The 72,089-nt window shown below is 38.8% G+C and overlaps 2 protein-coding genes across 2 annotated transcripts; both read right to left on the bottom strand.

The window, feature by feature from the left end:
* Positions 1–6,275: 6,275 nt before the first annotated feature.
* On the bottom strand, positions 6,276–6,670 carry LOC150004641 (large ribosomal subunit protein eL34). The gene has a single exon (XM_090282918.1). It carries the CDS (start codon positions 6,641–6,643, stop codon positions 6,290–6,292), a length of 354 nt encoding a protein of 117 aa, XP_090139044.1. The 5' UTR covers positions 6,644–6,670; the 3' UTR covers positions 6,276–6,289.
* Positions 6,671–14,633: 7,963 nt separating this feature from the next.
* Positions 14,634–66,836, bottom strand: RIPK2 (receptor interacting serine/threonine kinase 2). Its single transcript, XM_090283813.1, is given in 11 exon segments — positions 14,634–15,526; positions 16,080–16,247; positions 17,766–17,856; positions 18,891–18,980; positions 19,814–19,899; positions 25,056–25,217; positions 34,414–34,463; positions 45,347–45,504; positions 56,085–56,240; positions 62,042–62,195; positions 66,404–66,836. Coding segments are annotated over 11 exon segments (1,626 nt in total). The 5' UTR covers positions 66,577–66,836; the 3' UTR covers positions 14,634–15,188.
* Between the last annotated feature and the right edge of the window lie 5,253 nt (positions 66,837–72,089).

Raw genomic sequence — 72,089 nt, 5'->3', positions numbered from 1 at the left:
TCACATTGTTTTTGATGGCAGGAAGTTGGAAAATTTAAAATGTCCTTCAGTAGGAAGTAAAATGACTATTGGTATGTCTATGTAATGAAATATCATGTAATGTTTAGAGTTCTGAGGTGAGTGTATGAGGATTGATGTGTATGTTTAAGAAGCAAGTTCTCCAGCAGGATAGGTAAAAAAAAATTGGAAACCAAACACCAGACTATGAATGGTGGTGATTTAGAGGAGGTTAGGGATCATGGGGCACTTCCACTTTGATTATTGCATACAACTGTGATTTTTAATTTTTATCTTATTACTTTAGAAAACAGGGGTGGGGAAGAAGTCTGCTGTAATGGAAGAGGAAGGAGAAAGAGAAGTGGGTGGAGAGAGAAGAGACTTGAAATACGAGCCCCTTGAGCAGGTTTAGTGTTGCTGGACAGAGCAAAGGCTCTGGGGGAGTCACTAGGCCAGCTGCCGAGGTGGGTGGTTGGGAGGGGATGCAGAAACACAGGGCTGTTCCTACAGGGAGGGGCACATATGCCAGCACAGGGAAAGAGCAAGAAGACAACAGCATGGTGTAGGTTCAGTTACAGGAATTAGGAGTTCTCACCCAATAGGATAGAGGATCATTGAATGATATCCTTTGTTGTTTGATATTACATTATTTTTATCAAATAGTATCACAGTTTCACACTTTTTATTGTTTTAAGCTAGTGTACCTCAAAGTCTGACCCAGAGACTCCCTGTGGCCTTGTCAGGGGGTCCATGAGGTCAAACCTATTTTCACTACAGTTCTAAAATATGGTTGCATTTCTGACTCTCACTCTCTCCCAGGTGAACAGCAGAGTTTTCCAGAGGCTTCGTGACTTGTGGTTCTACAACAGGTTGAATGAATATATGAGAACTCAGCTCACTCTATTTATCTCCCTTAAAAATTTAAACATTTGCAAAAATGTAAACAATACCAACATTACAGATTTTATTTCACTTCAGAAAATAGTTATTCTTCTTAAAGATGTATTAACATGTAAAGGGTATAGTTATTTTTACATGAATTAATAAATATTTTAAACATTTTCTCAGTTTAATTTATACTGTAGCAGATATGGATAGATACAGCCCACATAAAAGCTCTGTGGTTCCTCTATAATTTTTAGGTATTAAGAGTAAACATCACATACCCATGACTGTTACCTTAGAGAAGATTCTTAGATGTTGAGTTGCTGGGTCAAAAGTATGTAGAAGCCTAAGGAGATAAGACAATGATGTATGATGTGGTATTCTGGGGTATAAAAAGGACATTAGGTAAAAACTTAGGGAATTGGAATCAACTCTGCACTTTAATGATACTGTATCAAAATTGGTTCAACAGTTTTTAACAAAGACACAAATTATACTAACACAAGACTAATGTTAGTAATTCTAATGTTAGTAATAGGAGTAACTAAGTACAAGGTATATGGGAATTCTATGTGCTGGCTTCTCAGTTTTTCTAGAAATCTTAGAATGTTCTAAAAAAATTATCTGTTTTTTAAAAATGGAGTGTATGATTGTCCTAAGGGCTACCAATAACAAATTATCATAAAATTGGTGGAAATTTATTCTGTCACAGACTGGAGGCTAGAAGTCCAAACTTACGTTGTCCCCAGACCATGCTGCTTCCAGAGGCCCAGAGACTCCAGGGAAGAGTCCTCTCTGCCTCTGCAGCTTCTGCAAGCTCCTGGTATCCCTGGATTTGTCAAGGCTGCATCACTCCAGTCTCCACCTCCATCTTCTATTGGCTTCTTTCTGTATGCATCCTCTCCTCTGTCTCTAATAAGGACCCTTGTCATTGGATGTAGGACCACCCAGTTAATCCAGGGGGGCTTTATCTTGACTTCATGACATCTGCAAAGATATTTTTTCCAAGTAAGATCATATTCACGGTTTCCAGAGGTTAGGATGTCAACATATCTTGTTTTAAGGCCACTATTTGACATATTTCATGGAGTACTACTACTACTACTACTACTACTACTACTACTACTACTACTAAGCACACCAGTCAAAAACTGGGGAGTTGTGCAAAAATAATGATTTTGGTTTTAGAAGATATAGTCTAGGCCCTTCTTTCTGACTGTACTTGACCAGCTGTGCTCTGCCAGAGGGGACCACTCGGAGACTGAGATGGCATAGCAGTGTGATCTGTGTGTGAAGGACCTGAGAAGGCAGGTCAGAGGCTGAGGAAGACTGAAGAGACTCACGTGTTGTCCTATTTCCTTGTGTGCCCGTATGCCAAGTCCTTGAACAGTGCTTGGCACACAGGGCTTCAGTAACTTTTGTTTAGTGAGTCATTGATCTGTTTATGCCTGTCCAGCATACACATCTCTACACCCATCTATCATTTTTAACCGCCAGTGTGTATGTATCTTCCTCTACAACTGGAATAGAAGTGACTGGAGGGCATAGGTCCACATCATGATTTTCTCTATGCTGCATAGTCCCAACACAGAGACGTCTATGCAAGGGGCCCAGTAGAGATGGATTAACTCTCTTGTCAAACCATGGCTGATTTATCTGGGAGATATGCTCGCAGTCATTTTTGCCCCTTTGGGTTGCGACCATGTTTCTTTTAGCGTAAAAGAATACAACGTTGGGTTTCATTATAGTAGCTATTATGTGTTGTCAGGGACTTCCAAATGAAAGAGGAAAAATCTGTTCAGTAATAGAAAGGGTTCAAGAGCTGATTGAGGAGGTCAGGATAGTTATGGCGTCACTATTGGACTCAGCAGAGTGCTCCCTAGACTGCAAATGGTAGCTGGGTCACCTAGGGAAAACCATTTACCCCCAGTGACTTTCTGACCCTCAGTTTCCTTGTCTGTATTATGGGGATAATAATAATACTACTCTCAGAATTAATTTGCAGAAGCACTTGACAGGATAACAGGTAAGCATTCAAAGATGTTAGCTAATGCATTGTTGTTGACCAGTTACAGAAATCATCTCATTGCTCACGACTCTCATTTAGGTCTCTGGTTTGGTGCCCTTACATGATATCCAGATGACTCCTACTTGATATCTCCAACTGAGCGTCCAAAGGGCTTCTGAAATGTACTACACCCAGAATAGGTTTCTGTTCCACTTCCCCAAACCAAGCATTAACCCAACCCAACCCACCCAAACCAAATCAAAACAAAACTTACTCTCTTCCCCATCCACTAAATTACTCAGGTACAAACCTAGAAGTAATTCTTAGTCCTTCCCTTCCCTTAGATCTCATCCATTACCACATTATGTTGGTTCTAAGCCTGAAAGCATGTTGAATCTGTTTGACCATCTAAACCACACCACTCTGTCCAGGCCTCCAAGTGAAGTCCCCTTCTTGCCACCTGCCTCCACCACAATCCACCACCAGTGTCATTAATTACTCCATAGTTCTCTTTGGCCATTTTATTCCATGTTTAGAATAAGATTAAACTCCTTCTTAGAGCTAAATGCACTTCTGGTTCTGGGCTTCACTTATCTTTCCCACCTTCTTCCACTACTCTCCCCATGGCTTCCAGCAATAATGCCCCAGCCCTTATTTGAGCCTGGGAAAGTCTTTCCTGACTGCTCATTCTCAATAATATTGAATTAAGTGTCACAAGCTGAGAGGTGTTTCCTACCATTCCAAGCATATTAATTCTCTCCACTTCACACACAAATTTTCTCATGAGATCTTATTCATTTCATTTTTAGTTCTTTCTTTAATCTGCAATTATCTTCTGTTTTGTTGTTAGTTTGCTAGATCATTTACTCATCCATGAAAAGGTAATTTCCTTGAGGACAAGGTCCTCCTTGGAATGATATTATTGAAGGAAAAGTGTGTACATCATGAAATGAGTAGCTCAGTTTCCAGGCTTTCAGAAATGTCCAATTTTGTGTAAGGACAAAAGCAAAATGCAAATTAAAACTAGGAGGCTTCTTTCTCCCTGTTGAAGATGTTTTAGTCCCCTCCATTTTTACTTAGAACATTTACTGTAGAAAAGTTTTAATGGAAAGTACCTCTTGTTTATTTGGAATGTATATAAATTCTTCTGGAGACTAGGTAGGCCCTTGGTGAGCCTTACAGCCCAGTTGTATCTTTCTCAAGGACCTGGGGGCCGTCTCTTTCAAATGCAATCACCAAGGAAGAAAATCCCCATCTTCCAGTGTCTGTGGAGGGTCCCAGTCTAACTTGGTGGGGGGCTGCCTGGCTCTTAAAGATATGAGTTTATTTTTCCTTTGAATAAAGCCAATTTGTCAACACAGATGGTCACTCCAATTACCAAGTGTATCTAAGATGAACTGTGTGTGACCAAGGGTGCTGTCCAGCCCTCTGACTTGGGGGACTGGCTACTTGTTTATCTTGAGAACATCAGTGGAGTGAGTTGTGTCTGATTGGCTACACACAAAAGGATGACATTTCTATCTTTGCAGTCTGTGAATTGCCTGTGATGCACATCATATTGTGGTTTAATGCTTAGTCAGTAACTAAACTTTCTTTACTACATTTGTGGAGAGAATTTCTGGGTTAGAAAGATATTTTGTTTTTTGACTATATTTCTAACAGCAGTAGTAAGTTGTCTAAAATTTTTAATTCTTAAGTTCTTAATAAAATAATGTTAATATTGGCAAATGAAACATCTAGTTAACTGATTTTTTAGAAGTTCTAATTGTCTTTAGTTGTCACATAACATCTTGAAAGCAACTCTATGTGCTAATCAATTTCCTTTTCTTTTTGCATTCTTTGATGGGAAATAGTGTACAGGTCTAAAATAACCAACAAAACAACCCATAATGTCATTAGCAAAAGTTGTTTGTAAATTAGTGACAAAATAAGTCTTCTAGAATGACTCTCTTTAAAGAGTGTGTTTACTTGTAAAGAAACTGGTAAAGCTGTGTATTACATGTCCACACCTGCTTTTATCACAGAGACTGTTGACAGTTGGGTTTCTTCAATTAACCCTGCCATTTTCCTTCTCCAATGACAGTGGCAGGAATGATAATATGACCACTAATGGAGAAAAAGGGAAGTAATCTTAAAAGTTTTATGTTGATCAGAGCTTAAGAAATGGTATACTTCAGATAGACATCAATTAGGGATGAAATAACTGGGTAATATACTAGAACTTGGAACACAGTGCCTTGTAGGAAAAGATGGGGTTTTCGTCAATCCCCTTAGGTCCCTGGCTGGGTCTGAACATTAGACTGACAAAGACAGATGAACAGGAGTAAAGCATACCTATTTTATTGAAATTTTACACGTGCACAGGAGCCTTCATAAGAGAATGAGGACTTGAAGAAGTGACCAAGAGCAGGAAAAGCTAACAAGATAGAGGAGGTTTGGGTGAGAAATAATACATTGTGGAGAAGTAACTGGGAAGATGAAAGTGAGTTTAACATGTTTGTTGGTACAAATTTCTTGGCCCCCAGGTCTCCATCAAGTGAGAAGTGTCTGCCATTCTCCTGGTGCAGGGAGAGCACCTTTCACAGAGTTTTGTGACCTGTTTTGGGGAAGAAGAGCCAGGCTGCCAGGATGTCAGAGCGACCTTCCTCTTCTCCATTTTCTGAAACTGCTTCAGGTTAAGATATTCAGCGAGCCACCATGCCTTGTGCTGCTGGAGGGAAAACTGCTTCCTGAGACAGACCAACAAGGACCTGCAACAGAGCATGTTTCCTCCCCAAGAATTCTATTTACTTATAAAACTATTAGCTATTTAAGGTGAAATATCGCCACCATCCCCCAATGCTGTTCTCCAATGAGCTTGTGCATCAGGAGTGATTTTGCTTATAACACCTAGGAATGAGATACATCTTTGTTTCTAAATTAAATCTGGCTCAGGCTCTTACCTGAAGGGATTGGTGGGAAATCTGAATCGACTGTTGTTTCTGGGTCCTGAAGGTTGTGCACAGCCTGGCAGATGGGATGGGAGAGCTCTCATGGTCCAAGGACCACCCCAGAACTTAGAGTGCTCACTGCCTGTCTGGCTGCTCTTTCTGCCCGGGGCAGAGCTGCTGGGCACTGGTTCTTCCTGAAGGCTATCCACATCTGTCCTGCTCCACCATGGCACCTCTGTAGTGCCCTGCTTGCTGGATCCAGTCTTTACAACCCAGGAGAACTTTCCAAACCACCAACCACCTTCCACACCAGTGGAGCCACTTCTCAATCAAGGCTGCATTGGGACTTTTGTGGGCTCCTGCCAACACAACATAAAATAGAAAATATGATGTTTTACAACTACATTCTTTTTTTTTTTTTTTTTGCCTTTTAATTATTTTTATTACTCAAAAAAAAAGAGCTTCGTTTTTATTTAGCTTTCTGACTCTGTGCTTGTGCCTTTAATACTTTCACAACAATTTTCTGCTCCTCAATAAGGAAAGCACGCTTGATCCTGTCACGGACACATTTAGCACACATGGATCCACCATAGGCCCTGCTGACATGTTTTTTCGTTTTAGACAACCTCATTAGAACTTTAGGCCTCACGGCACGAACTCCGCGAAGTCGGCCTGGGCACACGCCACATGCAGATTTTGGTGCTTTCCCAACCTTTTTGGTATAAAGGTAAACAATTCTATTGCCAGGAGTTCGGGACAGTCTGGTTTTGTTAGAGGCTGTATTGTAGGACAGCCTCCGGCGGTATGTCAAACGCTGGACCATTGTGAATGCCTAAAGACGCCGTTCCCGGAAGAGTACAACTACATTCTTAAGACTACTATTGTCCTACCCATATTTGTTGCTGTTATAGTCATTTTTTCCTTCTGATTTTAAAAGAAATTAGAGTTAAAACATCTTCTGTGGCCTTGGGCCTGTGCTCTGTGCTTGTGGTGCTTAGATAAATGGGCCAGGCCTCCAACTGTGTCCACCTCCGTCCCTCAGGGGAGGTTCAGCTCCTTGCCCAGAGGAGCCTAAAACTCTAAATCTATGAGCTCTCCTGGGAGTAAAAGAAATTGAGAATTTTGTGTCCTTTTAACCTTCTTGGGAGGAGTGGGTGAAATATGTCTCATTTGTGATAAGGCTATGCCGCTCCCACCCCCAAAACTAGAGATAGTTAATTTTCAAACTTTTTTTTCTTGTCCCTTTAAACTGTGCACCATCTATTGAGGGCAGAAGTGGAAATGAGGGTGGTGGCTGCCCTGTCAGCTGAACCTTTTTTAATGAGCTTGTCCTCCCTCAGCTGCTGGGAGAGCCTCAAAGCAGATGTGGGTGAGCTCAGCACTGTCACTCAAAATGGGGCAGGACTTCTGACAGGAAATGACAAATACCTGCAGCCTTGTTGGCTTCCTGTTTGCTCAGGGTCTCTAAATATCCTCAAAAGGAATCAGCCAAAGTTTAGGAAGGTGAAGCTTTCAAGTGGTTGTCCCCTGTAGGTATTGCCCTAAGTAAGGAGTCAAATGAGAAGTGTTACCAAAAAAAAAAAAAAAAAAATGGAGAATTGGCTGCCTGCCACCACAAAAGCCAAACTTGTGAGGCAGGTGTTGGTACAAGGAAAGAGATTTATTTAGGTGCTGCACAACCTTGGAGAATGGTGGAATCCTGTCTCAAAGACCATCTTGATCTTCCTGCTCAAGCCCAAGATTCTTATAAGGATAGGGAGGAGAGGCTTTTAAAAATCCAATTATCTTTCTAGCTTCTGGCATACTTAGGGTCCTATCCATTCATATTTCTAGCTTTCCACTGGCTCAGTGTAAGAACCTTTCCATGATGCCATCTTGGTCAATAAGGATGACTTCCTTGGCACTCTGGATAGACTGTATACCAGTAACAAAGGGGGAAAGCTTTTAAGAATGGACAGTTTCTGGCTTGTTACTTTGATAATCATAGTTCCAAATTTTTCCAGATTTATAGTTGCATCTATTGCATAGTAACTTCTAATTTTAAAGATACACGCACTCAAATCTCTCCAAGAGTATTATTCAAACAAATTTTAAGGTTGTCTTCTGATTAACCTTTAATTTTCTAAGTTTTTTTTTTCCAGATGTTGAATGTGGGGATTCTTTATACAACTGGTATCTTTAAATTATGAAATTTTGGTGGGCACAGTGTCTTGCACCCAGATTACATAGGCAGATCCTAAGCAATACCATATTATTTCTATGTAAGAAGAGGGGATGTCCTTTTAATATTTTAATATCATCATTGCAAAAAAAAGGTGTGCTTACATTGAAATAAGCATTTTACATGAAAAAAAAGCCAACAACAAAGAAATGCTTTAAAAACTGACCTGGAAATATATGTAATATATTCTTTTATGATGAATATGTCCATACTTTAAAATTTTTAATCATATTCATTAGTGAGGAGGGGAATGGTTGTATCCAAACAGTAATGATTGATTGAACTTAGTCAAGTTGAATGGAGGAAGCCTGTGGCATTTTCCACTTTATCCTTGTCCCAGCACCATTCAACATTTTAATTAGCGATCTGAATAAAATTACAAATGGCAATTGTCAAATTTGTGGATGATGATCTGGGAGAGTCCAGATTCAGAAATCAAACTGTATTGAATGACTGGAACTAGAGATGAAGTTAGAAAATTTAATTTAAGAGGGATAAAGGCAAAGTGTTATATGTGGGTCTAAAAAATTCAACTCAATTCTGAGTAAAAATAATAAGAAAAAGAGGAGAGTCTTAAATACAAGGCCATGTAGTTCAGATTCCATTAAATAGGCAATAAGATCTCTGCTGCTTCTCAAGCAGGGGCACAATGTGATAAATATGCTGCTGAAGAGAGATATCACTAGGGTAGGGTGTAATGTGAAAAAAGGAAACATGATCCTGGAAGCTTTTTCAATGACTCATGTAGGAATTGATGGGATCAGGCCTGGGACAGTGGCAGTGGGAGTGAAGAGGAAAACCATAAATGTTGAGACATGGATGGAAGACTATCAATGATTAGTATCCTCACAACTTCCTAAGGATAAGCTTGCATCCTAGGAACCAGCATCATGCCAGTGCTCAGGGCAAGTGGCAGCCAGGATGATTTCTAGAACACGTCTGCACTTTCTCATAATTATTCTTTCCCTTTTTCTTGTGCTGTACTTTTTATATGGTGCTTAGCTTTGAGCACAGAGGCCAGAAAATAATTAGGGGTATGCAGTCTCTGGAACTTGTTTGTCTGATGCTCTTTAAAAAGAACACATTTTAGTAAATCCTATAGGCTCACCAAAAAACTACTCAACCTAATAAGTAAATTTGGCAAAATAATGGGATACAAAGTCAATATTCAGAAACCAAAGGCATTTTTCTACACCAACAATGAAATAACAGAAACAGAAACTAGGAAAACATCCCATTTACTACAGCAACAAGAAAAATAAAGTACCTAGGAATAAACTTAACCAGGGAGTAAAAGACCTGTACTCAGAAAACTACAGAACACTGAAGAAAGAAATTAAGGAAGATACAAATAAATGGAAGCATATGCCATGTTCATGGATGGGAAGGATCAACATCATTAAAATGTCCATACTACCCAAAGCAATCTATAGATCCAATACAATCCTTATTAAAATACCAATGACATATTTCACAGATATAAAACAAATACTTCAAAAATGTATATGGAACCATAAATGACCCCAAATAGCTTCAGCAATTTTGAAAAAGAAGAACCAAGTAGGAGGGATTACAATACCTGATACCAAACTATATTATTATAAGGTCAATGTAATCAAAGCATAAAAACAGACACATAGATCAATGGAACAGAATAGAGGAAAACATAGGTAGTAAAATTTCAGATGTCCCACGTAGCAATATTTTTGCTGCTATATCTCCTAGGGCAGGGGAAATTAAGGAAAGAATAAATAAATGTAACTACATCAAGTTAAAAGCTTCTGCATGACTGAAGAGAACATCAGCAAAATGAAAAGGGAACCAACAGTATGGAAAAACATATTTGCCAATGATACCTCAGACAAGGGCTTGATCTCCAAAACATATAAAGAACTCATACAAATCAACAGCAGGAAGACAAATAATCCAATTAAAAAATAGGCAAAGGACCTGAATAGACACTTCTCCAAGGAGAACATACAGATGGCCCATAGACATATGAAAAAATGCTCAACATCACTAGCCATTCAAGAGATGCATATTAAAACCACAGTGAGCCCTGGGTGATGTGGCTCAGTGGATTGAGTGCTGGCCTGTGAACCAAAGGGTCACTGAATCGATTCCCAGTCAGGGCACATGCCTGGATTGTGGGCCAGGCCCCCAGTTGAGGGTGTGCAAGAGGCAACCACACACTGATGTTTCTCTTCCTTTCTCCCTCCCTTCCCCTCTCTCTAAAAATAAATAAATAAAATCTTTAAAAAAATGTTTATTCTTGTGTATTGTGTGATGAGTGGATCCTGGATCAAAAGAAAAGAAATGGAAAAACTGTTAAAAAAAGTACAATGAGATACCACCTCACACTGGTCAGAATGGCCATCATTAACAGATCAACAAACAAGTGCTGGCGAGGATGCGGAGAAAAGGGAACGCTAGTGCACTATTCGTGGGAATGCAGACTGGTGGAACTGCCTTTTGATCCAGCAATCCCAATGCTAGAATCATACCCTAAGAATCCTGAAACACCAATTCAGAAGAACTATGCACCCCAATGTTCATAACAGCACCATTTACAATAGCCAAGCACTGGAAACAGCCAAAGTGCCCATCTTTAGATGAGTGGATCAAAAAACTGTGGCACATTTACACAATGGTATACTACACAGCAGAAAGAAAGAACTCCTGCGCTTTGTGACGGCATGGATGGAACTGGAGAGTATTAAGCTAAGTGAAATAAGCCAGGTGGCAAAAGAAAAACACCATATGATCTCACCTATAAGTGGAACCTAATGAACAAAACAAACAAAGGAGCAAGATAGAACCAGTGACATGGAAATAAGGAACAAACTGACAGTGATCAGAGAGGAGGAGGTAGCGGGCTAAGGAAGGAAAGAAGGGCAAGGGTCTAATCAAGGAACAGTGAGTACAAAAGACCCATGGGCATGGAAACAGCGTTGTGATTGACTGTGGGAGTGGGAGTTGGGTGGGGCAGGGGACAGCATGGGGGAATAATTGGGACAACTGTAATTGAAAAACAAGTAAAAAAAAAAAAAAGAACAGAACACATTTTAGAGGTTCCCACCTCCTTTGTTTCTGGCATGCTTTTAGCTTCTCTTTAGTGTTTCTACCTTAGATTTGTCATTTGTGCACTTGGTTCTGCTTTCTTGTAGAAATTTTCAAAGCAAGATAGTTCTATCAACACCTCTGTTTCCTGTTAAATGATATCTAAGATGTTATTTTTTGGCAGCTTATCTGATGATGCTGAGATTAGAGGCCTTGTGATTTTTAGCAAAAGAAGGTTTGATTCCAATATGACATACAGTAGGGCTCCTGCTTCAGCAGATTCTGCCCAGTGGCACAGTGCCAGCGAAGTCATCCTCATCTGACTCCCTCAGTATTGGTTACCATCAGGAACAGGCCACACACACATACACATACACACACATGGAAGAGCAGGTTAGGAGAGTTAAACTGATCACTTGGAATTCATGGACAGAGAACATATCAAAAAAAGGAGGAAGAAGGCAAAAACAGCATAGTAAGAGTATTTTAGCTGACAGTTAAATATCAATTCAACAATGACATGTGATGCTTTTAATGGGCTTTTAATATATTAGTTATGTGAAAGGAGATATCCTACTGTGCTGGTAAGACCTAATTAGACTGGAGCATCATGTCAGTGACAGGTACCATTCTGTACAGGAATAGAAATCAATCCTCTTTAAACAGCCATTGAAGGAAGAAGGGATTATTCTGAAGTGTAAAACAAAAGTCACCAGGAACAGGAGAGTTGTCTGGAAATACATAAAAGGCTGTCATATGGGGAGGCATGAGATATACTGTATACTCTGTCATAAGGGTGGATCCAGGACCAGTGGATACAAACTATAGGAAGTCGGTTTTCAAACCAGACTAGGAAAGATTACCTGACAGAAATATCTGGGGATGAGAGCACTCTCTGACTGGGCAGTAGATCCCTGACAGCGGTTTTTGCTTAACGTCTTTCGTATAGAGGAATTTGAGGCATATTCAGTGCATAACTGTTCCTTTCAACCTAGAGAGCCATTAATTCCATGACATCAAATTTTAAATGATTAAGAACAAAATTGGTAATAGGAGTAGAGCAGTTAGTATAATTTTCCAGGAAGTTGACTAGAAGAGATAGGAGAGGTAAAGAAGTTTTGTTTTTGAAGGAAATGTGGTTTGTTTGAGGGGAAATCATCCAGTGGAGAAGGAGAGGAAACACAGGAGTTAGTTGGGGAACAAGGCTCTTAGGAGGATGGGAGGTGCAATTTTAGAGGAAAAACAAATTTCTGAAACTAATGAGATGCTTGTGAAGATGGCTAAATGTGAATGTTTACTGATTCTCCTGTTCTCCCAACTCTTTATAATTTTTCTGTGTAGATTAGGAAACCAAGTATTTCACTGAGGGGGTGAGGGTGGGCAGGGGATGACTGACAAAAGGAAGAAAAAGAAAAGCAGCCCCACCACTTGGCACTGTCGCTGGACCCCAGTCTCATTTGTAGAAACTTCAGGAGTCAGTCTTCTTGTCTTGTCATCATTCAAGTGTCTGTCCCTCTGAACTTCCTCCCTGAAAAGCTGAGTTGTAGATTCAAGCCTACTGATCTCATTATCATGGTTAAGTTATCTTTCTAAAAAACAAACCATACCCAACATTGTGAATTCAAGTTGGATGCAAAAAAAAAAATGTGAATTTTAAAAATCAAACCTTGGTTCTGAGACTACATTCTGAAGACTAGAGCAACCAGACATAAGGAAAACAGATTTGTGAACCTAAAGAGAAGTTATTTTATACACAAGTATTTTTTAAAAACAAGAGGTCTAGAACTTTTGCATGCATAATGTCCTGGAGGATTTGTTACAACAGCTTCCTGGAGCTTACACCAGAGCCAGATTCAGAAGGTCTGAGGTGGGGCCATGGGTTTGCATTTCTAACATGCTCCAGTGATGCCACGTGACAGTGGCTCTGTGGACTGCACTTTTGGAAGCACCATCCTAAAATACAGTGTGAAGAATGCAATCCTCATTGTTATCTAGCACTACTTAATTAAAACAGATTGTTACAGATTATTAGGTCCCTTCCCAGAGTGAATGAATCTTAATCTGTCACACTATGACTATGATTATTGTCACATTCAGATACTACCTATATAATTTAGTACTTCAAATGGTCTTTGTTTGAATACTATAAAATGAAACTTTATTATAAATAGAAAACTAGTACTAGTTATCACATGTAGAAGGTCATTTTCAAACAAAATACAATTTAAACAATGAAAAAATTCTTGCAAAGTATTGTTTTTGATGTTCTGAGCCTGAAGCCTATTCTTTTTGTTAACAAGAGGGGGTTAAAAGATGACAGCAGTTGCGACATTCTCCTTTACTTAGTTCGAAGGCTCAGGCAAGAACCAAAAACTTCCTTACCACAGGACCCAAATGTCATTTAGCACTGTATCCACTGTGTGCCACCCAAGGCGGCCCACTGAACCACCACCTCTGCACCAGGCTCACTTGTCTTCTGACCAGTTTTACTCAGTACACTCTGCCACTCTTTCCCTATACATCACTGTTACTGAACATGAGCTGCAATGAAAACTGGCCACTGGGATGACAGCAGTTCTACTAGGGATGAGGGCTGTTTGCAGATCCACCCAGACCCTTGATATAATTTCATTATAAGTTGCTATTTGTGGATGACTATTCTGTCTCCCTCATGTTAAATTATGGTAGAAAGTGGCTAGTATGCGTGTATCATACACATACAGACCAATTGGAAGGTTGAGTTTTTAGATCTAGGCAGAATGGAAAACAAAGGGCAATGGTCATTTTACCAATCAGATTACCACATCATCAAACCAATATCAAGGCCAATTTGAAACTATCAAGATTTAAAATTTTAGAATATGTAAAGAGAAATGGGAAACTTCTCAAATTAAATCTTTATCCTAACACTTTAAAAATAATAGTTATAATAACAGATTATGCAATACCTAATTAGTTTCTATTTTCCATATAAATTTCCATATTTCTTAGAGTCATAGTAATGTGGCACCACAGGTTAATGTCAACCTCCATTTTGGAGATTAAAATACATATTTGATAATCTTAATAAAATATTTAATTGCCTCAATGCCATCCAGTCATTTCTACTCTTACTCATTTTTTCATACTGTGGGTGTGGTGCTTCTTGAAAGTTTGTACTTTCAAATTTGTCCTGTATCATTTTTGCTGACATTGTTAATATTATAAATATTTTCAGAAAAGGGCTATTATTCCTTGTACATTTTTACTTTGACATAACTTAATTAACCAAGAAAGAACTCACACTACATCTTAATGAAAATAAAAAAGTCGCTTTGATATTATGCAGTTATAAAGAATACACCAGAAATATTTGTGGTCCAGATATGATGTTAGTGCAGAAAACAGGCTGCAGGATAAGGCTATAATGATGGTAGTATGAAGAAAGGTCTTTTCCCAAACGAGGAAGAAGAAGGAGACAGAAGGACACACACATCACGCTGTTCACCCTGTGGTGGTTGGTTGAGGTGAGAAACAGAGGTAGAAACACATGTTGAAAGATGAACACTTTTCTTTATATACTTGGTATTGTTTTACCTCCAAAACAAGTTTAAAAAGAAGAATTCAATAAATAACATTTAAAATGTAATCTGGGGAGTTTAATGCATACCCTACACGCTTTGGGAGAGGATGTGAACCTGGACAGCAGAGCTGTGCTCTCTCTGATGGAAACATAAAGGGCACAATGCAAAAGCCAGATTGCATCTTGGATGAGTAATAAATAATCCACAAAGTGAATGTGAAGACAGGTTCCATGAGAAACACCTGATTCCTATAGACATTATGTATAAGAAGCATATAATTATTACATTTTAAAAATAGCTTCAATTAACCAAAAAGATAAAAATTGAACTGTAGCGAAATGCAAACATTTTTCTATATTAATTTTAAAACTACTGTAATGTCCTGGAGGAAACTAATATTTACCTGAAAGAGAAACTGCATTAAAGCTACTAATACTCACATGGATTTCATAAAGACAGTCTGATCAGGGCAATAGTACTATAAAATACCATTTAATAATCTGACTTTTCTTCTTGAAAGTCACCTATAAACTTTTATTTTGAAATAAATTTAAAGATGGTGATTGAGAAGCTGACAGTATTTCCGGGTATGGCTGGAGACCCATCTGCTTGTTGTCCTTCAGCTTTTGAACTATAACTTTGGCAAATTCCTCTCCTTGGATGTCAGTGGTGTCCAGTAACTGCCTGACTTTTGCAGTCCTTGTGGGTTTGGTGCTGATGAGTTCATAGTCCTCCTTCATGATCAGGTCCCGGGACAGAAGGGCATCCAGAGACTGGTTAAGGCAGGCTTCGGTCATCTGGCTCACAACATCCTCCCTTTTACTCTGGATCCACTGCTGGGCCATTCCAGGCTCTGATCGCTCTGTACAAAGCATGGGTGACAATTAAAAGGTGCAAAGAGATATGCAGTGAGGAGTAAAACCGGATGAAAACAGAAATGATAAGGTATAAAACCTAATTTTACTGTGATTGTGCTAATATGGAAAACCAGTATTTTAGGGGGATGCTGTTAATTTTTAGGAAACAATCAGATATTTGAGTTATCTCTTCCAATCCCCTCCAGGAAAAAACACTGCCTTTTTATATGCTATAAATCATGGGGGCAAAACCATGTTTCAGGTTTTTAAAAATATATAAAACATACCTGTATATTCATTAAATAAACAAAAATAACTTTGCCTTTAATAAAGGATTAGGTCACACCTTCTTTTAGCATCCCTTCCTAGAGTGATACTCATGGCATACCACTGAGCCTGTAGTTACAGGTTAGCCCTCCTGTGTTCTGTGATTGGAAGTGCTTTCCAACTTAAGAATATATATATATTTATCATATTAAGGAAATAAAGACGAATAAAACTGACTGTATGACAGATATACGGAGCATATAGTTGTGAGGTGAATAGTATCAGAAGCACCTTACGGTAGATATTTATCTGAATTTCCCTTGGCTGAGAGTGAATTTATTGCTAAAGAGCACAGGGCAGTCTTGTGGTCACAGAGTGTGGCCCTCTGAGCTGCACACATGTTGTCCCAGCTGTGATTTACTGGGAGGTGAAGCAGGGTAGAGAAGTCCTGGGTTTTTCCTGAAAAACAACATCTTCATTGGGGTAGGATATTCCTTAGCTATTTCTGTTAGCTCAAGTATCAACACTGGGTCATACAGAGGAGAGCAGTCAAATGTCTATAATTCTTCACTGCTGTTAAATCTGACTCATAAACCTAATTCTACAAGTAAATATTTTTTTAGAACAAAAAAAGGTTTATACTGATTTTTTATTTTTAACCATACTTCTGTCTGTGCTTGTCTCTCCTATGTAAATTAAAAATCATGGAAATTTACTTCTTTACATCATCCCCTTTTTCTTCTTTCACGTATTCTTCCTCCTCCTGCAGTTTAAATGTGTCCTTTAATTCTGTACATGAAGTGTGTCTCTACAATCTCCTTTGGTAATCCTATAGAGCCTCAGGACCTCAGCTGTCACCTCTCTTCCCAAGTTCATGTAATTAAGTTTTCTGACTTTAGAGAACTTTGGTCTTACATTTTAAGCAGCCTCATATACATTGCTGAGCACCTCAAATTTAAAAAAAAACATGAAAAACTTAATTATTCCATTTAACTCTAAAACCTATTTCAGTTAGTAACACCAGTGTTCTCCCAGTCACAGCTATATTTCTCTCCGTTCCCTTCTGCAAGTGAGAAGTTATCAAGTCCTAAGAGTGGCATCTTCCCTTCCTGTACTTTGATCAGGCTACCTAGTCTCTCAGCTGTGCAGCAGCAATAGACCAGGAGTCTCCAAACTGGTCACCCCACCTTGTTTCCTTTTCCTTCCAAAATATCCTACAGCGTCTGGCCAGGATGAATCTTCCTGAAGCAAAAGATTTCATCATTTGCAATAGCTGCTCCCTACACAAGTGAAAGCCAGACAGTGCAGCCTGGTGTTGGATGCCACCCTGCTGACCTTTCCCCCTCTCCTTCCATTCCCCCTTCAGCTAATCCAGACTACTCACTGTTCTGTGTTTTCCTACTGCTGAGCCCCTATGCTGTTCCTGTGCCTGGAATACCCAACCTTTAAAACTAGTTTCACTCTTCAGTCAAAAATAGTTCTTTATGATGACTACATGGTATAGCAGAATGACATGAAAATATTTATCAAAGATCTGGCTTCGAGTCTTGGATTTGCCAGCTACTAACCATGTGATCCAGAAGTCTTGATCTTAAAAATATGTAAAATGAGGAAAGTCTTCCTCACACAGTTGTTATGAAAGTACTTGTAAAAAATGCTAGTCTCCCACTGAAATACCACAGTTTCATGTCCACCCCCATTACATCACTTTCTGTCTCACACTGTGGATACTTAAGACACATTGTTCCTTTTTCTTACGTTTTTAAATATTTTTCTATAATGTATAACATCATGCCTTAGATACTTAAGTGTGTTTGTTGAACATCCCTAGAACACCTTTACTCTCTGTTCCTTTGTAAAAATGAGTTATAAATGAAAATGAAAGACATGTTCCATACAAACCATGATTATTTTCCAAGAATATCATCTTGAAAGAAAATGGAAAACTTGCAAATCATACTAAAAAAATTTACGTACTAAATAAAAAATCATTGTCTTGAGGAGCTGACAGGGACCTTGAGGTTCCAGGAGAAGCACTACTTTTATGCTGAGAGGATCCACATGATTCCTAAAGTAAACAGGGGATAAACAATTTAGGTTAATAAAAAATTATTTTAAAAGTTATACAGCTTTAATTTCTAACTAGTTCTTGAATTTCGCTTAATATAAACAAAGATACCACAGATTATAAACAAAACTACTACAGATTATACCTTACAAAAGTAAAGATACACATATATCAAATAAACAGAAAAACTTGATTTTTTAATCAACTCAAATGGGGGGGTACAATAATTAAATATATTATAAATCATTATTTTTTCAGTATTTGATCTATGATCTCAGAGGCTCTGTACAGTTGATGAGAAATATGAAATCTGTAACTCTGGTTACCTACTGATTCAAAGCAAATGCCCACTCTCAATGTGTTAGTTTCCTTTCAAATGGAGAGGTCCATGGAGAAATGGGGGAGGGCTTGGCCCGTTTCTAGTTCTGTCACGGAGTTACAAACTCATCTTCTACAAGACATTTTAACCCTCTGGCTCTCTGGTTCTTTTTCTGTGATCTCTGTAATATCTATCTAAAAATGTGCATGTATGGGTTCAGAAATCCAATGAGACAGTGTATGTATAGGTGATTAAAAGACCACGTAGAGTGTTTTACAGTTCATTTTGAAGCTATTTTCTGAATCTGTAAAGTGAACATACATATTCTTAAAAGAAATGAGCAATATGAAATAAGCCTGTATGGATATGCCTGAAGAAATATTTGTGGAGAGCCACACAACTGGTGCTTTTCTTTCATTAACTATCATAAGAGGAAAGGACAGGCAGGCATAAGTGTAGTGGTAGAACTGTAGTCAGTGGAGTCCTACAGAAGCCAGAGTCAAACAAGGAGGCAGAACTGTGCTCTGCGGAGACAACTTGAAGAAGTGGGCTATGGATCTAGTGGGGACTTCCCATAGCTTCCTAACAGATGCTATAACCTCCCAGGCTAGCTTCTCGAATGCAAAAGAAGGAGTCAGACTAAATGACTTTGCATGTTCTTCTCACGGTTTGAGTTTATCAATGATTTCTTTTTTCTTTTTTCTTTTTTTTTTACCTCTTGTGGACCATGATTTAGAGATATGTTCAGAGATGACTCCGTTTTCTTCTTGTCACACAAGTGAGTGGTACGTGAAGCACTCTGTAACTGAAATGAATATATATGTACATATGTATGTACTTTAATTGGAGGTGATTAAGAAATTATATGAGTAAAACATTCAAACAGAACAACTCACCCTAAATGGTGATCTTTGTTTTCAGAAATTTCTTTATGAAAAATCTTATTAAATTTGTATTCTACTTTTGGCCCCGCTGTTTGCTAGCTATTTGTGGTGGTATGTCACTCACTTCCATATACCCTGTTATCTCACTTATATAATGGAGATAATATTCTTGCCTGATCAGTTTTACAAAACTGATATAAGGATTTAAAAAAAAAATTAAAGAATATCCCTATCAACTGCTATTTTGGTCTATGCAACATCAAGTGAGGAAAACTAAAAAAAGCAATTTAAAAATACACATTTGGCCTCAACTTTTAATAAAAATCCTACAGCTTAACTTATATCTTAGAAAAGCCTGAGAACACTGGACAGAGAAGTGCATGAACTCAGACATCTATTACTCTGAATATATTAAAACTTTAGGGAAATAAATGTTGATTTAAAAAACCTCTAGTTGATTTAGGGAATTCATTGTACACACTGGCATTCATTACACATTACATTTAAATTTAATATATGGGATTTCTGTAAATGTCTTTGAAATCTGGAGGTGGCCATGTGAATGAAATGGAAAAGCTCTTAGGCAACAGAAGAATGATAGTATTTACAGTCTCTGGTAAACTCTCCCACCCCAATATTGTAGCCCATACCTGTAAAAAGTATATAGGTAAGAACTATAAACTAAAAATTTTCACAACTAATATGTAATTGTTTAAAGTCTGATTTCTAACACTTCATTTAGCAATAGATTTACCTTTGTTTTCTTTAGTTGCATAACAGCTTCAAGAAAACTTATCTCTTCAAATGTTCTCAGAACTCGTTCAAGTTCTATTAAACATTCTAAATAAGAGAAAAAAAAAAGAGTTCAGATTGCATCTAAGCATTAAGTTGAAGAGTATAAATGCCAATATTTAACTGATAAAGCCCTAAGCCAGTTTTTCCCCAAACTGATGACAATCAGCTGTCTCAACAGCCTTTATGACAAGCATGAAGACATCAGATATATGTACACCACAGAGAAAGATTAACTCAAAGTAAATTAAAGACTTAAATGTGAGACCTGAAATCATAAAACTCCTAGAAGAAAACAGGCAATAAACTTTTTGACATCAGTGTTAGTAATGTTTTCTTAATATGTCTCTTCAGATAAGGGCAATGAAAGCAAAAATAAATGGGTGGGACTACATCAAATTAAAAAGCTGTACAGCAAAGAAAACCATCAACAAAATGAAGACAATCTACTGGATGGGGGAAGGTATTTGTAAATGATACATCCAATAAGAGGTTAATATAAAAAATATATAAGGAACTCATACAACTTAATACCACCAACAAACAAAAAGACAATCCAATTGAAAAAATGGGCAGAAGAGTTGAACAGACATTTCTCTAAAGAGGATATACAGATGGCAAATAGACATATGAAAAGATGCTCAATGTCTCTAATGATCAGAGAGGTGCAAATTAAAACCACAATGAGTTAAATCAATGAACAACAAGTTCTGGAAAAGATGTGGAGAAAAGGGAACCCCTGTGCACTGTTGGTGAGAATGCAGACTGGTGCAGCTACTGTGGAAAAAAGTAGGTAGTTTCCATAAAAAAAATAAATAAATAAAATAAAATAAAAGTGGAACGGCCTTATGACCCAGCAATTCCACTTCTGGGACTATATATAAAGGAAGCAAAAACAATTTGAAAAGATATATGCACCCCTATATTCACAGGAGCATTATTTACAATGGCCAACATATGGAAGCCACCTAAATGTCTATCAATAGATGAATGAATAAAGATGTGGTACATACATAATGGAATACTACTCAGCCATATAAAGAATGAAATCCTGCCATTTGAGACAACGTAGATGGACCTAGAGTGTATTATGCTAAGTGAAATAAGTAAGACAGATAAAAGACAAATACCATATGATTTTATTTATATCTGGAACCTAAATACAAAATAAAACAGAAATAGGCCCATAGGTACAGAGAACAAACTGAGGGTTGTGAAAGGGGAGTAGGAGGATAAAAAATAAAACACAGATATATAGATCAATGGAACAGAAACAGAATAGAGTCTAAAATTAATCCCTTACAATTACGGTCAGTTGCTTTTTTTTTTTTTTCTTTTTGATAAAATTAAAAAGGCAATTTAATGGGGAAAGTAGAGTCAAATCAACAGATGGTGCTAGGACAGTTGGATAGACACATGGAAACAGATGAATTTAGAATCTCACCCTCATACTGTATGCAGAACTAACCTGAAAAGGATCATGCACCTAAATGTAAATATAGGAGAAAATCTTCATGACCTTGGTTAGGCAAAAGAATTCTTAGATATGACATAAAAAACAAGATCCATAAAAAACTGATAATTAAACTTCAAAATATTGAAAACTTTTACACTTCAAAAGACACTATTAAGAAAAATGAGAAGAGTGACCACAGACTGAGAGAACATTTTTAGCACATCATGCATCCACCAAAAGACATATATCTAGAATATATAAGAACTCTGGACAACTTATTAAGACAAATAACCCAATTTAAAAATTGGTAAAAAATTATATTTCACTGAAGGAGATAGATAAAAAGCACATGAAAATATGTTTAACATCATTCATCATTAGGAAATGCAAACTAAAAACTACAATGAGATATCACTCAATACCCACTAAAATACGAGGGGGGAACAAAAACCCTGGAATTTATAAAAAATTGTGTATTTATTTTTATATGTTTAAACCTCAGTCACCTTCAAAGTACTCTCCATTTTAGGCGATACACCTATTGAGATATTTTTTCCATTGCTGAAAACAGTTTTTGAACTTACTGACTTTGATGCCTTTCAGTGATTCTGCCTTATTTTTTTTGTTTGTTTCACCTCTTCCATATCAGCAAAACATTTCCCTCTGAGGACTTTTGCATCCAGGGGAAAAAAATTTTTTTTCTTGGAGTGAGATTGGGGGAATAGGGAGGGTAGGACATGGGGGTCACGCTGCTTTTGGTCAGAAACTGCTGAACACTTAGTGTGGTGTGGGCAGGTGTGCTCATAAATCACCCATCATGAAATGAGCAAATGTGTTGAGTCTTCAAAAAAAAAATGCACTGAAGCCAAACATAGCCTCTCACAACAACACCAGCATGTACACTAATACAGATGGATTCCTAGAATACTCACGTAGCAGAGGAAGCTTGTACAAGGGACCCACCCTCCAGAAGACAATTCCATTCCTTTTGGGTTCCCCCTCATAGCTATAATTTAAAAGACAGGCAGTAGCAAGTGATGACAGTGATGCAGAGAAACTGAAAACCTCATCCATTGCTGGTGTAAATGCACATGATGCAGCAATTGTGGAAAATGGTTTATTTAAATGGAATATATATTTACCATACAACTGAGCAATTCTACTAAGAGAAATGAAACATACTCACACAAAGACTGGCATATGAACACTCACAGTAGCATTATTCATAATAGCCAACAAGTAGAAACAGTCGTAATTACTACTATTACTACAATAAAAAATGAACTTGTTGCTCAAGGGAGAGGTCAGTGCTCCAGATATCACGACAAGTGCACTAACAAATATAAAGGCATGGTCGGGACTGTATCACCTGGGAAGACTATAGATAGCAAGAAGTCAAGGACCTATATTAGAGTTCTGAGGTTTTCAGGTGGTTAGAAATTGAGTAGAGAAAGAGAAAAGATTGAGGAAGGGACAAGAGTAGTCGCTTGTGTCTTGGAAGTCACCAGATGGAAAGTTTTAAGGAGAGTGTCACTTTGGAGACACGGAGATGTCAAGATGATTGTCTAAGATAGCAACTCTCAAGTCTTTAGGGCTCAGGACATGTCAGAATTATTGAGTAACCCAAAGAGCTTTTGTATATGTGGTTTGTATTCACTGATAATTTGTATATTAGAAATTAAAATGGAGAAGTTTAAAACAATAGTATATGAGAACACATTGCATTATCTATTATAGCAATGATACCATCATGCCTCATTTAGCCTCTGGAAAAATCTACTACATGCTCTTGAGAGGATGAGAGTAAAAAGGGAATATAGTATCCTAGTATTTATTATTTTGAAAACCATTTTGGTTTTATGAATCCCTATAAGAGTTTCAGGGAATACCTGCCCCCCAGGAGTCCCTGCACCACACCTTGCGAACAGCTGGTATATCAGAATGGAAGCAGTGTTTAGTGCCAACTTTGGGCCACTGATTTAAAGAGAAAACAGGAAGTTCCACTGTGGTCAAGATAGAGTAACAGGGACCGATTTACCCTCCTGCCTGAAGCAACCAAAAAAAAAAAAAAAAAGCCAGACAAATACACAAAACAGAGAGTGGTTTTCAAGACAGCATCTATCAGGCAACAAAGGACAGTGATTGGAGAGATGGGAAACAGATGCAGTGAGCCTTAGGATTGCCAGGCTTGCTGCCTTGAGAAGGATGTTCATGAGGTGGAGCCTGGGGACACTGAGTGCAGGAGATTGTCAACTAAGGCAGACAGAGTACCAGAGAGGAGAGATGCACAGACAACTCCAGGGTGTGTGGAGGATTCTCAAGTACTCAGAGTCTTGATCAATGCAGGTGGAGATATCAGTAGGGCCAGATGCCCTAGTCTTCAGGCAACAGCAGGGAAAACCCAGGAGATATGCAGAGAAGTAGGTATTGTCTAATGCATGAGCTGCAGAAGAGCTAGAACTTTTAGGAAATGGAAAAGAAATTACTATTTGGAGGTGGCACTGGGGACAAAGGCGGTAACTTCCGACATAGATCTGAGAAGTAAGAGATAAAATGTGAACCCATTATTTTAGCAAATTTGATTTTTTAAATATAACACTGGTGAGCACTGGACATAAGTTTTGAATGAAAAATATAGTTCACTGTTTATTTGGAATGAATATTCCCAGTCTGTGGCTTGTCTTTTTATTTTTTAATACATCTGTGAAATGCAAAAGACTTCAGTTCCTGTGAAGTCCAATTATCAATTCTTTTAGAGATCTTATATTGAATGTCATATCCTAGAACTCTGCCTAACCTGAGGTCATGAAATTTCCCCCATGTTTGCATTTAGGTGATGACTCATTCTTCCCCTGAGGTAAATCTTAATTCTGTCTAATTTTTCTGTCTCCAGGATTACCACATTGATTAGGGAAGTCTCCTGGCTGGTCTTTGCCTCCAGTCCACACAGCAGCAAGAGTGACTTCTAAACTCGTATTAGATCAGCTCATTTCCTTTAAGATGTGCTTCCATGGCATTTCACTGCACTGGGAACAAATACGTAGCCCTTTTATGACAGCAGTATCCTCTTCTTCCCTCTCCGTATCACTCCCTTTCTGGCTCACTGTATTCTAGCCACTCAGGCCTCTTTTTGTTCCTCTGGAATACAAACTTTCCTCCTCCAGCTGAGGGTTTTGCCCTGGCTGTTTTCTCAGCCTGAAATACCTGCCTTTAGCTGTAGAAGGCTGCCTCCTTTTCAACCTGTGATTTTTCTCTTCAAACATTTGTTTCTAAGTAAAGGACTTTCCTTCCCCTCCCGTTACTTGCTTATCTCCCTGTAGGACTTCCATAATTTACAGCTTGTTTGTTTGTTTGTTTGTTTGTTTATTTATTTATTTATTTATTTATTTATTTTCCTCTGCTGTCTCAACTGGGATGTGAGATCCAGGAATTTGGCAACTTAGACTATCCTGGTCACTACACTCTTCTCGGTGTTCATCTCACAGGCACGGTAAAAGTGAAGCATTCTATAAATATTTGTTGCATACAAGAATGGAATCATTATCCCTGTCAGATTTTTCTTTTCTATTAGTAATCTCAATTCTGCTCTAGAAGCAGTTACACTTTTATAAATGATATGAAAAACAAGAGTGAAGAGAATAAAAACAACTTTGAGGTTGTCATCTAATTTGTGTTTCAAGGAGTATTTTATTCACAGTATATTCACTATTTTATAATTCAGAAGGTCCAGATGAAAGTATTTACTCACTTAGGAAGGATGGCCTTTCATCTGGGTTTTGTGCCCATCCACTTTCTATGAGTGAGACCATCAGTACTCGATGAGGTATATCAAATGGCAGACTTTCTTCACTAGTGTCGGGTCGATATCCTTGTGACACACTATACATAATCTGCAAAGGATTGGTGACTTCTGTCAAAACAAACATGTCATTCATTAGAAATATTTTATGATCCAATACTCTAATGCATTCTAAAACCAATCAAGTGAAAATGAGGGAATCTTAAAATCTTAGGACTAATTCACTACTCCCTTTTCTGTAAAGGAAATATGTATACCCAGCCATCATTAGGCTTGTCTGCCTCCATGGGTGGAATTTACATCATGGGCTCGGCCATGTGATTGGATTTGGGCAAGTGGAGCTGAACTTAGACCCAGAAAGAATCACAGCAACTAATATCCAATGTAACTGAGAAATTCATGTTTGTTTTGTAAGCTACTGAGATTTGAAGGGTGTCTGTTAAATAGCAAGCTGACAAACCTCAAAATAAAGAAATATTATTTTCAGAAAATTTAAAAATTATTCTTTAACATTTGCTGACCTGTGTACCAGAACTACTAATTAAAATTTCTTTCTTTTTTATTTTTTATTGAAAATTTTTGAGTGACATTGGTAAATAAAATTATACAGGTTTCAGGTGTACAATTCTATCATACATCATCTGTATATTAAATGTTCACCATCCCAAGTCAAGACTCCTTGCATCACCATTTACCCTGTTACCCTCTACTACCTCCCGTGCTGTCCATCTTTGAATCATCATACTATTTGCTGTGTCTATGAGGTTTTTCCTAGCTTAATCCCTTCTCATTTTCACCCTGTATATATTTTTAATAAGAACAATTAAGAAAAATAATTCTCAACAAAATACTAACATACCAAATCAAACTGTTAATTAAAAAGAATTATATACATGATAAAGTGTGATGCATCCCAAGAACACAAGGTTTGTTCACTCTAACACAATCAATTGATGCATTACACAACATTAATAAAATGAAGGGAAAAAAACATGATCCTCTCAATCAATGCAAAAAAACTGACAAAATGAAGATCCATTTTGTGATACACTTGACAAACTAGAAATATTAAAAAAACTCCTTTAACAGGATAAAAAGCATTTATGAATAAAAACTACAACTCATATAATATTCAGTGGTGATGGTGAAAACTTTCTCCTTAAGATGACAGGAAAAAAAACGTCTGCTTTCACCTCTGCCACTCAACATTGTATATGGAGTTCAAGCCAGAGCAATCAGGCAAGAATAAGTCATTCAAATGAGGGGGAAAAAAGTAAACTATCTCCATCTGTGGATGACACAGTCTTACATATGAAAAAATTATAAAGCTTTCAAAAAATCTATTAGAGCTAATAGATTGTGTATTTTTGAAATTCAACAAAACTACACAATGCATGATCAACATACAGAAATTAGTTGTATTTCTTTATTTATCATTAAAATATTTTAAGTATATTTTATTATGTTGTTAGTTCAGTTTTTTCCCCTTTGCTCCGCTCTTCCCAGTACCACCCTTCCCCCCAGCAATCTCACCCCACTTTAGTTCAGGTCCATGGGTCGTGCATGTAAGTTCTTTGGCTTCACCCTTTCCTATATTATTCTTAACTTCCTCCTGTCTATTTTGTACCAACCGATTATTCTTCTTAATCCCTGCACCATTTCCCCATTTCTCCCCCTTCCCATTCCAGCTGATAACCCTCCAAATGATCCCCATACCTATGATTCTGTTCCTATTCTGGTTTGCTTAGTTGGATTTTGTTTTTATTTTTTGATTCAGTTGTTGATAGTTGTGAGTTTGTTGTCATTTTAACGTTCATAGTTTTGACCTTCTTTTTCTTAAGTAAGTCCCTTTGACATTTCATATAATAATGGTTTGGTGATGATGAACTCCTTTAGCTTTACCTTGTCTGGGAAGCACTTCATCTGAACTTCCATTCTAAATGATAACTTTGCTGGATAGAGTAATCTTGATTGTAGGTCCTTGCTTTTCATCACATTGAATACTTCTTGTCAGTCCCTTCTTGCCTGTAAAGTGTCTTTTGAGAAATCAGCTGGTAGTCTTATAGGCACCCCTTTGTAGGCAACTCTGCTTCTCTCTTGCTGCTTTTAGGATTCTCTCTTTATCTTTCACCTTTGGCATTTTAATCATGATGTGTTTTGGTGTGGTCCCCTCTGGGTTCAGCTCGCCTGGGACACTGGGCTTCCTGACTTGTATGTCTATTTCCATCACAAAATTTGGGAAGTTTTCCTACATTATTTTTTCACATAAGTTTTCAATTTCTTGCTCTTCCTTTTCTCCTTCTGGCACCCCCATAATTCAAATGTTGGCATGTTTAAAGTTGTCCCGAAGGTTCCCAAGCCTCTCCTCATTTTTTTCAATTCTTGTTTCCTCATTCTGTACTGGTTGATTGTTTTTTTCTTCCTTATGTTCCAAATCATTGATCTGAATCCCAGTTTTCTTCCCTTCACCATTGTTTTTTTGTGGATTTCCCTTTGTTTCACTTAGCATAGCCTTCACTTCTTCTTTTATGTGTTTGCTGTACTCAAGCATATCTGTCAGGCCTGTGAGCATCTTTATCACCAGTGTTTGGATTTCTGTGTCTGTTAGGTTGGCTATCTCCTCGTTGTTTAGTTCTCCCACTGGAACCTTGATCTGTTCCCTTTTTTGGGCCATATATCTCTGTCTCCTCATCTTGACAGGCTCCTGTGTTTTTTTTTTTTTTTTTTTCTTTTTTTTTGCCTATGTGTCTTAGGTAGAGCTGTCACTCCTGTGATGATGTAAGGGGTGGAGCCTTAGGGATTCATCAGTAGAGGGCAACCTGTTTCACCACGTGGTGGTGCTGTATGAGGGGGAGTGGTCTGAGAAGGAACAATGCCACTTGCCTAGTACTTGCCCCTTTTCCAGGCATTTCTCCCACTTCTGTATGGGACTGGTGCCTCTCTAGCTGTTGCCCTGGCCACTGTTCCCAGAGTGGATGGATCTGCAGACATTCTAGGATGGTGGGGGCCCTTTAAACAAGTGGACTCTGCTGAGAGACTGGCAGTTTCTTTCTCCGCCCCAACCTCAACTGGTTTGCACAGTCAGCAGCAATGAGGCTTGATTTTCCTTGGTGCTGGGACTGTAAGCCACGTTTCTCAAAATTGCTGAGGCTATTTGGGGTTGTTTATGGTTCTATATAAATCTTTGAAATATTTGTTCTATATCTGTGAAATATGTCATTGGCATTTTAATAGGATTTGTGTTGAATCTATAGATAGCTTTGGGCATTTTAATGACTTTATTCTAATCATGAACACAGTATATGCTTCCACTTATTTGTATCTTTCTTAATCTCTTCCTTCAGTGTTCAGTAGTTAGTTTTCTGAGTACTTTTCTTTTACTCCTTGCTTAAGTTTATTCCTAGGTACTTCATTTTTCTTGTTGCTATAGTAAATGGGATATTTTCCTAGTTTCTGTTTCTGATATTTCATTGTTGGCATACAAAAATGCCTTTTATTTCTGAATATTGACTTTATATTCTGCTATTTTGATAAATTCACTTATTAGGTTGAGTCTATAGGGTTTTCTATGTACACTATCATGTCATCTGCAATGCCAATCTGGATGCCTTTTATTTATTTTTCTTGTCTGATCACTGTGGCCAGAACCCCCATATTATGCTGAATAGAAGTGGTGAAAGCGAACACCACTATCTGTGCCTGATTTCAGGGGAAAGCTTTTAGTTTGTTTGTTGAGTATGATGTTGGCTGTAGGTTTTTGTATATGGCCTTTATCATGTTTAGGTATGCTCCCCCTACTCCTGCTTTGCTGAATGTTATTATCATAACTTTCCATTAGTAAATGAGTGGATCAAACAGGTTCTGTCCTTTATCAAATGCTTTTACAGTATCTATTGATATGATCATGTAATTTTAGTCTTTCATTTTGTTTTTGTGATGGTTACGTTTATTGATTCGTGAATATGTACCAGGCTTGCATCCCTGGGATGAATCCAACTTGATTATGGTGTATGATCTTTCTAGTGTATTGCTAGATCTGGTTTGCCAATATTTTGTTGAGGATTTTAGCATCTAAATTCATCAGGGATACTGACCTGTAGTTTTCTTTCTTTGTTGTGTCTTTACCTGGTTTTGGAAATATGATAATAGGGTCTCATAAAAGAGTAGGGGAGTCTTCTTTTCTTGAATTTTTTGGAATAATTTAAGAAGGACAGGAGTTAGCTCTTCCCTAAATGTTTGGTAAAATTAACCTGTGAAGCCTTCCAGTCCAGGACTTTTGTGTGCCGGGAGTTTTTTGATTACTGCTTCAATTTCACTAGCTATTATCGGACTAATCAGGCTTTTTGCTTCTTCTTGATTCAGTTTCGGAAGATTATGTGTTTCCAGAAATTTGTCCATTTCACCCACGTTTTCATATTTCTTGGCATATAGTTTTTCATAGTAATTTCTTTCAGTCCTTTGTATTTCTCTGATATCAGTTGTTATTTCTACTCTTTCATTTCTGATATTTTTTTTATTTGGGTCCTCTCTCTTTCATTCTTGATGAGCCTGGCTAATGGCTTGTCGATTTTGTTTATCTTTTCAAAGAACCAGCTCTTGGATTTATCGATCCTTTGAAGTGTTCTTTTAGTCCCTATGCCATTTAATTCTGCTCTGACCATAATTATTTCCTTGCTTGTACTTGCTCTGGGCTTTGTTTGTTGTTGTTCCTCTAGTTTTTGTAGATGTAGGGTTAGGTTGTCTATTTGAGATTCTTCTATCTTTTTTAGATAGGCCCATATTGCTATGAACTTCCTTCTCAGGACTGTCTTCACTGTGTATCAAAGGTTTTGAGCTGTTGCATGTTCATTTTCATTTGTTTCCAGGTATTTTTAAATTTCTTCCTTGTTCTCATTGTTAATCCATTCATTATTTTTAGGATGTTACTCAGTCTCCATGAATTTGAATGTTTTCGAGTCTTTTTTCCTTGAGGTTGGTTTCTAGTTTCAAGCCATTATGATCTGAGAGAATTCTTGATATGTTTTAAATTTTCTTGAATTTGTTGAGGCCTGTTTTGTGACCTACAGTGTGGTCTGTTTTTGAGAATATTCCATGTGCATTTGAAAAGAGTGTATATTTTGCTTCTTTGGGCTGAAAGTTTCTGTATATATCAATTAAGCCCATTTGATCTAATGTCATTAAGTGCCACAACATCCTTTTTGATTCTTTGCTTGGAAGGTCTATCCTTTGCTGACAGTGGGGTGTTAAAGTCCCCTACTATAAGTGTGTTGCTGTTTATATCTTTCTTGAAGTCCTCCAAGATTTTTCTTATATATTTGAGTATTCCTATGTTGGTTGCATATATGTTTACAATGGTTATATCTTCTTGATGGATTCTCCCCTTAAGTATTATAAAGTATTCTTCTCTGTCTCTTTTTATGACCTTTGTTTTGAAGGTCTGATATAAGTATTGCTAACTCGGCTTTTTTTTTCATGTCTGTTTGCTTGGAATATTTTTCCATCTCTTTACTTTCCATCTCTGTAGATCTTTTGTTCTGAGGTGGGTCTCCTGCAGACAGCATATATGCAGGTCATGTTTTCTTTTCCATTCAGCTACCCTATGTCTTTCAATTGGAGCATTTAATCCATTTACAGTTAGGGTTATTATTGATATGTAGTCATTCAAAGCCATTTTTTCTCTTTGTATCTGTATTCCCCACCCCTTTCTTCTTTCATCTTCTTAAAGTAGTCCCTTTAGAATTTCTTCCAATGATGGTTTGGTAGAGATGTATTCTTTAAGCCTTCTTTTGTCTTGGAAACTCCTTATTTCACCTTCCATTTTGAAAGAGAGCCTTGCTGGGTAGAGTAGTCTTTGTTGCAGGCTTTTGCTTTTCATTGCTTGGAATATTTTTTGTCATTCCCTTCTGTCTTGTAGTATTTCTGTTGAGAAATCAGCTGATAGCCTTATTGGAGTGCCCTTTTATGTTATTAGCTGTTTCTCTTTTGATGCTTTTAAGATTTTCTCCTTGTTTTTGAATTTTGCCATTTTAATTATAATGTGTTTTGGAGTGGACCTCTTTGGGTTCACGTTGATTGGGATCCTCTGTGCTTCTTGAACTTGTGAGACTTTTTCTCTCGGCAAGTTTAGGGAGATTCCTGTCATTACTTTTTGAAACAGGTTGTCTATCCCTTGCTCCTCTTCTTCCCCTTCTAGTATCCTTATTATATAACATATTATTATGTTTCATGTTGTCCTGTATCTCCCTTAACCCCTGTTCTTTCTTCTTGGGCCTTTTAAAATTTTGTTGCTCTGTCTGGGTATGATTTTCTACTTTGTCCTCCAGCTCGCTGATTCAATTCTCTGCTTCATCTAGCCTGCTTTTAATTCCTTCTTCTGTGTTTTTCATTTTGGCAATTATATTATTCATTTCCTCCTGTCTCTTACTGATATTTTCTATGTCCTTTTTAATTCTGCTGTAGTTCAGTAAGTTCTTTGTAGCTTCCCTGGAGTTTTTTGTAGTTCTCACTGAGTTCATTGAGCTTCCTTATAACCATTATTTTGAATTCAAGGTCTCATTATCTGCTTGTCTCAATTTTGTTTAGCAGTCTTTCTGTGGATTCTTGCTTTCCTTTCAAGTGGTCATTGTTTCTTTGTCTCCCGATTTTAGGTAACTCTTGTTGTTGGTTATTGCTGTTACATTGTTCTGTTTTGCCCCCCTGTCTTTGTGGTGTGACCTCCTTAGGAGTCCTGTGGGGCTCAGTGTTGCAGTCCCTTTGAGTGCCAATATTGATGCTCTTGGGCTGTCCTTTATGCCATTTATGTGGGCTCTCAGGTTGTAATTGAGTTTTTGTTGTTGGGTTGTTCTTTGGTGGGTCCTTCCCTCCATCTGGCTGAGATTCACTCTGCCTACCACGTCTTGATTACTGTTGTACAGATGCTGTCAGAACAAAACCAAACATCCCAGGAAACAGGCCTATACCCCCCCAAAATAACCCCCGCCCACAACCACCCTATCAGCTGCAAGGAAGCCAATATTAATAAAGGTGTAAAGAGGTTACACTCTTTATAAGAAAGAAAAAACTATTATAAGAAAGGAAAAACAAATATGAAATGACAAACAGAGGGAAAAGATTTTGTGAGTGTAGAGGGAGGTGGAATAATAAGGGTAGGAAATAGAGAAAAGACAAAGAAAAAAGAAAATAAAATTTATATCATAGATAAAAAAGGGAGAAGGGAAGATGGAATGGAGTAAGAGAAGGGAAGCATATAGTATTAGGTTTAAACCAAAATTTAAATATATATATATATATATAGTGAGAGAAAAAGATGAAAAAAATTATATATACATAACAAATAATTGTGACATAATTGGAGGAAAAGATCCTCCACTACACTCTCAACAATGAATGAGATGATATTTATATAGGTGAGTTGGGGATAAAAGGGAGGATAGGATGGAGGGAGAAGGAATACTGAAAGTGAGTAATGAAAACCAGGCTGAGAGAGGGAAAAATTCACATATAAACAAAAAATAGAAAGAGCAGGAGGAAGGCAAGATTAAGTAGGATAGTGGATCAATAAAATTTGAGATTTGAAATACCAAAATAGTGGCTATCTACATATGAACTTGAAGAAATATATCAATATCCACCTATCCGCATCTCCTGAGCAAAGATTGATAAAGGTGGAGAGAGAATAAGGATACTTTAAGAATAGGAAAAATAATTTGAGATGGCTAATGACAATCATAAATGGTTTTGAGAGGTTGGGGAAATAGTTAAGAGTGGAGAATGGAAACAATTTGTAGCTAAAGAGAAAATAGAATTTAAATCCAAGATAAGAAGAAAAAGGAAGAAGGTAAAATGGAGTGAGGGAAGGGATGAGCAATATATGAGGTTTGAAATAAACTATAACATAAAACCTGGTGATATATTAGTCCCAAAGTTAAAGGGCAATGTATGAATGTTAAAAAGCTATGCAGGGGGAAGTTTGTACCTTGTTGCTCCTGTCTCTATTCTCTCTGCTGGGTTTAGTAGATCAGGTTCCGAGGAACTGTGTAGCTCCTGGTGTCTGGCAAAAGGCCTTTTAGGAGCTTTTTCTTCTTTTTCCTGGGGAAATATTCCCAGGAGAACACTCTTGAGCCTGGAATCCCACAGGTGAAGGATGGGCTCACCTGTTTGTGAGGGGATCTAGTTGGATGCTTCAAACCTCTGGCACCCGGCTCATGCCTCCCAGTCCTGAAGCTGCTGCTCTTTTGCTGGCAACACTGCTGAACTCACTCTGAACAGCCCTGTGCTCAGAGCTGCACTTAGTAGAGTCCCACCCACTGGTCCTGCAGTGCACTCTGGCCCTCTTTTTGTTTAGCAGAGCTGTTGTGCTCGTATGTGTGTGAGCTTGGGTCCCTGCCGAGTCTTAGGTCTTGCCTTAGCTCCCCTTCCAAAAGAGTCTCTGTTTGGCCCCAATGCTATAGCACCCATCCCTGTAGACCCTGTTCTGCATATGCTCCCCCTCTCTCAAAATCATAGTCTCGTGGTTAGGGCTGGCCTCTGTGTTTCCGAGCCTCTGACAGTTTCATATAAAATTTCTCACTGGATCCTTCCTGAATGATGCTGGGAAGGGCCCTGCGGTGATATAATAACACTGGGCCGTGTTGGAGTGCTGACCCTGCTCCCTCCAGAGATATTCAGCCCAGGGTGGGCCTGCTCCTGCTGTGCAGTTTCTAGGGCCCACACCTCCTAGCCCTTCTTTCCTTGCCCCAGTAGCTGGTGGCTCCTGAACCAATCCACAGCTACCCCTACACTGGGCTGGCAGCACTGCCAGTTATACTTAGAAAGCATGGGCCACTAGTTTTCTCCCACTCCCGAGCAGTCCCTGCACTCTTGTCCATGTTTGCATGCACTCACAGCCACTCTCTGCTCTGTGTTTTTACTCCAAGTTCAGTCTGCAATTGGAGCAAGTAGACAGGGCTGCTAGCTACTCTGCCTCCATCTTCCCACTCTAATTAAATTTTCATATGAAGAGTTTTATAGCTGGAATGAATCTTAGAAATAGGAATTCAGATATTTCATTTCACTGAGAAAAAAATGAAGACTCAAGAAATTTATAGTTGTTTGATGATAGAACTAACTACTCTCAGAATAAGAATTAGAATCTAATTTTTCTGATCCTGAATCTAGTACATTTTTCATTGTATAGGGGATTCATGGTAAGTTGTTATGGTTTATAGTGTGTTTTCCAGAAAATGAATGGTAGAAATATATAAAATAAGATGAGCTTTAGAGAATTCTGTATGTGGCATACCTACATGACGTTAACCAGAACACTTACCCTCAAAAGGCTGTTTTCTGGATAAGACTTCCCATGTGATAACTGCATAGCTGTTTAAGATAAAAATATACAAACAGCATATTATAAACTAACTATGCATAATAAACTATAATGCTAAATTTAAAAGCTGACTGTGGAAATACCATTTTTTGAAAGTGATGAGGTAGTGAACTATTGTATAAAGAATAAGCACACAGAACAGAGATGATGAATATTCAGTTTGTTTTGAAAGAGAATTAATTTTAAATGGAAAAATTAGGAAATTACTGTTATAAAAATAAAGTTATATGCAAAAAATAACTTGTGGATAATTTAGTAATTATTCTTTAACACCCAGATAAGCTATACCCTCTTATTATATGATTTTATTATTCAAAAAAATAGAGATCAGTAAGAAAACTGTCTGTGTGTCCCTATTTATTGAATTTGTTCCGCTCTAGTACTGTCTTCTTCAGTATTGTTAAGTGTAAACCAGAGTGTCCCTGCCTCCCACCCCCAGTCCCCACATTAAAGTCACATATGATAAAACCCTAAGTATTATATTATAAATTGACAGGACAATAAGATGTGCTTTAAAATGTTTTCAAAGATATAAAAGTGGCTTAAAGCAAGGCATGTTTAACTTCAGAAATAGTAGTCACTGTGGGCTCATATTGATTTTCCCCACACTTAGGAGAGAAGAATTAAAATAACATTTTAAGAGAGAGGAGAAAGATGGCGGCGGAGTAGGAGCAGTGTTCTCAGCTCGCTCCTGTTACGGAGAGACTCCAGGAACGAATGGAGAGAGGAGTGACTGAGTGACTGTGGATCTCCGATAGCGTGAACAGGGAGGAGAGCGTGGGAGCAGCGTGGAGGAGGGTGGAGGGGTTTACCACGGACTGCAGACTTGAGTCATTCCAGGACCTGGTGCGTCTGCAGTACCACGCTGGAGAGCTCACTAGCCGGGAGCTGCTTGGAGGCTCCCCCTGCTAGGGGCACACCGATAAGTGAATTCTTGTAGGGAGTTAGGGAGAGGATTCGGCTGAAAAAGCCAGAGGAGTTAGAGAACAGTGAACAACCAGGACTGGGAGAAACTGTGTGATCTGAGTCTAGAGGGAAACCTCCTCAGCTGCAACCTCAGACTGAAAACTCGGTACTCCAGGCACGCACAGCACTTGCACTAGGGCCCTACAGAACAAAGGGACAGTTTTGGGGCAAGGAGACAGGCAGCACAGAAAAGCTGCTGTGGAACTCCGGACCGGGGGAGAGTTCCTGAGCAGGAGAGCAGTGCATGCCCCCGGCGCTTTGAGCTATCGCGCTAGAATCCCACAGAACAAAAGGCAGGTTTGGGGCTAGGAGAGAAATAGGGCACGCAGGACGTGTAAGTAGGGACGAGAGTGGAGGCGGTGGTTCTGGAGTGGAGTGGTTTTAGGGAGGGGAGAAGGGCCCGCAGGGAAAGGCTGCTTCGGAGCTCCAGACTCGGGGAGAGCTCCTGGGCAGGAGAGCACTGCGCTGACCAACCACACTAGAATCCTGCAGAACAAAGGGATGGTGCTGGGGCGGGAAGAGAGATAGAGCGCGCAGGCCTACAGACAGGGAAGCCAGCGGAAGCTGTAGCACGGAATAGAGACAGTTTGGGGGCAAGGAGAAGAGCCCACGCGGGAAAGCCGCTGCAGAGCTCCAGACTAGGGGTGAGGCCCTGGGCAGGAGAGTGCCACTGGGCCCGGCGCTTTGACCGACTGTGCCAGAGTCCTGCAGAACAAAGGGACAGTCTTGAGACAGGGAGAGAGATAGGATGCGCAGGCATATAGACAGGGAAGAGAGCAGAAGCTGTAGCCTGGGAATAGAGACAGGACTGGAGGCAGGGCGGAGATTGCTGGCAGACACAGGCTGGACCAACAGAGGGAAGGAGTAGCTGGACAAGCCTGAGGAGGGCTGAGGGTGCCTCAGGAGGGGACAACTAAAGGCAGCTCACAGCAGAGCGGTGGTAGGCCCACGAAAAAAAGACTAGCAACCCCAGAATCAAGCAGAACCCTCCCACAGCCAGCCAACCAACCAGAAAAGATTTGAAACCCATGGAATTTTGAATAGGGGCGGACTCAAGAAGGAAGGAAGGAAAAACAAAAAAACAAACAAACCAAAAATACCCAGAGACTGTGCATAAAAGTTGAATTGAGTTAAAATCCTCTCATTCTTTTATTTCTCACTCTCTCTCTAACTGCACCCCTGTCCTTTTTTATTCTCTCTCCTTTTCTCCCCTCCTCATCCCTCCCTTCTCTCCCCTTAGCATGTCTCCCCTGCATCCTATTCTTTGTTAATTTTTTAAATTTTAAGTTCTCTCCCTTTCTTTCCTATTCCTTTCTTCTAATCCCCTTCCCTCCCCCTTATCCTCGTCCTCCCTCCGTTTCCTTTCTCTCTCTCTCCTTTATCTGCGCTAAGCACTTTCAATTTTATTAAATTTCTTTCTTTATTTTGTCCCCCTTCAGTCTACATTCGTTTTTCTTTCCTCCCTTGCCCTTATTTTCCTTCTCTCCCTATAAATATTCTCTCTCTTTCTCTCTCCCTATTCCACTTTATATTCTAATCTTTTAATATTTAAATTATAATTCTAATTTATTCCCCTCCCACTTCACCCTCCCATTCTTACCCCTTCTCTCTTTCCACCCCATCCCCTCACTTCTTTCTCTCCCTCTTGTATTTCTCTCCTTCATCCTATCTTTTGTCAACTCTTCAATTTCAATCTTTCCCTCACTAATATCTCCTCTTCCTCTTGATTTCCTTCCCTCCTCCGTGTTCTTTCCCTCCCCCATCCTCTTGCTTTCCCGTCCCTTATTCCTCTCGCTATATATTCTCTCTTTCTCTCTATCTTGCAATTTTATATCATGTTTTAATCTCCTAATCTTTTTTTATAATATATATTTTTAAAAACATTTTAATCCAGTCCCCCCTCTTCTCCCTCCCCTCCTGCTTTTGTTCTCTCTCCTACCCTTCTCTTCTCTACTTTCTGTCTCTCTTTCCTCTCTCCCTTCCTGTCTTGCTATTTTCTACTCTGTATTTTTATTCTTGAAAATTCTTTCTCAATCTGTTTCCTACCTTCTAACCTCCTCAGCCCTCTCCTTCAATTTCTGTCTGTCTGTCTGCCTGGATGTCTGTTGTGTCTATCCTCACTTCCACGTTAAACATATAGCATATACCGATTATATAATCCTAATACTATACACTTCCACTTTGTCACTCCACACTGTAACCCTCTCCTGCTTTTCAAACATACAGTGTAAATGTTAATTGCTGTCTTACATAACCTTGATCCCAATTGCTGATATTATTACTCTATCAACTCCCAGCTCAAAAATTACCCTTCCTTCATTTAAAACAACTCCTATCTGTTTCTCCTATGAAATAAGAGTACCAATATCTCCACAAGTATATTAATATGGGCTCATTTGCAACCTATAGTGAGATTGTAGTTGGGGGAGATATCAGAGGGTGTGGGTTTCTTGCCTGGGTTGTGTGATTATGTTTTAGCAGCACCTCCACAAAAGATCTCAAGACAAGGTGGGCAGAGTGAACCTCAATCAACTAACCAGAGAAAAAGATCCACCAAAGAGTAGCTGAAATACAACCAGACAGATTAAAGAAATAACATCAAGAACAACACAGACGGAGATCCAAGATGGCAGAGGAGTAAGTGGAAGCTACACTAACCTCCTCCCAGGACCAGCCAGTGCTGACTCAGCCCCAGTACAACAGACAGATCATTCCCCTCCAAGTGGCATCAGACTAAAGGTTAATAAAAGCCCTGCCTACATGAATTAAGCTGCCACACCCACGGTCCTTAAGCCTGAGGCTAATCACAGGTTGAGTAGATTAACAACTAAAGAAGACAGACAAAGGCAGTAGATCCCTGGAAGTCTCCAATAGGCTGCGTAGGGCAGTCTGGTACATGATCTGACGCTACCAGGGGCAGATCCAGGAAGTGCAGATCATTATAAGAAGCACCAACAAACAAAAGGAGTAACAAAAATGGGGAAACAGAGAAACAACCCCATCAAAAGTAAAGGTAGAATCCCCAGAGAGAGTGCTAAATGAAATAGAGGGGAACAAAATATCAGATATGGAATTCAAAACATGGATTATAGAGAAGCTGAATGAGTTCAGCAGAAACTACAAGAACTCCAGGAAAACTACCAGGAACTCCAGAAAAGCTACAAGGAACTTACAGAGAATTACACGAGCATGAAAAAGGACATAGAAGCTATCAATAAGAGCCAGGAGGAAATGAAGAATACGATCTCTGAATTGAAGAACACAGTAGAAAGAATTAAAAGCAGGCTAGAGGAAGCAGAAGATCGGATCAGCGAGCTGGAGGACAACATACACAAAAACTCCCAGACAATGCAACAAAATGAAAAAAGACTGAACAAGACTGAAGAGGTTCTAAGACAGCTGCAGGACAACATGAAACGTAATAATATCAATATCATGGGAATTCCAGAAGGAGAAGAAGAAGAGCAAGGGATAGAAAACCTCTTTGAAAAACTAATGACAGAAAACTTCCCTAACATGAGGAGAGAAAGAGTCACGCAAGTCCAGGAAGCACAGAGGGTCCCAATGAAGATGAACTCCAACAGGCCCACCTCAAGACACATCATAATTAAAATGGCAACATTCAAAGACAAAGTGAGAATCCTAAAAGCAGCAAAAGAGAAACAACTAATAACATACAAGGGAGCTCCAATAAGGCTATCAACAGATTTCTCAGCAGAAACACTACAAGCCAGAAGGGAATGGCAAAAAATATTTCAAGCAATGAAAAACAAAGGTCTACAACCTAGAATACTCTACCCAGCAAGGCTCTCATTCAAAATGGAGGGTGAAATAAGGAGCTTCCAAGACAAAAGAAGGTTAAAAGAATACATCTCCACCAAACCAGCAATGCAAGAGATGCTAAAGGGTCTGCTTTAAGAAGATAAAGAAACAGAGAGAGACAGAGAACACGAGTACAAAGGGGGAAAATGACAATGAATAAGTACTTATCGCTAATAACCTTAAATGTAAATGGATTAAACGCTCCAATTAAAAGACTAGGGTAGCTGAATGAATTAGAAAGAATGACCCACATATATGCTGTCTACAAGAGACTCACCTTAGAACAAAAGATCTACACATACTGAAAGTAAAGGGATGGAAAAGTATTTCAAGCAAATGGACATGAAAAAAAGCTGGGGTAGCAATACTTATATCAGACAAAACAGATTTCACAGCAAAGTCCATAAAAAGAGACAAAGAAGGGCATTTCATAATACTTAACGGAAAAATCCATCAAGAAGATATTAACCCTTATAAATATATATGCACCCAACTTAGGAGCACCCAAATACATAAGGAAAATTTTGAAAGACTCCAAGAGAGATATAGACAGCAACACACTCATAGTAGGGGACTTTAACACCCCATTGTCAACAATGGACAGATCTTCGAAGCAAAGAAACACCAAAGATATTGAGGCACTGAACAACACTCTAGATCAAATGGACTTAGTCGATATATATAGAAGTTTTCACCCCAAAGAAGCAAAATATACATACTTCTCAAGTGCACATGGAACATTTTCAAAGATAGACCACATGGTGGGACACAAAACAAGCCTTAACAAATTCAAGAAAATTGAAATTATATCAAGCATCTTCTCAGATCACAATGCCTTGAAACTAGAAATCAACCTCAAGGAAAAAACTCAAAAACATTCAAACTCATGGAGAATGAATAACATGCTATTAAATAACGAATGGGTTAACAATGATATCAAGGAGGAAATCAAAAAGTTTCTGGAAACTAATGATAATGAACACACAACAACCCAAAACCTATGGGATACAGCAAAAGCCATACTAAGAAGAAAGTTCATAGCAATACAGGCCTACCTAAAAAAGCTAGAAGAATCTCAAATAAAAAATTTAACCCTACAGCTACAAGAACTAGGGGAAGAACTACAAGCAAAGCCCAGATCAAGTAGAAGGAAGGAAATCATCAAGATCAGAGCACAATTAAATTACATAGAGACTAGAGTAACAATTCAAAAGATCAACAAATGTAGGAGCTGGTTCTTTGAAAAGATAAACAAAATTGACAAGCCTTTAACCAGGCTCATCAAGAAAAAAAGAGAGAGGACACAAATAAATAAAATCAGAAACGAAAGAGGAGAAATCACAACCGATACCACAGAAATACAAAGGATTGTAAGAAATTATTACGAACAACTATATGGCAAGAAATTTGACAACCTAGAGGAAATGGACAAATTCCTGGAAACATATAGTCTTCCAAAACTGAATCAAGAAGAAGCAGAAAGTCTGAATAGACCAATAACAGCTAGTGAAATTGAAGCAGTAATCAAAAAATTCCCAGCACACAAAACCCCTGGACCGGATGGCTTCACAAGTGAATTCTACAAAACATTTAGGGAAGAACTAACTCCTATCCTCTTCAGACTATTCCAAAAGATACAAGAATAGGGAAGACTCCCAAACTCGTTCTATGAAGCCAGTATAACCCTAATTCCAAAACCAGGTCAAGACACAACAAAGAAAGAAAACTACAGGTCAATATTGCTGATGAATATAGATGCTAAGATACTCAACAAAATATTAGCAAACCGAATCCACCAACATATTAGAAAGATCACACACCACGATCAAATGTGATTCATCCCAGGGATGCAAGGATCTTTTAATATTCGCAAATCAATAAACGTAATACACCACATAAAGAAAATGAAAGACGAAAACCACATGATCATAGCAATAGATGCAGAAAAAGCATTTGATAAAGTACAACACCCATTTATGATAAAAACTCTCAGCAAAATGGGAATAGAGGGAGCATACCTTAACATAATAAAGGCCATATACGAGAAACCTGAAGCCAACATCACACTCAATGGGTAAAAACTGAGAGCATTCCCCCTGGGATCAGGAACAAGACAAGGATGTCCGCTCTCTCCACTCCTATTCAACATAGTCTTGGAAGTTCTTGCCACAGCAATCAGACAAGAAAGAAAAATAAAAGGCATCCAAATTGGAAAAGAGGAAGTAAAACTGTCATTATTTGCAGATGACATGATAGTGTAGACAGAAAACCCTATAGACTCCACAAAATAACTACTCAACCTAATAAGTGAATTCAGCAAAATAGCAGGATACAAAGTCAATATTAAGAAATCGAAGGCATTTTTATACACCAACAATAAAAACTCAGAGATAGAAACTGAAAGAAAAATTCAATTTACCATAGCAACAAGAAAAATAAAATACTTAGGAATAAACTTAACCAAGGAGGTAAAAGACCTGTACTCAGAAAACTACAGAACACTGAAGAAAGAAATTAAAGAAGATACAAATAAATGGAAACATATACCATGCTCATGGATGGGAAGAATCAACATCATTAAAATGTCCATACTACCCAAAGTAATTTATAGATTCAATGCAATCCCTATTAAAATACCAATGGCATTCTTCACAGACCTCGAACAAATACTTCAAAAATTTATATGGAACCAAAAAAGAGCCCGAATAGCCACAGCAATTTTGAGGAAGAACACAGTAGGAGGAATCACAATACCTGATATCAAACTATACTACAAGGCCACGGTAAACAAAACAGTCTGGTACTGGCATAAAAACAGACATATAGATCAATGGAACAGAATAGAGAGTCCAGAAATAAGCCCAGGTTCATATGGTCAACTAATATTTGACAAAGGTGGAAACAACATCAAATGGAGTGAAAAGAGCCTCTTCAACAAATGGTGTTGGGAGAACTGGACAGGGACATGCAAAAAAATGAAACTAGACCATCAACTTACACCATACACCAGAATAAATTCAAAATGGATCAAAGAGTTAAATGTAAGCTGTGATAGCATAAAAGTCCTAGAGGAAAACATAGGCAGGAAAATTTCACATATCCCACGTAGCAACATTTTCACTGGTATATCTCCTAAGGCAAGGGAAATAAAGGAAAGAATAAACAAATGGGACTACATCAAACTAAAAAGTTTCTGCTCAGCTAAAGAAACCATCAGCAAGATGATAAGGAAACCAACCATATGGAAAAATATATTCGCCAATGACATCTCAGACAAGGGAGTGATCTCCAAAATATATAAAGAACTCATACGACTCAACACCAAGAAGACAGACAACCCAATTAAAAAATGGGCAAAGGACCTGAACAAACACTTCTCCAAAGAGGACATTCAGAGTACCCATAGACATATGAAAGTATGCTCAACATCACTAGCCATCAGAGAGATGCAAATAAAAACCACAATGAGATACCACCTCACACCAGTCAGAATGGCTATCATCAACAAATCAACGAACAACTTGTGCTGGAGAGGATGCGGAGAAACGGGAACCCTGGTGCATTGCTGGTGGGAATGCAGACTGGTGCAGCCACTATGGAAAACAGTTTGGAATTTCCTCAAAAAACTAAAAATGGAACTGCCTTTTGAACCAGCAATTCCATTGCTAGGATTATATATGAAAAATCCAGAAACACCAATTCAAAAGAACGTATGCACTCCAATGTTCATAGCAGCACTATTTATAATAGCCAAGTGCTGTAAACAAACCTAAATGCCCATCTGTAGATGAGTGGATCAAAAAACTGTGGTACATTTACACAATGGAGTTCTATGTAGCAGAAAGAAAGAAGGAACTTCCACCATTTGCAACAACATGAATGGAACTAGAGAGAATTATGCTTAGCGAAATAAGCCAGGCAACGAAAGAAAAATACTTTATGCTGACATCTATTACAGGTAACTAATGAACAACACAAACAAATGAGCAAAATTGAACCAGAGCTATGTAAACAAGAAGTAGACTAACAGTAACAAAGGGGGGAGGGGGGTGGGAGAGAAGGGGAAGGGTCAAGTCAAAGAACATGTAAAAATGACCCACAGACATGGGCAACTAAGTGGGAACTGAATGTGGGGGAAGGGAGGGGCAGGATGCAGGGAAGCAAGAGGGGGAAAAAGTGAGACAAGTGTAATGGAAAAACAAAAAAAATTTTTTTAGTGGGGGAAAAATGAAAATATGAAGAATGGAAATGCCAGTTCAGTGAATATTAGGACAAAGATTTTCCTTCACATTGTATATTTTTCTCCCTATCTGATCCCTCCAGAGTTTGGCATTCTAAACAAGTAAGTAATGACATAAGTTTCTTTGCATAGAACTAATAAGACCAGTTGTTAATAGAGGTTTCTTTTCTTTTTTTTTTTTTTGACCAAATCTTTGACTGGAATGTCAAGCCTAAAGGAGACATGCTTGGGCTCAGGTTCTTACCAAAAAGCCCTGAGAAACTGGGAATGACTTTCAAAGGTAATAAAAGCCCGCGAGATAAAAGGCCTGGTACCATGGTTGGTTGTGCGGTCCACAGCAATCTTTCCAGGGAAGGAACGAAGGTTCTTTCCCTGAAAGATGGCTAGAAGGGACTTAAGGCACAATGAAAAACCAGAAAGACTTGGAAAGGACAGGTGTGTACAGGCAAGGATGAATGCCAGGTATGTGGCTCAACTTCTGTGCCATGAAGAGCAGACTGAGGGTCACCCTAAATGTTCCTTGGGTAAGTTCCAGCAAAGCAGAACTAAAGATCATAAGTGATCATTTGCTGCTCTTGTTATGTTTATGCAAATGAACAGGATAAATTAAAAATGGAGTTAATGTAGTCCCTTTAAAGACAAGGAGGGTAATCTTAGGGAGAAAAATAATTATTCAAGGAAAATCACAGTGATGAGTAGTAGACTATAAAGTAGGGCAGCTAACCGTCTTAAAAGTCTCTTTTCATTTAAAATATGGTTTCACTTGAAAATTAAACCATGTCTGTGATATCATCAAAGATAATCAAGTTGCAGGCAAGTAGAATGTCAAGTGCCTTGCAACTGGATGTCTTCCCAATAAGACAGTCTTACAGATTTAGAGACTACTTTGTGGGTTATGTTACATAAATTAACACGTGTTTTCTGTTTTCAAAGGGCATAAGCCTATGACCGCATTACCCAAGTGATTGTCTGTACGCATAAGCCTCACTTAATCCTCTGCAGCGCCGCTTCCTGAGACTCAACGGTTTGACTGATCTAAATGGCTGGGTTGGTGAAGAATGGGGTGGTCTGTGGGCTTCACTTTAAAACTGGTTTCTCTCTTCTATCCTAATGGCTTGGACAGAAAGGGCCCAGAGGTCTGAGAGGGGAAAACCTAAATTATTTCCCTCAGCCCAAACTAAGTATGGTGGGCAAAGGGTTTTGGACAGGTGAGATGTGCCTAGCACGCCTTCCTCCAAAGAAGCCCTTTTTTTCTTCTCCTAATGTGGAACATTGAAAAATTAATCCCTGCCTTTTGGCATCCAGTAGTTATGGATTGAATGATGTCTTTTAACCCTTTTCGCCAAATCTGTTGCCCCCCAGAACACAACAAGGATGCCAGCCTGTTAAACCAAGCATGCTGTTGTCCGGAGACAGCCAACTGACCTGGAGTCTGCACAATCCTTCCTCATGTGGGAAGGCCACCCTCCCCTCCACACCCCCACTATTATTAGGGATTTCTGGACCCAAGGGTAGGTAGGACGACGACCATGTTCAGCTTGAATCAGCTAGAGGAGCTTGAGACCTTCGCCCATTGACCTTTACAAGATTACAAAGGGTCTTAATATCTGAGAGGGAGGGATAGTTATTTTTTACGAACCATGGGTATGGACTTGGGGGGGTATTGCCGGGGGAGGGAGATGCTGGGTGGAGGGGAGCAAAGGGGAGAAAATTGGAACTATTGTAACAATATAATCAATAAAATACATTAAAAAAAATAACATTTTAAAATGTACCTTAAAAATTCTGATTGATTAATCTTGTTTTTTATACAAGTCTACTCTGAGCAAAACTAATGCACTATACCTGTATATATCATGCTTGACACTGGCCCTTGATTTTTGTCCAGGCTCATAGTTTTCAGGTGGCATATAGATAATGGTCCCTCCTTCTGGTGCAGATTTACTATTTCGTGATTGTGACAGGGACATCATGCGCCATTTTGACAAACCAAAGTCTGCAATCTGTGAGGGAAAAGAGTGATTAAATTTAAAGATTTTCTCTTTAAACAAATCTAAGAATCAATTGCCTTTGTTTATGCATATTTAATATAAGACTAGAGAACACATTATATATATACATACACACACACACATATATATATATACATATATGTATATATATATGTTTTATTTTTACATACTCCACGAGCTTCTTGGTTTCCATAGTGCTGAGCCCAGTAACTCTAGAAGCAACACATACTGACTTTAAGTTTAGCACAATATCACAAATTTCAAAAGGGAGACTTGAGAAATGAAGGAGAGTATTTTTTCCTTATAATCTGAATGAGTATGTACACTGAACTTTACTGTTTGTGACAAATAGCTTCATAGCATGTGATTTTCAAATTCACCTACACCTCACAGAACTCCTAAACTACTTATATGTCATGTGATTGGCACTGGTATTGTTACAACTCAGGTTTATATGCTCTTATTTATAATGCTCTAAAAATAGTATCTTTAAATTTTGAAGGAAGCAGAATCCCAATATCATATAGTTCATTATTATATGATTTATGGTTACTCTTAAAAGAGTTATATCTGTTGGCAATAGTATAGTTAGCATGTAAAGCATATTTACATCCATGACAATGAGTGCCTAAAGAATTATCAGTGACAAACATTCCATGCTTTTTATATGTCCTTTATAGTTTTATGTTGCTTATAAATCTTGTGTATGTGTTATACAATATCTTATAACTAAATATTTAACAGGTACCTTATTTTTCTAAGTGGAAGAAAAATGTAAAAATAGAAACAATATTTAGTGGACAAAGAGTATGGGAAAACTTTGAAGGCACTTAATGTAAGTTACTTAGACCTCTACACTACAGAATTTCCTAGTCAACACAGTGGAATGAGCTCTATCCAGGACACTACTTGTGATTCAGTTATTTAATACTTATATTTTGACTAGTTTTAACAGAAGAAATAATTTGTTTAAGGTGTAGATGAATTTGAGATTAAAAATATGGCCCCACTCCAAAAAGGGAGTGGGTGGACTGTATGACTCTTTCACGAATTATTATAACAAAAGGGTTAGTCTAAGAAAAAAAATTAGAAAAGATCAAGAGAGAAAATGGTACCAGTAGACAAAGTGCTAAGCTGGACAGAATTAAAAGGTACATGCTGAGAACTGGGGCCGAGATTGTTTAGATTTATATTCTATTCTAATTCTACCCCTAATTATGTGTGTGACCCTAGGAGAGTTTTAAAATTTCTCTGTGCCTCAGATTACCCATCTGTATACTGGGAGTAATAACAGTTTCTATAGGATTGGGTTGCACTGAGAAAATTAAGCAAGCTGTTATTAGTATTGCTAATGTTTTGGTTATAGGAATACATCTCTAAAGGTTGCTCTCATTCATACAATACCACCAAGCACAGAGCCAAGTTTTAGGGTCTGAGTTGCTCTGGGTGATATTAAAGTACCAAGGAACACACATTCCACTTAATCGCACTTGGCATTGCAAAGTGTATTCCTTCCTCACTCTCTGAAGGCAAAACCAGTACTCCAGGCATACACCTGCCAGGAGAGTAAGAATTACCATGACAACTAAGTTTATTTTTGCGCCAGAGTGAAAAATCCTTTTTAAAAAATAGGAACATGTTCTCATTCATACATGTTCCCTAATTTGAAAATGACAGCTCAGTATTGGTTTGGATACAATGTTGGAGAAAACAGCCTGAGTTTGCTTCCTATGTGCTCCTTTTACTTCACATTAAGAGCCTCATCTTTGTGTTTTCCAACCCGGACTAGAAACTTTAGTCAGGATTCCCTCTATGAGCTGATTTAGTTTGTCTTCCACATGGAGCCATACTTCTCCCTTTCCTCTGTCCCAAACAGTATCATATATGAAAGACATAATTCATTAAACCTGAATCTTCAATGGAAGGAAGAAGTGAAGAATGTGATTGCATTAATAAGAACTTCACTAAAGCAGACAGAGCAGGAAATTTCCCTTTCTATATAAAACCTTCAAATGTATTTCAAAGCTAAATGTTTTCTTTTTAATTAAAAAGATGATAAAAATTAAAGGAAACTAAAATAACACTACTCATAAAAATCATCCATAATCCTACCACCCTACTAGAATAGCTGTGTATTTTCACTTACATATACTGTCCATCCTGAAAGTATAAATAAGTTAGCAAGAGCCACCTCTAGCTATTCTGGTTTCCACACAGGACTGACAGAATCGTCGGCAGCCGTCCGTCTCGAGAGACGATGGTGTAGCTTCTTAAGAGTCTATCTGCACCGCCGAGAATGGCTGTGCAGTCCGACTCGGGAGTGACATGGTATCTGTCTCCTCCCGTGTTGAATCGACATCTTGTGATGACGCTGAAGCTACAGAGCCTGGGCAGGGTAATATGGAGGGTCTGCTGTTGCCCATGCAGCAGACCCCCCCTCTCTTCGCAGCTGAAGGTTCCAAGGGAAAGACGGAGTCGATACAGCTTGGGTTCAGGTGCGCCGCAGGAGTTGCCGGTGTTGACTACAACGTCAGACCGCCTTAGGGACTCCGGCTCCGGATTTTCTGTCGGGGTTTACTCCCTTAGCCTTTCCCCTGAAGAGGTATGCCGCAAGGCAGCGGAGGTTTTTTGGAGTCAGAGTTTTCCTTCTCTGAGGACTGACAGAATAGCAGAGGAAAATACCTAAATAGTTTCTTTTAAATTCTATTCATATCAAAGGAAGCCCAAGGGTACCTTACTGATCAATGAAGAGAAAGGATGATTGCCTGCTACTTTGCTTCTGCTTCCTCTGGACTAAGACTCAGGTGAAGTCCAAGGAGGTTGAAAAATTTATAAAGTGCAAGTCTTAGGTTATTTTACATACACTTCAGGTTATTGAGAACTTGAAAATACCTCCTGGTGCTCTCAGTGTTCTTTGTGGAATAGTGTATGAGAAAGGTGAATGTCATTCTGATTTTTAAAAAGGAAAAATATTAATTTTGCAAATCTACATACTAGCAAGAGACTATCCTTAATCCATGGTTTAAAAATTTATAAAATTTTATAGAAGGGATACTTTATGAGTAATTAATGAAAGAACCAGCAAGAATTCATGAAAAACAAATTATAATACACCAGTAGTCAACTTCAGACCTCATGTGCTATGTCAGAAGTGCTGGGCACAATGCCTAGCACACCATAGTTGCTCCACAAATATTCACTGAATAAAAGAATGACTGACTTCATTTCCTTTTTTGACAGTATTACTACTGTTGAAGAGTAAATGTAAAAATAATTTGTATATTACAAAACATTTTGAGGCACTGTAATAATAACAGACCTGACTACTAAGCTAGTAGACCTATCTGGTACATATAGGAGATCTGGAAGTAGTCATTCATTTGTTCATTCAACAGATTATTGAATGGCATGAATATGAGTATATGGCAGTTAATAAAATAAGACAATTTCTGTCTTCATGAAGCTTGCATTACAACTGTGGGAGAAGGCAAACAAACATATTAATAAAAATGTTATGTCAGATGGTGAAAAATACTAGGGAGAAGCATAAATTGAGGTATGATGGTGGAAAGGAACTAGCTGGGTGGTCTAGGAACAGTCATCTGGAAATGAGGTTGAAGACAGACAGGGAGTAAGCTATGAGGATGTCTGAGAAAACAGTCAAGCAAGGACTTTCATAATATTCTTATGGACAAAACAAGGAAATACAGGCTATATAATAACTCTTTTAGGAGTAATCCAAACAAACAATGATTATTGTCCAACAGTGCTGACTGACAAGGACCTGAGGGAGGTCTTAGCAACATGTAGTGCAACTCTGACCTGAGTTTGGCACAGTTAATGTTTAATCATGGCAGGAATTCCTTCTTTCTTTCTGCTGCATAGTATTCCATTGTGTAACTGTACCAGTTCTTCAATCCACTCATTCATAGATGGGCACATAGGCTGTTTCCAGTACTTGGCTACTATACACAGCGCTGCTATGAACAAATGTGTGCAAAAGTTCTTTTGAATTGGGGTTTCAGGATTCTTAAGGTATAATCCTAGCAGTGGAATCACTGGTTCAAAAGGCACACACTTTTTGTTTTTTGAGGTAATTCCATACTGTTTTCCATAGTGGCTGCACTAGTCTGCTTTCCCATAAACAGTGCACTAGGGTTCCCATTTCTCCACATCCTCACCAGCACTTGTTTGTTGATTTGCTGATTATGACCATTCTGACTCATGTAAAGTGGTATCTCATTGTGGTTTTTATTTGCATCTGATGGCTAGTGATGTTGAGCATTCTTTCATATGCCTATGGACCCTCTGTATATCCTCCTTGGAGAAGTGTTTGTTCAGGTCCTTTGCCCATTTTTTAATTGGGCTGTCTGTCTTCTTGGTGTTGAGATGTGTAAGTTCTTTATAGATTTTGGAGATCAATCCCTTGTCTGAGGTATTATTGGCAAATATGTTTTCCCATATGATTGGTTCTCTTATCATCTTGTTGATGCTTTCTTTTGCTGAGCAGAAACTCTTTAGTTTGATGTAGTCTCATTTGTTTAGTTTTTCATTTATTTCCCTTTACTTAGGAGATGTATCAGTGAAAATATTGTTATGTGGGATATCTGACATTTTCCAGCCTATGTTTTCCTCTATGATTTTTATCATGTCATGTCTTACATTTAAGTCCTTGATACAATTTGAGTTTATTCTTGTGTGTGGTGTTAGTTGGTGGTCTAGTTTCATTATTTTGTACATCCCTGTTCAATTCTCCCAGCACCATTTGTTGAAGAGACTCTTCTTACTCCATTTTATGTTCCTTCCCCCTTTGTGAAATATTAGTTGACCATATAGACCAGGATTTATTTCTGGGCTCTCTATTCTGTTCCATTGATCTGTATGTTTGTTTTTAGGCCAGTACCAGGGTGTTTTGATCACAGTGGCCTTGTAGTATAGTTTGATGTCAGGTATTGTGGTTCCTCCTATTGTGTCCTTTTGTCTCAAGATTGCTGTGGCTATTTGGGGTCCTTTTTTGGTTTCATATACATTTTTGAAGTATTTGTTCTAGGTCTGTGAAATACGTCACTGGTATTTTAATAGGGAATGCATTGAATCTACAAATTGCTTTGGGTAATACAGACATTTTAATGATGTTGATTCTTCCCATCCATGAACATGGTATATGCTTCCATTTATTTGTATCTTCCTTAATTTCTTTCTTCAGTGTTCTTTAGTTTTCTGAGTACAGGTCTTTTATCTCTTTGTTTAAGTTTATCCCTAGGTACTTTATTTTTCTTGGTGCTATAGTAAATGGGATTTTTCCCTAATTTCTCTATATTATTGTTGGTGTACAGAAATGCCTTTGATTTCTCAATATTGAATTTGTACCCTGCTATTTTGCCAAATTCACTTATGTCAAGTAGTTTTTTGTGGAATCTATAGGGTTTTCTATGTACACTATCATGTCATCTGCAAATAATGACAGTTTTACTTCCTCTTTTCCAATTTGGATGCCTTTCATTTCTTTTTCTTGTCTGATTCCTGTGGCTAGAACTACCAAGACTATGTTGAATAGGAGTGGAGAGAGTGGGCAGCCTTGTCTTGTTTCTGAATGCTTTCAGTTTTTGTCCATTGAGTATGATGTTGGCTTCAGGTTTCTCATATATGGCCTTTATTATGTTGAAGTATGCTCCCTCTATTCCCATTTTGCTGAGTGTTTTCATCATAAAAGGGTGTTGTACTTCATGAAATGCCTTTTCAGCATCTGTTGATATGATCATGTGGTTTTTGTCTTTCATTTTTGTTTATGTGGTGTATTACATCTATTGATTTGCGAATAATAAACCATCCTGGCATCCCTGGGATGAATCTCACTTGATCGTGGTATATAATCTTTCTAATGTGTTGCTGGATCCGGTTTGCCAATATTTTGTTGAGGATTATAGCATCTATGTTCATCAGTGATATTGGCTGTAGTTTACTTTCTTTGTTGTGTCTTGACTTGGTTTTGGAATTAGGGTGATACTGGCTTCACAGAAAGAGTTTGGGAGTCTTCCGTCTTGGATTTTTTGGAATAGTTTGAGAAGGGTAGGGGTTAGTTCTTCCCTAAATGGTTTGTAATATTTGCCAGTGAAGCCCTCCAATCCAGAGCTTTTTTTTTGCTGGGAGTTTTTTATTACTGTCTCAATTTCATTGTTTGTTATCGGTCTGTTCAGGCTTTCTGCTTTTTCTTGATTCAGTTTTGGAAGATTATATGTTTCTAGAAATTTGTCGATTTCATCTAAGTTTTCAAGTTTCTTGCCATATAGATGTAGTAATTTCTTACAATCCTTTGTATTTCTGTGATAGCGGTTGTGATTTCTCTTTCATTTCTGATTTTGTTTATTTGGGTCCCCTCTCTTTTTTTCTTGGTGAGCCTGGCTTAAGGCTTGTCAATTTTGTTTATCTCTTCAAAGAAGCAGCTTCTATTTTTGTTGATCTTTTGAATTGTTTGTTTAGTCTCTATGTCATTTAATTCTCCTCTGATCTTGATGAATTCCTTCCTCTACTCACTCTGTGTTTTGTGTATTGTTGTTGTTCTAGTTCTTGTAGCTGTAGGGTTAGATTTTTTATTTGAGATTCTTCTATCCTTTTAGGTAGGCCTGTCTTGCTCTGATCTTTCCTCTCAGGACTGCTTTTGCTGTGTCCCATAGGTTTTGGGCTGTTCTGTGCTCATTTCCATTTGTTTCCAGAAACTTCTTGATTACTTCCTTGATGTCTTTGTTTACTCATTCATTATTTAATATCATGTTATTCATTCTCCATGAGTTTGAATGTCTTGAATTTTTTCCTTGAGGTTGATTTCTAGTTTCAAGGCATTGTGATCTGAGAAGATGCTTGATATAATTTCAATTTTCTTGAATTTCTTGAGGCTTGTTTTGTGTCCTACTATGTGGTCTATCTTTGAAAATGTTTTATGTGCATTTGAAAAGAATGTTTATTTTGCATCTTTGTGGTTAAAAGTTCTATATATATCAAGTCCATTTGATCTAGAGTGTTGTTCAATGCCTCAATATACTTGTTTCTTTTCTTCAAAGATCTGTCCATTGTTGACAAAGACAGGTTAAAATCCCCTACTATGAGTGTGTTGCTGTTTATATCCTTCTTGTAGTCTTCCAAGATTTTCCTCATATATTTGGTGCACCTATGCTGGGTGCATATATGTTTACCAGGGTTATATCTTCTTTATGGATTTTTCCCTTTTGTATTATAAAATGTCCTTCTTTGTCTCTTTTTATGCCTTTGCTGTGAAATCTGTTTTGTCTGACATAAGTATTGCTACCCATGCTTTTTTTCATGTCCATTTGCTTGGAATACTTTTTTTCCATCTCTTCACTTTAAGTCTGTGTAAATCTTTTGTTTTTAAGGATTCTCTTGTAGAGACCATATATGTGGGTCATGTTTTCATATCTATTCTGCTACCCTATGTCTTTTGCTTGGAGCATTTAATCCATTTACCTTTAAGGTTACTATTGTCAGGTATTATTCATTTCCTTTTGTACCTATGTTCCTCTCTGTCTCTCTATTTCTTCTTTTTCTTACAGCATTCGCTTTAGCATCTCTTGCAATGCTGGTTTGGTAGAAGTGTATTCTTTTAGTCTTCTTTTGGGAAACTCTTCCATTTTGAAAGAGAGTCTTGCTGGGTAGAGTAGTCTTGGTTGTAGGCCTTTGTTTTTCATTGCTTGAAATAGTTTTTGCTATTCCCTTCTGGCTTGTAGTGTTTCTGTTGAGAAATCAGTTGATAACCTTATTGGAGCTCCCTTGTATGTTATTTGCTGTTTTTCTCTTTCTGTTTTTAGGATCCTCTCTTTGTCTTGGAATGGTGCCATTTTAATTATGATGTGCCTTGGAGTGGGCCTTTTTGGGTTCATCTTCATTGGGAACTTCTGTGCTTCCTCACTTGTATGACTTTTTCTCATCAAGTTAGGAAAATTTCCTGTCATTAAATTTTCAATCAGGTTTTCTATCCCATGATCCTCTTCTTCTCCTTCTTTTATCCCTATAATATGGATACTGTTTTGTTTCATGTTGTCCTGTAGTTCTCTTCAACACTTTTCATTCCTATTCAGTCTTTTTTCATTTTGTTGCATTGTTTGGGGATTTTATTTTACGTTGTCCTCTAACTCACTGATTCGATCTTCTGCTTCATTTAGCCTGCTTTTGATTGAGTCTACTGTGTTCTTCAGTTCAGAAATTGTATTCTTCATTTCTTCCTGGTTCTTATTGATAGTTTCTATGTCCTTTTTTATGCTGGTGTAGTTCTCAGTAAGTTTCTTGAAGCTTCCTTCTAGTTCTTTGAGTTTCCCTGGAGTTCTTTGTAGTTCCCCTGGGGTTCATTGTAGTTTTCTTTGAGTTTGCCGAGTTCATTCAGCTTCCTCATTAGTATTGTTTTGAATTCCATGTCTGATAGTTTGCTTGCCTCTATTTAATCTATCCCTCTTTCTGGGAATTCCTCCTTTGTTTTTGGTGGAGTGTTATTCTGCCTCCCCATTTTGGGCACTGGTCTTGTTTCTGCTTCTTAGATTGATCTGGTTTTATTTTCTGCCTTTGTGGCATGACCTTCTTGTATACAGTTGTTGAGCTGCTGCCTCCAGCTGACACCACTTGGAGGGGAGTAGTCTGCTTAAGTGATTTCTCCCGTAGCACTGGGGATGATTCTGTACTGGGAACTAGTCTGCTGCTCATCCAGATCTTTCTTGAGATCCAGCACCCAAAACTTATTACGAAGTGCCTCTAGTTCACTTCACCTTTCTTTGGCCTCAGCCAGGGCGAGTCCACTCCCTTGTGGAGGCCAGGGGCAGGTTGACCTGTTGTGTACTGGGGCGGGCGGGTCCAAGTTGGACTGGTTGCTCCCCTGTTCTGGAGGAGGGGAGACCTCTGGGAGCTGGCAGGTGGGTTTGTTGTGTGCCTGTTGGAGTGGACTGGGGGCGGCCGAAGAGTTTGTTTTGCGCCTGTTGGGGCAGGCTGGGGGTGCCTGGGTGCGGCAGTCAGCTGGTTGGTTTTACACCTGTTGTGGCAGGCCGGGAGCAGCCAGCGAGTTGGTTTCTTGCCTGTTGGGGTGGACGGGGGGTGCCTAGGCATGGCAGCCAGTGAGTTGGTTTTGCGCCTGTTGGGGAGAGCTGGGACACCTGGGTGCTCTGGCCAGCGAGTTGATTTTGTGCCTGAGTGGGTGAACTGGGGAACTTTCATGTACGTGCGCTTGTGCAACCTAGGGGAAGGGTTGGGGAGTGGGCGAGTGCACTTCTGCACCTACATTCCTCAAGAATCTCATTCCATCCCTAGCCTCTCCTCCCCTCTCCAAAAAAAAAGAACCAAAGAGAAAAAGAGAAAGGAAAAACACACTCATACACAGATGGGCAGAGCCTCTTTTTTCCTTCCGACTCCTCTCTGGGAAAACCTAGGGTCGCTGAAAAACCTTTGTGCACTGCCAGCCACAGCTCGTGGAGCCAAGCCAGTCAGAAATCCTGTCTTGTCCCTTTCTCCTCTGCTCTCCTCACCAGACAGGTCTCTCCCAGATGGACTTCTCTGATTCAGCAGCACCAAGGCTCAACTCCTGTCAGTATCCAGATGTTAACCAAGATGTTCTGTCCACAATTAGCCTAAATTGCAGACTGGTCTTGGTAGCAAGCAAGTGCAGCCTCCACTTACTCCTCCACCATCTTTGGATAGCTTTTTAAAAAACTAAATATACCCTTACCATATGACTGAGGAGTTGAGCATTTATCTCAGAAGAATGAATACTGATGTTTATTTAAAAAGTTGCACAGGGTTTATAATAATTGCCAAAGATTGGAAATGACCAAAGTGTCTCTCAATAGGTGAATTGTTAAACAAGTGGGGTATACCCATACTGTGGAATACTATTCAGCAATAGAAAGAGTGATTACTGGTACAAGCAACAACTTGGATGGCTCTCAAAGGGGTTATGCTAAATAAACAAGGCAATATCAAAATATCACACACTATATAATTCCATTTATAAAGCATTATCAAAATGACAAAATTGCAGAGTTGGAAAACAGATGGGTGGTTTCCTGAGGCCAGAGCGATAAAGGGTAGGAAGTGGATGTGATTAAAAGGAGTGGCCTGAATGCTCTTTGCAGTGTGGGTAGTACTGTATCTTGATTGGTTGATTATACAGATTTACACAGGTGATAAAAGAGACACAGAACTATATACATGCATCATATTAATGTCAAATTCTTGGTTGGAGTGTACTATCATTATGTTTGATTTAACTATTGGTGGAAACTGGGTGAAGGGTACATGGAGCCTCTTTGTAACTTCCTGTGAATCTATAATAATTTTAAAATAAAGGTTTAAAAAAGGTGTACTCCCCAATTTCAGTTAAAACATAATGATTTTGTATTTTGTCCTAAAATTGTGTCTATCTCTATGAATAATTAAGCCATTGCAGCAGGAAGAAAGGACACTGAAGAGAAGAATTAGGGGCTATGGAAAAGGGAGAGATATTCTATAGGTGGAAAAATAACATCTTTTTAAAGCTATTAATCACAAGGATGCACACAGGCTTTTAAAAAAGTAATTACCTTAACATGAAATTCATCATCCAGTAAGATATTGTGAGTCTTCAAGTCATGATGAAGTAGAGGAGGATTCATATTGTGCAGATAATTTACACCCAATGCGATTTCATGCAGGATACGGAATCTCAATGGCCAAGCAACATCAGGATATTCCGTTTTCTTCATATATGTAAGAAAGAAAACCAAAATAAGTGGCCAAATTTCATTACATTCCCAATTGGAAAATTAAACATTCCATGAGGAACTATAGTATATAAACTAAGGTTAAAACCTATGTTCATTTTTATTACAGAGTATCAATTTTGACATTAACATTCTTGTCTCTCATTTTCCTCACTTTTTAGAGAAAACAATAACTGTATAGTATTAATATTCCCTTTTAGTTTATATTAGTAATGTAACTACATGATATCAAGTCTTCTTTCTTCAGTTGACACAGTTTGAATTATATTTTAATCTGTATAATACCTATACACATATACCTATACCCACATCCATCTATCTCCCTGTTCTATGGCTTATGTCAAAAATTTTGTGCAAGCACATGCACACACACAATTTGTTTCTAGCACATACCAACCTATTCATTCAAATTAATGTTTTAATTTTCCTATTAATATAGGGATTTAAGGTATTATTATAATCATTGTGTAAATGAAAAAGGATGGCCATATTATATTTATTGACTATCGTCGTTGGCAGCCGTCCGTCTCGAGAGACGATGGTGTAGCTTCTTAAGAGTCCATCTGCACCGCCGAGAATGGCTGTGCAGTCCGACTCGGGAGTGACACGGTATCTGTCTCCTCCCGTGTTAAATCGACATCTTGCGATGACGCTGGAGTGTCCTCTCCAGTGGAGCTGAAGCTACAGAGCCTGGGCAGGGTGATATGGAGGGTCTGCTGTTGCCCATGCAGCAGACCCCCCCTCTCTTCGCAGCTGAAGGGTCCAAGGGAAAGACGGAGTCAATACAGCTTGGCTTCAGGTGCGCCGCAGGAGTTGCCGGTGTTGACTACAACGTCAAACCGCCTTAGGGACTCCGGCTCCGGATTTTCTGTCGGGGTTTACTCCCTTAGCCTTTCCCCTGAAGAGGTATGCCGCAAGGCAGCGGAGGTTTTTTGGAATCAGAGTTTTCCTTCTCTGATGTGCCCTGACTGGAAGATCGAACCAGCGACACTTAGCTCGCAGGCCGACGCTCAATCCACTGAGCCAAACCAGCCAGGGTGTAGACTGTATCTATAAGAATTAGAATATCAGGGGGTTGACTGGAGCAAAGTTAAGTTCTTGGTTTTTTTTTTTTTTCAGATGTAAATAGGGCAACTTTGAAAAAGAGATACAGTTTACATTGTAGCTAAACACCCTGAACTGAGACAGAAACTAAAACCCTGATTAATTATTGTACCTTTGTGAAACTGAACTGAGCAACACAACTCTGCATTGGTAATTTGGCCCTCTAGCCCTATAGTCTGTCTCTTGATTGATCTAAATATGCTTGTCACATGGTTTATATACCCAGCTACGTGAACATGTAGCACCCTGAAAATATTACAGGAAAAATATAGCAAGAACTGTGCTATGTGCTTTGCATCTACTAGGAAAATAAAAAATGCTTCATTCTTAGAACAACTCAGAAAATGATAACACTGGAAACCTGTATGTCTTATAATTAGGAACATGAAGCTCAGAGATTAATATCTTGATAAAAGACAATAAGTGAACTCAAAATCGGGCCCAATTTAAACTAACAAAGACTTGAAAAATGGTGGTGTCTCATGCTAGAGGTTAATTTCTCTTTTAATTAAACTAAGTCTAGAGGTACCAGTCAAAGGGTGTCACGGCAGATCAATAGTCATCCAGGCCCAGGCTCCCTATAGCTCTCTGCTCTACTGTCACTAAGACGTCCTCATTCTCATGGTCCCAGCATATTGCTAGAGCTACAGCTATTACTTCTAGGACCCAAGGAACAGAATGGAGAGAAGAAGAAAGTCTCCCTCCTTTCTAAGAGGTTTCTTAAAAGTCCCATATTACACTTACATTACACCTCACCAGCTAGAACTTTGCCATAAAGCCTTACTTAGTCACAGGGGATTCTGGGACAAGTAGTCTTTCTAGCTGGGAAGAAATGTTTCCAATTAAAAATTGGGCTATGTTACAACACAAAGGTGGTCAGGAGGCAACTAGGAATCTTTGCCCTTCCACAGTTAAACATTCCAAAGTCTGTGTTCTTTGTTAGTAACATAAAACCCCTAAAGCACTTCAGTTTGAGAATTCCCCAGATCCATTTGGACGCATGTGGCATCAGCTCAATCTAGTTTTGCTATTAAATGGGAAATGAAAGCAACATATTTTGATTGCTTTACTATTGCTATTATTTAGGGACAATAGGGCTGAACGGAACAAAGGGGTGCAGTGAGCATTGAAGAGAACCCTGGGAAATTTTCTTGTGAGTGCTCAACCAAGAAACAACTTTTATAAGTTGTCATGAAAATTATGGACAGAAATGTTTCCAATATAAATGTAATTTGGAAGGAGAAATACCAAGACTGGAAAAAAATGGCTGAAATTTGAGTTAAATTCAGTTCTAGCCATTGGCCTTCAATCTTGCTGAACTGAACATTTCAAAAAGGAAACAGAGCAGAGACAAATTTTATAGCTTTGTGAAAACAGCTCTAGATGGATTTTCACCTATAAATGACCATGAAAAAATACAGTGATTGCAACAAAGCATCTTACAATCACATATTGTAAGCATTATTGACTAAGCATTAAATTATCTCATACTTTTAATTATATAATTAATTTATTTGCATTTCAACTTGAGAAATAAGCTCTGTTTTGTTTTTAAGAAGGAGACAAAGATCATCTTCCTTTATAAAGCATATATAATACAGACACATTAAAAATAATGTTTTATTTCTTGGTACTTACAAGTGATAGCCATCTGAACTTTCATAAAATAAGTGTTTTCTGAACATAAAAATTAATGCAGCATCTCAGGAGAATGAGTACTCAGAAAAATTAGAAATTTTGGGAAGATCCTCCAATGAATCATCAGGCACCAGCCACTAGGTATATTTTTCTAAATGATATGAAAAAGCCTGCTTCTACTGAAACTCCAAACTGTTCTTGAGAATTTGTTGCAGGAACACAGATCTCTGGGTAGGGGCATTCCCATGTCCCTCCGCCCAGGTGTCCTGTGACTCAGGAAATGATGAGCTAATCTCGTCTCCGCCTGCAGCTTTAAGCTGTTCAAGGCCACTGGGTCATGGAATCCTGAGGACAAAGAGGTCTGTTGAGTACTCCATCTTCCTCCTTGAAGATAAAGTCTTAAATTGGGGCTGGCCTTGATGATTAGTGGATCTGCTTTGTTTCTCTTTTAGATGTTATCAAAACCAGAAGTTACCCTGTCTGTATTTTACATATTAATGATACTTTAAAAGAATTCTTTCACCTGTAAAAATTCTTTTATTGTTGGCTCTAAAGCTCACACCCGTTCTATTTTTAGTAACTTTTGAAATCCTAATAAAAGGAGGATGAGGCTTCCAGCTCTCCGCTGTTGGTCTGAGCGAGCCACAGTCCTCCATGTGTACTGGCTATTCATCATGCTTATTGGAATTACCTCAGCGTCCTCGTCCATATTTAACACTACAACAATTTTTTCTGAAAATGGATCAGCTTATAGTTCAGTGATCAACCTGTTAGGGAAGTGGGTCAAAATACTTTGTGCTTACATTGTATTTTGATTTATTTCAACAATCTTCTATGTGGGTGGAGGAGGGTGCTTCAAGATAAATCCCACCCTAATAATGTAATACAGGAAACCAAAAGAAACACAATATTCATGATGAACATTACTTCCTCTTGAATAACTGAATCTTGAGAAACTGAACCTATTAATCAGTATAAAGGTAATTTTTCTGAAAATTATGTAGGTTAAAGCCAGAAGAAGTCCTCTCTGCACTATATATAATGTTAAATGAGGGCTTCTGGTCATGATTCCTTCCAGGAGTTAGCAGTCCCCCTATAGGAGGCTCTAAAATTCCTAGTGGGCTCCAAATTTCAGTGTCTGAATATCTACTGGGGTGCTGAGGTGTGGGAAGAAAACATTATAATTTTACCTATTTTTCAAAAAGAAAAAAGGAACTTGTGCTTAATTAATATTTGTAACTTGATTGTTATGGTGGTTACACAAATCTCATACACTTGTTACAGAAACAGGGGAGTTCAAAAATCCCCAGAGCTTGCGGCTGGGGGATGGAGAGAAGGAAGCAGCTTTTGGAATGCCTCCACATGCCTGAGGCTGGTGGCTAGTGTCTTTTTTATGCAAAATGGCTTTAATGCATCCAAAGCCTCAGGTAGATGGGAGGAGTCTGGAACCAGGGGACGGTATGGAAAAGGCACACAGAGCCTATGTAAGGTTCTGTGAATGGTCAGAACTGTTTGCAACGCCCACTGCGTCAGAGGACGCAGTCAGGGATATATAAGAAGCTGCGGACATTTTAGCTCTGGCTCTCTCTCGCTTGCGCGCTCGCTCTCGGGCTCTCGCTCTCTCGCTCTCTCGCTCTCTCATGTGCTCCCTCCACGTGGCTTGGTGAAGGGGCCTTCTCCATGTGGCTTGGAGAAGGGGTCTCTAGGCTGCTTTAAGAGGCTCTCGCCATGCAGTTTTGAGAAGGAGAGGAGATCCGCGCGGTTTGCAGGAAGAAGGCAGTTTGCAAGGAGGCTGAGAATCCAGGTGGTTCTGCATTGAGAGCTGGAGGGCACCACAGCACAGAAAGGACCTCCCCGATCAGATTTGAGTGATTGGCAGCTGCTGGTAAAGCTGAACTGTGTTTGGAAAGTAGGGAAACGGTCTCTCTAACTTTCCTAAAACTAGCCTGGTTTGGAAGAGGGGGAAGCAAGGATATGTGTTTGTGGGTGTTTTAAAGAGCATAAGACTTAACAACAGAAATCTGCAAATAACTAAATCTATATAACTGTTAAATAAACAATTCTTTTTCTTTTCACTAAACTCTGGTATTGAGAGTTATAATTTTGGCGGCGGGCAATCGGGCCCCTAACTAAAGAGACCGTGGGTTTGTTTTCAACTGGAGTAGCCCAGGGGTTCTGTAACACACTGACATCAGTGACTTGATCCCATCCTTTTTCAGATGGTCGTAACATAAACAAAGATGGAGTCACTCCATCAGTGGCTGACAGTGGCACCCACTCTTTCTTTTCACTTACAGAACACTGACCTATCAAAATTTAGGAGAATCCAGAAATTGGATTTTATACTTTATATTATCCAGTTTTAACTAACCCAACCCTCACTAAATGGACTGAATGGTGTAAAAAGGTTGGAGATAATATCAGTTCAAGCAAACAACAATAGATGAATACACATATTTTAAGAATAAAGATCTCCAAATTTAGTTACTGATGGGATTCACAATCAAAGCCAGACTAACTAGTACCTTGAGAAAAAAAGTAAATGGCTCATGCCATTGTTGATTGTGGAAAAGCTAATGTACTTGGTGTTCAGAGATAAATCTATTTGGCCTATTAATTCAGAACTTTATGAACTGGTATTATCAGCATTTAGTTTAAACCCTAAATTGTCTTTAACATAAAATAAAATCCAGCCTAACTAACTGTGAACTGTACAGCATGCAGACTTTATCTTTTCTCTCTCTTATACCTACCTGTAGAAATATGCATGTGGATGTTGGAATTCAGTGTAAAACTCAGGAATAGTAACCTAAGCAAAATAATCTAGGTCCCTTAGAATACAAGGCCTGACTCCACATGATTTTTAACAACACAAAAGAAGCTGAAAATGGTAAAACTTTACCACTACAATTGTTTTCCATTATTCTTATTTTGATTCATTTATACATCCCCAAATAAGTTGATCATATGTAAAACTAAAGCACTATATAGCTTGATTAACAGAATTATAGCTACCAAAAGTGTACAATGCTTACCTTATGTAGGAGTTCATTTAATGATCCATTTGGCATGTATTCAGTAACTATTCCCAAAAATTCAGGCTCATTGCAAATTCCCAAAATTGGAAGAATGTAACTAAATCTAGCTTTGTGTAAAATTTCAGCTTCTCTTAAGACATCACTTCTTTCACTAAAGAAAAAAAACATAATTATTTTAAAGTAATGAAAAACACACAATTAACATGCCTATGATATTAAGTTAGTCTGGACTTTTTCAGTAATTAGCTTTTGATTTTTCGTAAATTATGCAACTTCTCTGTCTTTTAGTTTCATCACAGCTAAAGTAGGGAAAACACCTGCTTTTTATATTCTAAGGTTTGTTTAGAGACCAAAATAACTTCTGTAAGCCACTGACAGAAAAAAAAAGTGCTATACGTAGGTTATCATTATGGTACTTTTCTAGGAAAGGCAAAGAACACAATGGATAAGTTTATAATGTCTATATTAGAATGACTGGTGTATAAACTAATTAAACTATTAAGTTTATGTTGTATTAAAATGATATTTAATTAGATTATATTAAATTTTATAGTTACATACCATGTAAAAATTTCCCAAATATCCTGAATATTAACATATCTAAATGTTGTAGATTTAAATAACTAGGTGATAGTTACATAAGGGTTAATAATACTTAATACTCTGGAACCCAGGAAAAGAACACTGAGAAGAGGTGAATGCTTCTAACAGATGCCTGGGGTAACTCTGGGTCCCAGGCCCATTTGCTTATTCATATACCAAACAAATAAATATTGAAATTTTATTAAGAATAAATTGTGCTCAGCATTATGGAGAATATAAAGATGATAAAAACATAGTCTATGCTTTCAAGCTGCCCAGAAATCTTTTAAGAAAAGTAAATATTCATTGTGGTTTTGATTTGCATTTTCCTGGTGGCAAGTGATGTTGAATACCTTTCCAAATACCTGTTGGCCTTTTGTATGTCTTTTCTGGTTGTGTTCATTATCTTGATTTGGTAATCATTCCACAATGTATGTATATCAAATCATCAGGAAGCACACTTTAAATACCAGTCATATATGCAGTCCATGGACCACATAGAACAGTGGTCCAGTAAGATTGTAATGGAGCTGAAAATTTCCTATGGCTTAGTGACATTGCAGCCATCATGAGGCCTTAACCTGGTGTTGTTTTTTATAGTAACATGCTGTACAGCATGTAGCTGAGGAGTAATAAGCTCTGCCATGTAGCCCAGTTGTGCAATAGGCTACACCACCCAGGTCTGTGCAAGCACCTTCAGGATGTTCACACAATGACAAAAACACCTAACAACAAATTTATTAGAATGTATGCCTGTCATTAAGTAGTACATGACTGTATACAATTATATTTGTCAATTATTCATTAATAAACTTAAAAAATAAAAAAAGCAAATAAAAAATAAAATACTTAAAATATAAGGCAGAATGTGACTAGTGCCACACACACACACACACACACACACACACACAAATAACTAAATGAATAAATAGAGAACTGTGGGAACCCAAAGAAAAGAGTAAACTTTGGGCTTGGGGAGGCACCACAGACTTCATAGAAGTGGGATTTCAATTACACTTTAAAGATGAATAGAATCTCAACCTTTGGAGAAAGGACATGCAAGATGGATGTGGCCTCCAAGATGAGAGGGACCTTGCCTTTTTCATCTGTGTGTCCCCAGGACCTGAAACAGTGCCTAGCACATAGTAGATGTTTAATAGATATGGACCAAATGTTTTCAAGGAAGTTAAAATGAGGGCTATATTTAGAAAATGGCAAGTTGTATAATATGAGTCAGAATATGTAACAGATGTAAAAGAAATGAAGGTAACTAGGACAGGCAGGACTATGTCTTAGAGCCTTAAAGCCATACAAGGGCAGTTAAACTTTATTTGCTAGACTCTGAGCTGTGATTGTAGGTTTTTAAGCAGAAGAATGACATGAACAGAACAAACATTTAGGATTCACTTGGCAGCAGGATGGAGGATCAACAGAAAGGTAGATTTGGAAAGTCAGGTGTTAGCTATAATACTAGTTAAGATATGAAATAATGAAAGCCTGAAACTATAAAGGTCATAGTGAAAATGGAAAGAAAAAGATCAGCTGACTAGAATGCCTAGGCTGTGGTGACTGACTGACCAGAATTGAAGATATCATCAGTTTTCACTCTATGAATGAGTGTTGGTAGCAGCAATACATAATAGAAATAGAAATGTTTCCAGGAGAAGACTGTTAGGTAAATGATGGTGATTAAACCACCCAACCTCTGGATAATGGCTGTTGCAGTAAGAAAAGTAACAGCCATTCCAGACCAGATGATGAGGCCTGCTTTAAAAATAAACAAAAATCTTAGTCACTTATGTTTTGAATAAATGATCATATATGTTTAAAATTGAAGACTTACAGAATACACACACTGTTCTTCAGCCACTTTAATATCCCAGCTGAGAGACATGTTTTAATTAAACTTATATTCCCTAAGTTAAAACAGTTCTGTATTTGCAACAAGACAGTTACTGGGCAGCACACGGGCAGGGAGACAGAGGATAGATATTCTGAGAAAAAACTACAGACAGATGGACATGCTGGAAAAGTCTCAGTGGTACTTACTACACTCTTTCCTCCTCCTAGTAAGGGTATGAGGCATTCTTCCTTCTATTTTGATCTATTATGTGTCAGCCACTTCATATACACTATCATCCTACTATCAGCCCCTACAGTTTGGTTCATTATCTTCACTTTATACATAGGGACACTGAGGCTCCAGTCAATTCATAATTTTCTAATGGTCATGCTGGAGTCAGATTTGGATTGCAGTTGTGGGATTCTAAAGCCTGTGTTATTTCTATTCTAGTGCATGGCCAGAGAAGAAGGAGAGTTCCTCAAGTCAGGTTTTGGGAAGATTTAGTGAGTGGGAAAACATAAAAAGCCAAGACAGTTTAAAAATAGGTTTTTATATTTTTAAAAATAAAAATGTAAAATACAGCATCTGTAGACATATCACCAAAATCACCAGCAAAAAATCCCCAAACAAACAAAATACAGTTACAGTATCTACAGGGTGTTTGAATGACTTATCAGTCCCATCTACTGATAAGGAGTTGGGAGATTATTGGGGAATGGCCACTCAGAAGTAGAAGTCAGGTTATGGAGAAACTGACCAATCCCTAAAATAAGAACAGGAACTATCACATAAACTTATTTTTCTTTCAGTTGATCCCAAAGAACAATGCAAACATTATGCACACCAGAGCCCAAGAAGTCCATGTATTTATTATTCCCATTTCATAAATGAGGAAACAGCCCAGCACTGGGCTCAGACTATGCAAATACTGCTGATGTTTGGACACCAGGAACCAAGTGGGAGAAAAGCATGTGATGCAGTGATGCCAGAGCATTTCACTAGTTTTATGGCTTCTTTGAAGAAAATTTCCTACCCATTTAGTGAAGAATTTTAGTTTATTAAAATTATTAATGAGTAAGGAAAGGAAACTCCCTTTTTATTCCTTGGTCCCCCCAAAGCACAAAACTTGAATTAATATCCATAATGGTAGGTCAGTTAGCTTTAGAACAGGCCCCTCAGCGCTGGCTTTCAATGTATTTGCACAGTTGATTTCACTGCCACCCCCGCAGGTCGGCTGCATACCGTCCACACACTTACCCTGCACTTGCACAGAATTCAAGGCCCAAGGTAAACAGGCCACACCCTGTGTTGACAAGGCCGGGGTTAGGGTGTTCTCGAGGCGGGACTGCCTTAGGGGCGTCACCAGTCTGCGGAGATCTGGGGCAGACAGGTACCAGGGCAGCTACGAAATGCACGGGCAGTAGCTGAGGAAGGGCTGTGACACGGGCGACCTCGACACACAGGCGAGCTCAGGAGAATGGACAAGACGAGTGGCTGACCCCTGAGCAATACGGGGTCACAGCTGGCTGTGCGCGGTTACAGTGCTTTCTGGAAACAGAAACTAGAGCTCCCACTGAATCGTGCAGGATGTGCCAGGCTGTCCAAGTTTCTGGTCATGTTTGAGTTGATTCAGGTCACTGTTAGCAGAAAGCACAGTATTTCCTCTGCGACAGGCATTTCTGTGAGAATAAGTCTCAGTGACTACACGATCAGCCACACAGCACAACGGCTCCAAGCCCAGAGTACCAGATCCAAAGCCCACAGGGACACTAACCACAACGCTCCGTGCTAAGTGCTGTGGGCAGCACGGGCGGGAGCCAGAGGAGGGGACCTAGGGAAACGCCCGCCACAGGGACTGCACGTGCGGAGGAGACGCGAGAAAGGAGACGGGCGCCCAGGTTGCTGCAGTGTTCGCGGTGGTGTGGAGGGCCTACCTGTCGAGCAGAGGGGTGTGGATATGCAGATGCTTCACTGCCACCCGCACGCGCCAGTCGGCATGGCGCGCTGACGACACGGTACCAGACGCTCCGCGGCTGAGAAAGCGCAGGTCTGCTAGCTTGTGCGAGGGTACGGCGGGCAGCGCGCTGCAGATGGGCTCCGTGCTCATGGTTCCGGCCAGCGCTTCCGCATCGCCCTGCTGCCGGCCGCACCCCTGCTGCCGGCGGGTACTAAGTCGCCAGGGAGCCCTTACCGCGCCGCGCCGCTCCACGCTTTCCCCGGAGACCAGCAAAGTGAGGTCTGGATGGAGACTGTCAGCTCAGCCGTGCGGCGGGTGAGGAGCCTCCTCCCCAACCCTGCACCGGGTTTGCGTCGGTCCGCTGCCTCCACCTCTTACCCAGCTCTCCGTCACATCCCCAACCGGCCCACCCCTACCACATCCCTGCTTACTCCCGCTGGCTCCTCCCCAATCATGCGTTCCGCCCACGTCCTTCGACTGCTTTTCTCACCCTGCCCACTTCCCAGCCCTACCCTCCTGACCCCGCCCCCAACTCCGCCCCAAACCGTGGGCTCTTCCCCGACCTTGGTTCGGGCCCTGTAGTTGGCTCCACACCTCAAGCCTCTCCCTGGCAGCGCTGAAGCCTGAGGTGGCTGACCGGGCGACCTCTGCGAGGCGGTGAGGGAGGTGGGTGCCAGTTCGGTCCCCTGTCCGGGTTTGGGGATGCGCTGTCGGCCACCCGCGGGTTCGTAGGCCAGCTTGGCCCCGAGCACACTCCCCTCAGCTCTGCTCTCTGACCTGGAGAGGAGGGCAGCTCCCCCACTGAGGCTGCACACCTGAAGAAGAGCCGCGAGGCAGGTAAGGCCGCGGGCCCGGGGTTTGTGGGTTCAGGTAGAGCGACCGCGTCTCAGCCACACGCTCCAGAGCCCGTGGCCTGCGGACCTAGCAGACCCGGACCACCAGCGCCTCAGGGACACAAAGTAAGGCGGCCACCAGCACCCAGATTTGTCAGTGTGACAGCGGTGTGCGCGAGCAGCAACGTCCTCAGAGCTCCTATCACTCTCAGTGAGATGTGCTTCACACATGGTCCAGACTGTGCTTTGTCCTCAGTGAGCGTTTGGCTAGTGTGCTGCCCAAACTTATTCATACCCTCTGTAACTCCCTCATTCATTCATTCAGTCAGTCAGTCACATATTCACTCATTTATTTATTCATTCGCTTGTTTGCTTGCTCATTTTCTCCCTCACATGCTCATTCATTCACTCATTCATTTATTCATTTGCTCACTCATTCATTCATTTGCTCACTCATTCATTCACTCACGCACCGCGTCACTCACCCCCTCATTCATTCACCCCCTCATCCTTTCACTCATTTACTCATCCTCCCACTTATTCACTCGTTCACTCACTCATTTACTCATTTGCCCACTCATTCACTTACTCATTTACTCATTCACCCACTCATTCACCCCCTCAGGCACTTATTCACACATTCATTCATATATTTAGCACTCACTCACACAGTCATTGGTTCATTCATTCATTCATTCCTTAATTCACTCACTCATTCGCTCACTCTCTCATGCATATCATCAGGTAACAATGACTTCCAGAAAAGGAGAACAGAAAACAAGCGGCAGGAAATGACTCAAAAATAATTGAAGTGCTTTTCCTGGCCTGAAGCACAGGGGTCTCCACACTGAGAGGACCCATTTGAAGCTTGTCTTTAGGAAGCTCAGGACGCTAAGAATAAAGAGGATTTCAAGAGTTTTCAGTTGGGCATTAGAAGGTCACTGGATTTCTCAGCAATAACACTTTTATGCTAAAGCACAGTGGAATGAAATGTCTTAAATTCTGAAAGAAGGCAACTTTAACCTAGAAGTCTGTAGTCAGTCAAACCACCCATCAAGTACAAGGGCAGAATAAAAACATTTTCACATACACAAGAAGCAAATATTTACTTTCTATCATCCACCTTTAAAAAAAGAAAACTGTTAGAGGCTGTACCCAACAAACATGGGAATAAGTCAAGAAAGACAAAGACATGGTATCCAGAAAATAGGACCAGGGCAATGCAAGGGGAAACCAAAGGATGGAAGAACTGTCTTCAATTTATCTACCACAGCCTCAGCTCTTCATCTTTCATGATAGTTTTCACGATTATATAGTTTTAAAAATGTTATTAATCATATATAATTTAATTAAGTCCCATAATTAATTGGCTGAAGACAAAAAGCTTAACGAATACTTATGCTGAAGTATATAACTAGATGAGAAAAAAATAAAAATAATTATGCAAATTAGGCTAAAACCAATTCACCTCCTGAAAATCCTCTAAAATCATTAATATTTGTTTTCCCATGTGCTATTTTAGGAAACTGTAGCTTGGAATCTCTTTTCAATTAGAAACAAGACAGAAAAACTCAAAAATAAACCACATAAAAGTGCAAGTCCAAGAACTTAAAATCTCATATTCTAATTTTTTGATTATTAGTTTAAAAATATCTAGTAAGTTTTAAAAACAAATGCTGCTGAAGTCTCTATAATTACATAATAATGAATATTTTGCATGGGAAAACTAACATTTGGGGAGTATTTGGTACCTTTTCCCCCAAAACGACCTCAAAAATACCTGATAATCAGTTTGATGATATAGATTCTATTGTTATGAAGAGTCAGAGAAGTACACATTTTTGCAGTTAATGAGCACAATAATGTTTCTCATTTAGCTATTCTAATTACATTCAGTTCTGAGATTAAACATAATTTCATTTTATAGTTGATAAAATGACTTTTTCTGATAATTAAACTAAGTTAAATTCTTCACATGTAAGTTGGAAAAAGTAAATATTCTCACACTAGAATTATTAGTAAAGATAGTATTAACTCAACCTTTTAATATTGAAAATAAAATATTAAAATCAAGATACAGAACACTTTGTTCTCAAACATTTTTTAATTTAAAGTTGCATCTTTGTCCTTTAGCCTGGAAGACAGTACTTATTTTTTTAAGCAACTTTGTTAAACTATTAATTTAGGTTGAGCCTGTGGTGAACTAAAACTAGAGATTTTTGTTAACTTGTTTGTTCTTTTTTAAAATATTTATTTATTTTTAGATAGAGGGGAAAGGAGGGAGAAAGAGAAGGAGAGAAACATCAATCGGTTGCCTCTCATACATGCCCTGACCGGAGACTGAACCAACAACCCAGACATGTGCCCTGAGTGGGAATTAACTGGTGATCTTTCTCTTTGCTAGATGATGCCCAACCAACTGAGCCACGCTGGTCAAGGCCTCTTTTCTTTCCTTCCTTTCCTCTTTCCCTTCCTTCCTTCTTTTCTTTCTAAATATAAACTACTTATAAATGAGGTTTTCTCTGCTGTTCTTGTGCAGTTGATTCTTTTAGATCCAGTGTTATGGGTTGAATTGTGTACCCCCAAAAGGTGTTGAAGTTCTAACCCCCCAGTACCTGTGAATGTGACTGTACTTAGAAACAAGGTCTTTGCAACTGATCAAGTTAAGATGAAGTCATTAGAATGGGCCAATCCAATATAACTGACGTTCTTACAAGAAAGGGAAATTTGGACACAGAGACAGACATACATACAGGGAGAATATTGTGAAGACAGTGAGAAGCCATATGCAAGCCAGGGAATGCCTGAGTCCACCAGAAGCTAGGAGAGAGGAATTAAACAGGTTTTCACTCTGGGAAGGAACCAATTCTGTTAACATCTTGATTTTGAACGTGTAGCCTCCAGAAATGGGAGAAAATACATTTCTGTGGTTTGAACTACCAAATTTGTGGGTTTTTGTTATGGTAGCCCCAGAAAACTAAAACACCCAAAGTATAATTTTTTAAAGTGTTTTTATTTGGAGATAATAATAGATAATAACAGGAAGTCACAAAGATAATACAGAGAGGTCCATGTATCCTTCATCCAATTTCCTTAATGGTTACATCTTACATAATTATAGTACAATATCAAAACCAGCATTTTTGCATTCATTCATTGCGTATACCTTGCACTGTGTCATTTTGTCACGGATCATAGATTCTTGAACCTCAATCAAGATACGAAACTAGTCTGTCACCACAGAGATTTACCTCATCCTGCCCTTTAACAGTCATACCCACCTACCCACCCCCTGCCCCATCCCTGATCTCTGGTCTGTTTTCCATTTCTATAATTTTGTCCTTTCAAGAATGTTACATTAGTGAAAGTGTGTGATTTTTTTGACATTGGCTTTGCTCACTCAGCAGAATGCCCTTGAAATCCACCAGGTTGTTCCTTGTATCAATATTTGATTCTTTTTATTGATAAATACTATCTCAGGGTATGAGTACACCCAGGCTGTTTATTCACTGATTGAAGGGCATTATGGTTGCAGGTTTTAGCTATTACTAATAAAGCTGCTGTGGACAATTGTGTACAGGTTTTGGTGAACACGTATGTTTTAATTTCTCTGAGACAACTACCCAGGAGTATAATTGCTGAGTTAAATGGTAAGGACATGTTTAGCTTTTTAAGAGACTGCCACACTGTTTTTCAGAATGACTGTGTCATTTTACATTCCAACCACCAATATATAAGAGGCTCTATCTCTCTGCATCCTTATCAGCATTTAGTATTGTCACCATTTAGCAATCTAGTAAGTGTGTACTAATATTTCACCTATGAACCTAGTTCAACTTTTGAATTTAATCTGATTTTTTTTTCATGTCTATGTAGGTCCATTCTTCTAGTCTTTAATGAATCTCTTACATCTGTATTGTGAAACTATATTGGCTGTCTTTTCCAGTAAGCATGATGTTTGGAAAAATACAGATCTGACTTCACTTCTCTGCTTCATCACCTATGATCTGTGTATCTTTGAGCAGCCTGATTACCTCTTTGATCTTTATTTACTCCCTCCATGAAAGTACTGCTCTAACTAATATTGTAAATATAAAATAAGATAATGTATGTATGGTATTTAGTAGATGGCACACGCACACCCTCAGTAGATGCTACTTTATTTCCCTTCTCTGTTTTTAACTAAATAGAAATGTAGACCAGAACAAAAAATGTTCTGAATCTAGAGGTAACTACTAGCGACCTCTCTTCATTAATTAACTAGAGACATTAGTATATATCTAGAAAATATGTTTCCATTACACTATAAAATCTGAGGAAATTTATCCTTTACCTTTTAGTTTATAGCCTGGATGAATTCTCCTTTAGTTTGCTCATTGAAACCTTTCATATTGTTAAGCCTTTAAAATGGGAAATATGAAACATGATCTTGTAGAAAATATGTAACTGGTAAATAAATTCTAATTCAAATCTTTTTACATCAAAATGATCTGCATCATGTAGCTCAGACATGGAAGTCTTTTAGAAAAGTTGAAGGATTTATTGTGATCATTCAGGGTAAGATCAGCAGCGAAAGTCTTTGGAAGTATTCCATGCAGGGAAAGTTGCTTGCCAGAAGTTCAGATTGGAGTGAGTGGGGTAGGAATTTTGGTGCTGTTTGATAGCATTAGGCTAGGGGACTTGGGGTTAGCTACATCATGCCTCAACTTCCAGGCCTCCTCTTCTATTAGGTAGGTGCTCAGATAGATATACACACACAAATAATAGTGGCAACAGAAAGAAAACTAACGTATAATTTCAAAGCTCCGATGAGCTGACTAGAACAATAGG

The sequence above is a fragment of the Furipterus horrens genome, unplaced genomic scaffold (assembly GCF_987537825.1).
Source record: "Furipterus horrens unplaced genomic scaffold, mFurHor1.1.pri manual_scaffold_7, whole genome shotgun sequence".
NCBI classification, from domain to species: Eukaryota; Metazoa; Chordata; class Mammalia; order Chiroptera; family Furipteridae; genus Furipterus; species Furipterus horrens.
This window is presented reverse-complemented; position numbering and strand designations above follow the sequence as displayed.

Bases quoted from the DNA above. Each gene is read 5' to 3' on its own strand.
- LOC150004641 (XM_090282918.1), bottom strand. From the start codon at position 6,643: ATGGTCCAGCGTTTGACATACCGCCGGAGGCTGTCCTACAATACAGCC.